The sequence below is a fragment of the Solanum dulcamara genome, chromosome 9 (genome assembly GCF_947179165.1).
Source record: "Solanum dulcamara chromosome 9, daSolDulc1.2, whole genome shotgun sequence".
Classification (NCBI taxonomy): Eukaryota; Viridiplantae; Streptophyta; class Magnoliopsida; order Solanales; family Solanaceae; genus Solanum; species Solanum dulcamara.
This window is the reverse complement of record NC_077245.1, coordinates 57,897,310-57,969,398: the sequence shown is the minus strand read 5'-3', so window position 1 is coordinate 57,969,398 and position 72,089 is coordinate 57,897,310. Positions and strand designations below refer to the sequence as shown.

At 36.8% G+C, this 72,089-nt stretch overlaps 1 protein-coding gene across 4 annotated transcripts; it reads right to left on the bottom strand.

Moving 5' to 3' along the window:
* Nucleotides 1-20,658: 20,658 nt before the first annotated feature.
* LOC129902407 (uncharacterized) lies at nucleotides 20,659-69,760 on the bottom strand. 4 transcript variants are annotated; one of them, XM_055977635.1, is made up of 19 exons: nucleotides 69,558-69,760; nucleotides 69,382-69,478; nucleotides 69,221-69,274; nucleotides 68,896-68,954; nucleotides 68,735-68,768; nucleotides 65,850-65,922; nucleotides 65,265-65,356; nucleotides 60,169-60,243; nucleotides 59,880-59,971; nucleotides 56,016-56,145; nucleotides 55,790-55,879; nucleotides 55,345-55,410; nucleotides 50,533-50,624; nucleotides 37,863-37,928; nucleotides 37,705-37,771; nucleotides 36,431-36,519; nucleotides 22,722-22,848; nucleotides 21,422-21,467; nucleotides 20,659-21,335 (listed from the first exon to the last, which is right to left on the bottom strand). In XM_055977635.1, exons 1-19 carry the CDS (start codon nucleotides 69,605-69,607, stop codon nucleotides 21,316-21,318), a joined length of 1,419 nt encoding a protein of 472 aa, XP_055833610.1. In that variant the 5' UTR covers nucleotides 69,608-69,760; the 3' UTR covers nucleotides 20,659-21,315. The 4 variants fall into 4 exon arrangements, 3 of the variants coding, with proteins under 3 accessions (XP_055833610.1, XP_055833609.1, XP_055833611.1); XM_055977634.1 differs by having other exon boundaries at nucleotides 20,659-21,467; XR_008770095.1 differs by lacking the exons at nucleotides 20,659-21,335; nucleotides 21,422-21,467 and adding an exon at nucleotides 37,454-37,513 and having other exon boundaries at nucleotides 22,831-22,848.
* Nucleotides 69,761-72,089: the final 2,329 nt, after the last annotated feature.

Here is a 72,089-nt window from a genome sequence, read left to right as displayed (position 1 = left end):
TTAACAGAATACTCTTTTTCGGAGCTACGTTTAAATAAGATAAATTCCTTATTATGATTTGGTGTCTTCATAAGAATTGTAGATATGGAAGTCTAGTTTCATATCGTTCAAGAATCAACTAATTTGGATAAACCTACAGTGAGATATGATTTTTCTTCTATAATTACTCCTTTCCATCACAGCATCCTACCTTACAAAAATTAATTTATTTGACCTACTTAACTTCTGAAACGTAAAATATGGTATTCACAAAAGTTGAAGGTAATGATCTTGTGGTTACTCAGAAATTTGAATCACCTAATTTAGATATTCCTATGAAAAGTTATGCCTAAAATACAGAGGTTGTATCATGTTTAGGCGAGAATTGAAACATCGTATACAACGTTTTTAGGGGATGTTATAGAGGATTAGAGGTATTTTGAGAATGAATCCATCGGTATTTACGGGTTCCAAGGTTGATGAGGACCCCCAAAATTTCATTAATGAGATATGGAAGATACTAAAAGTGATGCATGCTATGGATATCGAGGGGGTTGAGTTGGTATCTTATCAGCTCAAGGATGTGGAAAATGTCTGGTATAACTAGTGGGAAGAAAGTAAAGGTGAGGATGCAGAGCCTACTAAGTAGAGGTGAGGATGCGGAGCCTACTATTTGGGATAAGTTTGAGGGAGCATTCCTACTTCTTTCCCCAAGAGCTATGAGAAGCAAAAGTGAGGAGTTTGTGAACCTCAAGCAAAAGAGCATGACTATAAAGGAGTATAGTTTGAAGTTTATTCAGTTGTCCAAATATGCCCAAGAAATGATTCCTCATATGAGGGCCAAGATGAGGAAGTTTTTCTTTGGCCTGGGCAAACATGTAAAGAAAGAATGTAAGTCAATGCTAATAATTTCTGACATGGATTTTTCTAGAATGATAGTGTATTCTCAGCAAGTTGAGGATGAAAAGAAAAAGGACCAAGAGGAACACCTAATGTTACACCCCGTACTTTTGTACCTTGGAACGCGTTCTTAAGTCGCTTGAAAGGCTCTTGAGTTTCTAGCAAGGATCGTAAGCCTCTTAAGTTTCTTAAAGTTTCTTAAAGCTTCTTAAGACTTCTTAAGAACTCTTAAGCTTCTTAAGAGTTTCCATGTGAGCCGGATAATCTATAACGCTACCAAACAACTCTAAGGAAAGGAGAATGTGATACCCCATAGTAGAGAAGATTGGAAATGGAGTTATAAGAATCTGGAAAAAGTTGGAGACCAAATAATGAGTCGTAGAAATCGAATTATTTATGTAAGCTACCAACTTGGAAATCCTACATACTTAAGCTACTTGAATACATACCAAGCTTACGTAGCAAGGATTACATAGGTTTGAAAGTAAGGCGAGATTACGAACCCACAAAGGGAAAAAGAGAGTGCCACGTGGCAGCATGAGGGAGTGTCATATGGCAAAAGCTGGAGCAAGGGTGGTGTACCCCCCACATTCCATGGGCAGCTTGTGATTGGAGGAAAGGGGTGTGTTGGCCCAATAAGGGCTTGACATGTATCACCACTTAGGGCTTGACAAGTGTCACCACTTAGGGGATGACATGTGTCCCCCTAAAAGTAGCCTATATATATACATGTTGATGAATTTTAGTCATCCTTATCCCTTAAGTTATTACTTCATCCAAATATTCTAGAAAAGAGAAGAAGAGGAGAGAAACCCTCAAGCTGGAGAGAGTTAAGGATTTGAGGGGAAAAAAAGGCTAAGCTTCTAATTTTATTCCGTGAATTAATTATCTAAGTTGAACCACGATGTTATGAGGTGTTAGTAATAAAAATTTATGGTTTGTAGCATCCCAAAATGGTACCAAACAGCCAAGAAGTTTTAGGCGCGCTAAAGAAACTTTCGAGGCAAGTTTCGACAAGGATGATGAATTTTGGGCAAGGTAAGAGTTTCTCTTTCTAACTGGAGTTTATGATGATTTTATGAGGTATATTACATGTATTAAATTATGTTGGAAGTGGAAAAATTTTACAAGGATGCTTGACGTTAAAAACAAGCTAAATTAAAGTCGTAGTAGCTAAATCGAAGTCGCGTAGTGTGTTGTCATTATGGTGCTGCGGGTGAAGCTGGTGGGGTTGCGTGTTTCAGGGATTTAAAGTGTTTTAAAAAGGGTGTGATTTCTTCTTGTTTCATCCACACGACCCTCCGTTTGGTATGGTTAAAGATTTTGCGAAATAAAGATTAAAAACTCTATTTTTGTATCGTAGTTGGGAGCTAGTTGTTTGGAGCTTGTATTGTGTAAGGTTGAAGTGATTTAATTATAAATATTCTGCTTTTTCTTTTTGTTGGTATGGTTGTTGATATTGTGGCCGAGTTCAAATCTCGGGGATGTTGAAGTTACAGGGGAAATGCTGCCCGATTTTTGGTAGCTTTGGAACTAGTAACAAACTAGTCGAGGGTAATGGATAGGAAATGACTCCTATTAGTACTTGGTTGTAGAGTGGGATGTTGGAAAGTGAAAGGCTATTAACCTCAGTATTACTTTCATGTCAAATAGGTTAAGGAAGTATCAAGACAAGACGGATTTCAATTAATCCCTTAACAGGTATGTGAAGCTTTCTCTTGGCATGTTTTTGGTACAAGTTGGTAAAGCTACCCTTCTTCCCTCTTGATATGTCTTTGACATAAGTACTATGTTATAATGCTATGATTACTCACCGAGTCTCATCATGGTCCGGGTACGTTATATGATGGTATGGTAAAGTAATAAGAAGGTTATGATACCAAGCTCATGGCGGGCCGGGTATGATATATGTATATAATGACTCTATGAGGGAAAGTAGAGGGTATGTAAAGCTTATTCTATTCCTCCTTTTGGCATGACCCATAGAAAGCCAATGGACGGATAATGTGCAAAGTCTACAAGAAGCTCCTATTCTTAAGCACACTAGGATGGCCAACATTTTTAACTTTCTAGAACTTATGTCCTTTTGCCTCAACTCATGTGAAAGTGTCCAACCATCCTAAGTTGGCATAATTTATGTTGTGGTATAAAGCATGACTCTTATTCACTCCTTTAAGCTATAACTCTTCCAATAATTGAACTATGGCTTCTCAAGTTTTTCTATACCTTGGGAAGTAGTAAGTGGGTAAAGTTAATCTTCTTCTTTTTGGCATGAACTTTATGAAACTAATAGACGAAGTATATGTGATCCCAAGGAAGTCCCTATCCTTAAAGCCACTAAGATGGCCATTTTTTTGACTTCCAAAAGATATTTTATTACACCTTGATACGAGTAGATGATTTAAAAAGTGCTACCTTGATGCAAACTATAATGACACTTCTAAGGTACTTGTTATAGTTATTGTCCTAATTTTTAACGATAGTTCATTTTGATTATTTCAACAAGCTCCAATGATGGTTTAAATTGCATATGGTTACTCACTACTCTACTCATGCATACCATAACCCTTCTATCACCGAGTCCCGAGTCGAGAACGTAATCGTGCATAGTTCACTGCATTATCCACTGAATCCCTCACTAAAGGGCCGGGTATGCTATATGAGGAAACGATAATGCAATAACATGAACAACTCACTGAGTCCCTCACTAGAGGGCTGGGAACATATGTATATATATATATATAATGATGGGATGTGATGTGATAAGATGATGATGGCACCGGGCCCTATGACGGTCCTACAAATATATGTTTCACCGAGTCCTTGAAGGGGCTGACTATATTGTATAATATGAGCATGCATGTTTTTTATAATTCACTAGGTACAGTTACAGTATTTTCTTAAGTAACGAATTTATCCCCCTGGCTCTCTTTATTTCAGATATGTTTCCAGTTATACTTTACATACTCAGTACATATGTCGTACTGACCCCCTTTCCTTTGGGGGGTTGCATTCATGCCCGCAGGTATAGATGCACATTTTGGAGACCCATCAGCTTAGGACTCCTACAAGCAAGTTTGGGAAACTCTTCATTGTATCGGAGCCTAGTTGTGGTACTGGTATCTTGATTTGTACACTCGTTTTGTTTATTCAGGGGTACAGCGAGGGACCTGTCCCGCCTTATGTTATAATTATACTCTTAGAGGTTTGTAGATATGTATGTGGGTTATATATGGGTTGTGTACGCACGTATACACAGTTGTGCTGATATAGTTTATGTTTTGGGGGACATTTTCCCCTGTTGTGATAGTCATGCTGGCTGAGGTGTTATCTAGTATATTTGTACACTGTGACTTAAATGGGGGACAGGTTTGCTTATATCTAGTATATTTGTACGCGAGTGTTCAGTTTGGGCATCCGTCACGGCCTATGGGGTTGGGTCGTGACACCTAAGCAAAAAGGGTAAGTCTATTGGGCATGAGAATGAGCAGAAGAAAGGGATGGGTAACAAGTCCTTCTTTTAGAATAGGTCTTCTAATTATGTACCATCCTCAACAAGTGCTTTTACACCTAATATCAGGTATGATCAGAGGTCGCTAAGTCACCAGAACTTCCGAGCTCAGGGTTCTCATTCCCAATTAAGTGTGGCTTAAGTTTCTAGAGGAAAGACACCATGTGCTAGATGTGGGAAGTTCTATTTGGGAGAGTGTCATGTGGGCACCAGTGCTTGCTACGAATGTGGAAAGATAGGCACTTGCAGAATGAGTGTCCTTCAAAGAGACAGGAAGATGGAAGTAGCAGAGCTCTGTTTTCTTCTGTAGCTTCATAGAATAGAGGTACTCAAAGAGGTGTAGCTTCAAGTACAGGTGGGGGGAAAACCGTCTGTATGCTATGGATAGTCGCCAAGACCAAGAGAATTCAACTGATATTATTACTGGTATGCTCCGATCCTTTCTTTTGATGTGTATACATTATTTGATCCGGGTGCTATGCATTACTTGATTTGGGTGCTATATTATCTTTTGTGACTCCTTACTTGGCTAGTAAATTTGAGATCCTTCCTGAGTGTCTCCTTGAGCCTTTCAGCGTGTCTACTCCTGCTTGTGAGTCTATCTTAGCTGAGAGGATCTATAGAGATTATACTATGCCAATCTATCACAGGGATACCATGGCTGACTTAGTTGAGTTGGACATGGTTGATTTTGATGTGATTCTTGGCATAGACTGGCTTTATGCTCTTTATGCCTCAGTTGATTGTAGGACCCGAATTTTCAAGTTTTAATTTCCGAATGAGCCTATCTTAGAGTGAAAGGGGAGTTCGGTAGTGCCTAGGGGTAAATTTATTTCCTAACTTAAGTCTAGAAAATTAATCTCTAAGGGATGCATATATTATATAGTCCGAGTAAAAATAATTAATGATCACGCTCCATATCTTGAGTCAGTTCCCATTGTGAATGAGTTTCCTGAAGTCTTTCCAGAGGATCTACCCAGAATCTCTCCTGATAGAGAGATAGACTTTGGTATTGACATCCTTCCTGATACACAATCTATCTCCATTCCTCCTTATAGGATGTCTCTCGATGAGTTGAAAAAGCAGTTGAACGACCTCCTAGATAAGGGATTTATTAGTCTAAGTGTCTCACCTTGGGATGCTCCTATCCTATTCATGCAAAAGAAAGATGGGACCCTTAGAATGTGCATTGATTACCAACAACTGAACAAGGTCACCATAAAAAACAAGTATCCTCTCCCCGAAATAGATGATTTATTTGACCAACTTCAGAGTGTCACATGCTTCTCTAAGATAGACCTCAGATCAGGCTATCATCAGTTGAAAGTGAGAGAATGTGACATCCTGAAGACAGCTTTCTGAACTCGCTATGGTTATTTTGAGTTTCTTTTTATGTCCTTTGGATTGACAAATGCCCCTACAGCTTTTATGGACCTCATAAACCGGGTATTCAAGACATACCTGGATACGTTTGTGATTGTCTTCATCAATGATATTTTGGTCTACTCTAGAAGTAAGAGTGAGCTTGCTAACCACCTTAGGATTGTCCTTCAAACTCTTAAGGAGAGGGAGTTGTATGCTAAGTTTTCTAAGTGTCAATTTTGTCTTAAGCTATAGCGTTCCTAGGCCATATTATATCTGGTGATGGAATTTGAGTTGATACTCAAAAGATTGAAGCAGTAAAGAACTCACCCAGACCCACCTCTCCAACCGACATAAGGAGTTTCTTAGGTTTGGCTGGTTACTACAAGAGGTTTGTTGAGAGATTTTCATCCATATCCTCACCATTGACTAAGCTAACTCAGAAAAAGGCTAAGTTTCAATAGTCTGATGTTTGTGAGAAAAGCTTTAAAGAGTTGAAAGCTAGATTGACTACTGCTCCAGTACTGTCCCTACCCAAGGGGACGGATGGTTTTGTAATCTATTGTGATGCTTCCAGAGTTGGGTTGGGATGTGTGTTAATGCATATAGGTAAGGTCATTACCTATGCCTCTAATAGCTTAAGACTCATGAGAGGAACTACCCCACTCATGACCTTGAGTTGGCAGTTGTGGTATTTGCTCTTAAGATCTGGCGTCACTATCTTTATGGTGTACATGTGGATGTATTCACAGACCATAAAAGCTTACAGTATGTATTCAGCCAAAAAGAGCTAAACTTGAGGTAGAGGAGATGGCTAGAGTTGCTCGAGGATTATGACATGAACATTCTCTACCACCCAGGTAAAGCAAATGTAGTTGCCGATGCTCTTAGTAGGTTATCCATGGGGAGTACGACCCATGTGCAAGAAGAAATGAAGGAATTGGCAAAGGAAGTGCATAGACTTGCATGTTTGGGAGTTCAACTTATTGACTCTAGTGAGGGTGGTACAATAGTTCAAAATGGAGCTGAATCATCTCTAGTTGCAGAGGTGAAAGGAAACCAAGATCAGGATCCCATTCTCCTTCAACTGAAAGACGAAGTTCACAAGCATAAGGTAATGGCTTTTACCAAAGAGGGAGATGAAGTGTTGAGATATCAAAGGAGATTATATGTTCCAAGTATTGATGGTATTTGAGAGAGAATCATGGCAGAAGCCTATAATTCCAGGTATTTCATCCATCCAGGTTCAACAAAGATGTACCATGACTTGAGAGAAGTATACTAGTGGAGTGGAATGAAGAGTGATATAGTAAAGTTTGTGTCCAAGTGCCTGAACTGCCAACAAGTTAAAGTTGAGCACCACAGGCCTTGTGGAGTGGCTCAGAATATAAAGATCCCAGAATGGAAGTGGGAAATGATCAATATGGACTTCATTATAGGTTTACCACTACCTCGCAAACAGTATGACTCTATTTGGGTGATTGTGGATAGGATGACCAAATTGGCCCATTTCTTGCCGGTTAAGACTACGGACATTACAGAGGATTATGCCAAATTGTATCTTAGAGAGATTGTTAGACTGCATGGATTTCCTTTATCTATCATCTCAGATAGGGGACCTCAATTCACTGCTCAATTTTGGAAGTCATTTCAGAAGGGTTTAGGTTCAAGAGTGAACCTTAGTACTGCTTTTCATCTGCGGACAGACGTCCAGGCATGTCACGATACAACCCCGCAGACCGTGACGAGTGTTCGAACTGGACACTCATGTGTACCCCTGCTAATTATAAGTAAACCTGCCTCCTGCTTGACTTATAATGTACCAACAAACAGCATAAGGCAACACAACTTATAAGCCGACGAGGCTATCATAGCATGTAGGGTCATTCCATAATGAACATACATGCGAGCTAACAAGGCTGCCACGACAAAGAAAATAACTCAAAACATAAACATATAGACACAACTGTACATACATACATATACAACCCACATACATGTCCACAGATCTCTAAGAGTAAGAACAGTAACATAAGGCAGGACAAATCCCCCACCATACCCGTGAACAAATAAATATATAGATCAAGGGTTAGTACCAAAATCTAAGCTCCAGCATAATAAAGCGCCTCTGAACTACTGAGTGGGACTTCTATGCTGGCGGATCCCTAAAGTGTGTATCTGTACCTGGGGGCATGAAACACAGCCCCCCGAAGAAAGGAAGTCAGTACAATATGTGTACTGAGTATGTAAAGCATACAATACCACAAGGAGTGCACAGTTGACATAGGGATGCAGGGAACAAGTATAATAATTAATCAATCACTATACTTGCATCTTGTAAAATGATGTTACGTATCTCAATGTCATATTCTGTACCTGGCCCATTGTGGGACTCGGTGTTACAAGTGTATCATTATGTCATCATATGCGTATATATACCGTACTCGGACCTTTATGGGACCTGGTCAATAATCATGTCATCTTACCATCATATACATATTTCATACCCGGCCCTTTATGGGACTCGGTTATACCCGGCTCTTTATAGGACCTTGGTCATACCCGGCCCTTTATAGCTCGGTCATACCTGGCCCTTTATGGGACTCAGTCATACCCGGCCCTTTATAGGACTCGGTGAATACTTATATCATCTTATATCATACCTGGCCCTTTATGGGACTCATCGTACCCGACTTATTATAGGACTTGGTGGAAGATATATTATAGTATACACGAGTAGAGTAGTGAGTAACCATATGCAATTTAAATCATTATCAGAGACTCGACCATGTAAGAAGATTAAGCTATCGTCTGAGGGATAGAGTAGTGGTGTAGCCATCTCGAGTGCCCTCTAAATACCATTAGGGCCTATATTACTTAGAATCTCGGAGACCCTAGACATGCACTAAAGCAATACTGACAGTTCATAGAACCAGGGATACCCGTCGTTATATAGTTCTTAGGACTAGGAGCTTATGCATCCAGGATTTCTCAACATATAGAGTTCAAGGAAAGTAGTTCAATTTACTACAACAGTTTGACATTCAGAAGTGAATAAGAGATACGAATTACCTTTAGGACTTAAGAGTGGAGTTACCCCAGAGCTTGTATCACCTTTTACATATATCTAGGACATGCCAAAGAAAGAGGAAGAATAAGCTTTACATACTCTCTACTTTCCCTCATGGAATCATCATATGCATATATTGTACCCGGACTGTCATAGGCTCGGTATCATAACTCTCTTATGCATTACCATATCACCATACGTACCTGACCCATGATGGGGCTCGGTGAATAATTATAGCATAATAGAATCATACTTATGTCGACAAAATACCAAGAGGAAAGAAGGATAGCTCTATTTACTCATGCCAAAGACATGCCAAGATAAAGGAGATAGCTTTACATACTTATGCCAAAAATATGCCAAGAGAAGAAAAGGGCTTCACATACCTCTTTAGGGATTAATCGTAACCCAGCTTGCCTAGATATCTCCTTAACCTATTTAACATGAAAGTAATACTAAGATTAATAACCTTTCATTTTCCAATTTCCAACTCTACACCCAAGTATTCATAGGAACCATTCTCTTATCCCTTTCCCTTGACTAGTTTATTACTAGTTCTGAAGTTACCGAAAATCGGGCAGCATCTCCCCTATAACTTGCCTTATCCAACTAATAATCTTAGAATCCATATTACCAACAACAACCATCAGATATATATACAATCAAATCACCTAAAAATTACTCAATACAACTCCAAACAACTAGCTCAAAACTACGATACCAAAATAGAGTTCTTAGCCTTTATTTCATAAAATCTTTTACCATACAAAATAGAGGGTCGTGTGGCTGCAACTAGAAGAACACACATCCCTTTTTGATTATTTTCCAGCCCTGAAACACTCAATCCAACCAGCTTCAATCGCAGCATCACAATCGCAACATACTACCCATCTTCGATTTAACGCTAGCGACTTCAATTTAATTTGTTTATGATGTCAAGCATCCTTATACCAGTTTTCCACTTATAGCCTCATTTAAGACATGTAATATACTACATAACAATATCATAGACTTCAATTTGAAAGGGAAAGCCTTACCTTGTCCGAAACTCACCAAAACTCGCCAAAACTTACCTCAGAAGCTCCTTTAGTGCGACTGAACTTCGTGGCTGTTTTTTGTCCATTTGGGGCTGCTCCAAACTGTAAATTTACATTACTAACACCTTCATACCTTCATGGTATACCCCATATAATTAATTCACAGAACGGAATCGGAGAACTTACCTTTTTCTCCTGCCAAAATCGTAGCTCTTTCTTCTCTCTAGCTTAAGTTTCTCTTCTCTTTTCTTCTAGAATTTTCTTGAATTTTTTTGGATAAAAAGAAACTTAAAGGATAAGGATGACTTAAAATTCATCAAACACATATATATAGGCCACCTTAAGGGGTGACACATGTCAACCCCTAAGTGGTGACATATGTCAAGCCCTTATTGGGCCAATGCACCACCTCCTCCACTTAGGGGATGCCATATGGAATGTGGGGCCCAACCCCTTGGTTCAGCTTATGCCATATGTAACTCCCTCATTCTGCCATGTGGCACTCTCTCATGGGCTGCCATGTGTTGCTTTCTTTTCCTCCTCGTGGGTTCATAATCTCATCTTGCTTTACGAATCAATGTAATCCTTACTACGTAACCTTGGTATGTGCTCAAGTAGCTTAAGTATGTAAGATTTTCAAATTGGTAGCTTATGTAAGTAATTCGAGTCCTACGACTCATTACTTGGCCTCCAATTCCTTCCGGATTTTTATAACCACATTTCCAATCTTCCCTTCTATGGGGTATCACATTCTCCCTTCCTTAGAGTTGTTTGATAGCGTCATAGATTATTCGGCTCACATGACAACTTATAAGAAGCTTACGATCCTTTCAAGAAATTAATAAGCTTAAATAAAAACTTAAGAAGCTTAAGAAGCTTGAGAACCTTCCAAGGTACAAAAGTACGGGGTATAACAAGGCAGAGCGTACGATATAGACTTTGGAGGATATGTTAAGAGCATGTGTCATTGACTTCAAAGGTAATTGGAATGATCATTTACCTCTTATTGAGTTTGCATATAATAATAGCTTCCATTTGAGTATTCAAATGGCTCTTTATGAAGCTTTGTATGGGAGGAGATGTGGATCACCAATTGGTTTGTTCAAAGTTGGTGAAGCTGAGTTGATTAGACCAGACTTGGTTCACCAAGATATGGAGAAAGTAAAAACCATACAAGAGAGGTTGAAAACTGCTTAAAGTCGCCAGAAATCCTATACTAATGTTAGGAGGAGAGATTTGGAGTTCGAAGTGTATGATTGGGTATACTTGAAAGTTTCACCCATGAAGGGTGTGATGAGATTTGAAAATAAAGGGAGGCTTAGTCCCCGCTACATTGGTCCTTATCAGATTATGAGGAGGGTTGATAACGTAGCCTATGAATTGGAGTTACCCCTAGAATTAGCTGTTATTCATCCAGTATTTCACATCTCTATGCTTAAGAAGTGTTTGGAATATCCTTCACTTGTTGTCCCGAATGAGAGCATTGAGGTGAAAGAGAGTTTGAGTTATAAAGAGATTCCAGTTCAGATTCTTAACCATCAGGTTCACAAATTAAGAACTAAGGAAGTGGCATCTGTCAAAGTCCTATGGCGAAATCAATTTGTTAAAGAGGCTACATGGAAAGCTGAAGAAGAAATGAAGGATAAACATCCTCATCTATTTATGCCTTCCAATTATGATATTCAAGGTAATATTCCTTACTTCTACCTTTGAGTTGATGTGTATTCTTGAATTTGAGTCATTGACCATTTGAGCATCAGAGTTTTTGAGAAATTGACGTCTTGATGATATTCGTTCTTGATGTCTCCTAGTTTAATCTTCATTCGAGGAAGAATAATCCCAAGGGGGAGATATTGTAACACCCCCTAAAATGTTATTGATTCATGTATCCTTTTATTCATGAAGTCCAAATGAATTAGCAAAGTTTTCTATTTAATTCAAGCATAAACTTTATGGGTTTTTCATATCATGATTCCAGATGCATAGATTATTAAATATTTGAAGTTTAATTACCTATATTATATTAGCTTATGTTGGCTCTTAAATGCATTGAATTGTTGATTTATCAAAAGTCCTTATATGAAGGCATGAAAAGGTTTTAAAGTATTTTGATTATAATTATGTTCTCTCATGCCTAAAGTATTTTGATCATAATTATGTTCTCCCATGCCTAAATTATTTTAATCATAATTATGTTCTCTCATTTCTAAAGTATTTTGATCATAATTATATTCTCTTATGCCTAAAGTATTTTGATCATAATTATGTTCTCTTATGCCTAAAGTATTTTGATCATAATTATGTTCTCTTATGCCTAAAGTATTTTTGGCATACCTTTTTATAGAATAGTCAAAATTAGGTGATTCAAATTTCTTAGTAACTCCAACGACATTACCTACAACTTTTGTGAATACCATATCTCAGCATTCAGAGAATAAGTAGGTCAAATAAATTGTTTTTTACAAGATATGGTGTTGCAACAAAATGGAGTGTTTGTAGAAGAAAAGTCATATTTTACGATAGGATACTCCAAATTGGTTGATTCTTAAATAAAATAAAACTAGACTTCTAGATCTACAATTCTTATGAGACACCAAATCCTACTAAGAAAATTATTTTATTCAAACACAGCTCCGAAAAAGGGTATTCCGTTAAAAGAGAGTTCATCTCACCTACCATGTAAAGATCTAGAACCATTTGACATCATCCATGACATCAAAATCCTCCATTGAATTTTCAATATCATTCTTTGTAATTATTTTTATTTATTGTTAGGTCCCTCCTCCATACCTACAAATATCCACCTTATTTCCTCATTTTATTCATCATGCTTTCTTAAGCAACTCTTCTCTCTATACACTTCTTTACTCATTCTCTAATATAGGTTTAGTTTTAGTAGTATAGAAACACGATTCTAGTGGTTCTTATACTCCGGATAGTACACAAAATGCTCTGTCGATATGGTGTTGCAACAAAATGGAGTGTTTGTAGAAGAAAAGTCATATTTTACGATAGGATACTCCAAATTGGTTGATTCTTAAATAAAATAAAACTAGACTTCTAGATCTACAATTCTTATGAAGACACCAAATCCTACTAAGAAAATTATCTTATTCAAACACAGCTCCAAAAAAGGGTATTCCATTAAAAGAGAGTTCATCTCACCTACCATGTAAAGATCTAGAACTATTTGACATCATCCATGACATCAAAATCCTCCATTGAATTTTCAATATCATCTTTTGTAATTATTTTTATTTATTGTTAGGTCCCTCCTCCACACCTACAAATATCCACCTTATTTTCTCATTTTATTCATCATGCTTTCTCAAGCAACTCTTCTCTCTATACACTTCTTTACTTATTCTCTAATATAGGTTTAGTTTTAGTAGTATAGAAACACGATTCTAGTGGTTCTTATACTCCGGATAGTACACAAAATGCTCCGTCGAAGAGAAAAGGCTAGGGGTTCAAGAGTGTTCCAATTCGGAGTAAAGCTTTGGATTTCAGGTACATAAGGCTATTTATAGTATTGGATTGAGTTCGTCCATGCGTCCAATATTTAAATTCATCGTAATTGAATTATAGTTGAGTTTTACCCAAATCTTGAATTCTAAATGAATTAATTCTTCTTCTATTAAGTTAGATATATTTATGCATTGAGATTATTACTTTTTTTATCTCTCATATTATTTGAATTATTATTCGTGGCTACTTTTCCATGAACCCTAATTGATTTGATGTTCATGAATATTTTTACACGTGTTTTGAGTAAAAATGTTGGATTTTAATATTCATTGACAAAAAGAGAGATTTGAATTAATACTATATATGTATTTTATTGAGTTTTGAAAGAGCAAAAGAATTGAGTTTAAATGAATTTGATTCTTTGGATTAAATAATGTTTTGAGAAAGATGTTTTGATGAGATGTAAATGATGTTTTTGAAGTATAATGATTGATGAAGAGGTAATGAGATGAGTTTGATGATTTAAATTAAAGTCCAATGAGACTAGATGATGAGGTTAATATGAGTACATATTTTGGGAGTACTATTGAGCACCGAGTTGGGTAAGAGTTTAATTGACTCAAACCCCAGAACTACGTAGCCAGCGTAGGATGGAGGATATGCCTCTTAAGTCCCAAAAAGAGGACTTTGGTGATTGGATCCAAGATAGTGATGTCCTTTACCCTGGAAAGGTATTGGATGGATGTGGCAACGACATCGCTTTGTTGTATCATCACTAGCTCATAAGTGATGGTTGTCGGTTAGAAAAACTCCCAACTAAGTAAGCATTTCTTATTATTATTATTTTAAAACTTGCATTACATATTGATATTGAGATGATGTTGAGTTCTGAACCGAGTCTTCCTGAGAGAAGTTTCTTGATATCTGTCCTTACTTTCCTGTCATTTTACATACTCGTACATTTCAAGTACTGACTCATTCGACTTGCATCATTTTATGATGCAGATACAGGTGCTAGAGATCCTGAGCAGGCACATCGTTGAAGATCATTATTTTACATCTATTTGGCCAGTCCTTCTTGTATTCGGAGGAACTTTTTATCCTTTTCTTATTGTTGAGTATTATGTCTCTTTTGAGGTAGCCATGGACATGTCATTGACACCATATGATAGTGTCAGAGGCTTTGTAGACAGAGTTTGATGATGTAATTAGAGTAGTTCTCCTTTGAAACTACTTCTAAGAATTTCTTTCTTTAATTTGATGTTGATGATGAAGAGCCCACGTAATTATTCTTATTTTTACTTAAGTCTTCCGCTGATGAACGAATAAGTGATGAGACCAAGTGGTTCTCTCAAAGGCCAGAGATGGTTTCTGAGTGCCATCCATGCCTAGGGTACCCTCTCGGGGCGTGACAAAGACCATGTGAGCTATAACATAGAATCCCATTGTCTTTCCATACTACGAAGAAAAAGGGGAATCTACTTGCCAAGGTAGGCTCTACCCCGCTAGGCAGGACATGTACATACGATATATGTGGATCCACTAGCTAAGCCATAAAGGAAACTCTATGGTGGCATGTAGTTTAAGATACTTGAGACTACTACTACGGCTTTTGGTAGGGGCCCCACCTCAAGTTCACTCGATGCTAAGTCAAATGCCATGGAATACATAGCATAGTAAACATACTTAGTGAATGTCACAACTTGTTCATAAACTTCATAATTCATAGAATAACTCATTTCATAACATAATTGCAATGTGAGTATTGGCCTTTCATCATTATGAATCATACTTGCATAATTCATATTATTTGGTCCTAGGTCACCACATAGGGCCATAAGTCACATTTCTTCATTACTTGCATAAAAATTCATATTTAAACATACTGATAATTCATGATCATAATTTATGCTTGAATTTAAATCAAAACTCATGCACATAATCAATTTGATTGAAAATAATAAGAATACCGTAAAAACATTGAACTCCATAATCACAATTCATATAATTCATCATATAATATAGCTTTATGCATGGGCATTCATAATTCAACTTGAAATTATGCTATTAATGCAAAAACATACGTATAATGATCATTAGTAATGATTAAAAACATAATTGAAACAGCCCAACACAATTTATCAAAATGGAATTTAAAACTTATGAGATTTCATGAGATTTTTAAAGTAAACCTTGGAATCCATGGGTGGGAGGGACCCATGAATCAATCCACACATACCTTGACTGAAATTGGACTTGAATTTGAGAAAGAAGTCTTAATCTTGAAGAAACCCTAACCAAAGCTTGATGAACTCTCGAGGAACCTTGAGAGAGAAGTCTTAGAATTTGTTTGGGAAAACAATTAGAGAATAAAAGAGCTTAGGAATATTTAGGAAATAATACTTAATGAATCTATTCCTTAAAAACGTCCACATACATTATTAGAATATAGGGAAAATACCAAACTATCCCTCATTAAATTTTGAATTGGACAATTCTAAAATCGTGTTTTGTGAGTCATAGAAGCAGTGACGAGTCGTAGGAACGACTCATCTTGCAGGCGTTGAGAAAGACTTGAAAAACAAGTCTATGAAATTACTTCTACGAGTCTTGATTATGACTCGTTATTGGAGTTACAAGTCTTGCAGGTCTGAAAACCTGCAAGTTTGGACGGTCTCTGAAGTTCCCATATGACTCTTTTCTACGAATCTTAATCTTCTCTATGATTCATCCTGTTGAGTAGTAGATGAAGTCCTGAGGCTTAGTAGTTTGCACGGTATAAGGCCTGCACTACGACTCCTTTCTACAAGTGGTAGACTCTTTCACGAGTCGCCATACGACTCGTAGACTATCATTTTGCCTTAGACAATTTTCCAGCTCTTTACTTCACTTCCACGAGTTTAGTTTATGACTCGCAATAACTTAAATGAGTCTTAGAATGACTCGTAGGCCTGGGTCAATCCACTTTTTTTGAAATTTTCCTTTTGTTCAACCTTTCGTCTTACGGGACCTTACAAGTATAGACAGGTTAATAGAGTTAGTTGTGGACTTATGTTCAAGAATGAAAATAGTAGAGGAATTTTGTATAGATAGAGTGAGTAGTTCAAAAAATCTCTATGTGATAGAAGTGTTAGTTATGTTCTGATATGAGGTGGAATGGCCTAGATGGTAGAGTGAGCAGCGGGAGGAGGTGGGTTGATTTGAGAGAAAGCGTATGTGATTCAAGGTAATCCCACTTGTATAAAAGTGGTGATTGAGTGGAATCGTGATCCTAATTTCATCTCCAAATTTCATGTTTTTTTGTTTATCTGCACGATATTATGTGGTAAATTTAGTTCGATCGATGATGCCTACCAATGTGTGTTGTTTGTACTGATACTTGCTATGCCATTTGGCATAGTTTGGTTGCAGGATTAGTGATGTTTCTTAGGTGAAGACGAAGATGATCTCTGGCCGCTTCTATCTCTCTTTCTTTGTGGTGGAGATGCGTCTCATTAATTGTAATCCTTTTATTCCTTCAAAAGTCTTGTACATGTTTAGACTAGTTCCTCGGGGAGGGTTTAGTGTATTTCTTTACAAAGAAATTTATTTTAAACTATGTTAAGAGTATTCCTATATTTAATAGGGTGATTAGTTTATAATTGTTCACTTCCATATGATATTTAAAAATTTAGGTGTAAGGATTCTCCTATCTAGGTGTTAGAGTAAGTGTACATACGACCCGGTGAATTGGATCATGACAGAGATTAGTAGATTTTCTATCAAATTCTTCCCCTTTGTCCTTTATATGATCTTCTATACTTGCAACATTCTCCGTAGTGCTACTATTCTTTCTTTCTGCCCCTCTTAACAACATAACTTTTAATAGTTTTTCCTCTTATATCAATATGAGCCACCTTGTCTTCTTTTTGACTAATTGAGGATTATATACATTCTTTGATAGTTTCTTTGTTTGCCTGAATAATATCATATGTATTATCCTTATGTTGTGTTATCACCTGGTTCTTATTGATCTTGACATATTTTTTTTGATTTGTTATCTCATTTTGTTTATGATGACTTCTTCTGATCATGATAATTTTGTGCATCTTCTAATTATCATTTGGCTTCTCTACATTAGCATTAACCTCATCAAATGTATAAAAAAAACTTATTTACAACAGATATTATATTCTCAGTCTATGTTTATAAAGCTGGTGATGATATTCATTTTCCTCCTACCTTTCCACTTGATAAGGCTTTGGTCTGTCATCTTTCACTATATTTCATTCATGTTTGTCTTTACATTGTCAACATAAGTCCCCACTCTTTTTTCATTCCCTTTATTATTTATATTTCCTTTGTCACTATCATTCTTCGTATCATTCTTCTTATTTTTACAGCTATAATTTCTATTTTGGATTCAACTAACATTGTTGTTAATAACATTTAATTTTGAAGGGATATTCCTTATTTTTCTCATTCACTATATCTTCCTTGGGTATTAATTTCGAATGCAAGATATGACATTTTTTTTATTATGACCTTGTAACTTACATCTCTTACAATATTTTAGTAAGAGACGACATTGAGCTTTTATCTCCCCATGTATTTTTTTTCCTCATTTTCACATTGATTGTTTTAAAAAAATTCACCTAAAGTTAACTTTTACTTTGACCTTAACACAACTAAGTCTTGCTTGATTCTGTTTCCCCATATCAACCTATAATGATTTCTCAACTAAAGAAGCTATTGAAAATACAAATTCAAATTGTTTTCACAAAAGAATTTGATGGCAAGTATGAAACAAAATCCATGCAATTGCTTTCATAGTTTCGTCTTCAAGATTAAACATAGGATCCCAAATCTTTGTTCTCATCTAGTAGGACCAGTTTTGACAATTGATAGAAAAGACAGGTTTCGATACTAGGTGACTATAATCATCTTAAAATGTAGAACATATCATCATATACCTATTTCGCAACAGGCCTATATATTGCAATCTCCTTTCAATTCATATTGCGTAGAAAATAATTAGTCAGATAGTTCTTTAATGTCAGGTCATCCATAAGAGAATTTCCTGATGACTGTATATTATAAATTCTCTTGTACAATCATTTAATAAACTTCATGTTCCTCCCATATAACCATGGGCTTCTCCATGGATGTATGTTTTAATGATAGAGTCATGGATGTATTTGTAGTAATTGGTTTACACATACGAGTGTATGTCAATGTGGAGGGTTGTGTAGTAACTGCTATTAATGTCGCAGTGTGCTGCCACAAACGACGACAAAACTAAAAAACAATCTTGAAAAGGAAGTAAAATTTTAAAATCATCATAGTTCCTAGACTACAAGAGGTAAAATCAAATCCAACTCATCTAACCCGTTTAAGTTTGAGCGGGTTAATTTATGGACAATTATATAAAGTAGCCATTCGGCCCTTTACTTTATCAAAAATTGGCCCAATTTTCAAAATTATTAAATTGGCCAATTCTTCCTTCACTATTAATAGTTTCTTCTGTCATTCTTCTTTCTTCTTTGTCTTCTTTTTTTCATATAAAATTCGACATACCAAAAATGTGAATCGTATGAGCGAATTATATATCAAAAGATTCAAAACATTGAGATGATTTCATATCTAATTTTTGGGACTGTTTAGAGGTGGTTTTGAGCAAATTATCTTCTTCGTCTTCATTACTCTTCTTCGGCTTCTTCATCTTCTCTTTTTTTTTAGAAAAAATATTGACGTATCAAAAACGTGAATAATTTCGAGTGAATTATATATCAAGAGACTGAAAACATAGAGGGAATTTCATATCTAACTTTTAGGACTGCTTAGAGATGATTTTGAGTTGATCGAGATGAAATAATCAGTATATACCTCATGAATAATTCATGTTTAGTTAAGTTATATTCAGCTTTTTGTATGTATCATCACGTATAATCAGTATATAACTCATGTATAAATAAGATATATTATATAGCCAGTGTAAACTTTCTATGACTTTTGACAAGCTATATTGTATAGTCTGTGTATATTTTCTATGATTTTTGGCTATTTTTATATAAATAAAACATGACTATATTTATTGTTAACTAATTTGTATATATTTGAAATTAGCCCATAATTTATTAGCTCAATTCATTTCAACTCAACCCAATAAAAATTGGATTGATATGTACTCAAATTGAATCATGAGAAATCTTGTAAAAAAAAATTAATTTGATGTGTTATATATAGTCATAATAAAGAAAAAATAAATTTATTAGGTATTAAAATATTTTAAAGAACAAATAAAATAAATAAGCTCAGTAAAATTGGGTTAAATTGGGTTTTGACCCCTTCTATAACTCATTCCAACCCATTTTGACCCAAGTAAAGTTAGATTGGATTGACCTGCACAAATTTGACCCAACTCGCTCAATTCCCACCCCTATCACAAACCAAACCCATTGACAAGACGAATTGCCACATGAAAAATTACGCAGTATGACAAACATTACTACTATATTATGCGTTTAGGGTATAATTTAAAAATAATTACGGCTCATAGCAAACATAACAATCTATTTACGCGATATGGCAAATATATTTGTATATCAGTAACCATTATACAATTTTTCTAACAAATATACATATACAATTCGTCTCTCGCTCGCCCCTCTCTTCCCTCTCTCATTCTCACTCGCCTCTCTCCTCCTCTCTCTCAATACTGCCTACCAAATATACAAATACATATGTATACCAATTACATATATATAATTTTTTGAAAAATATACATATACAATTCGACAGATATACATATACAATTCGCCTCTCACTCACCTCTCTCCTCCCTCTCGATCTCGCTCGCATCTCTTCTCCTCTCTCTCAATCTCACTTACAAGATATACAAATACATATGTATATAAGTGTTTGTATATTTGGGTATACAAATAATTCATGGTTATAAAATTTGTATAATTCACTACAACATTTGTATATATTTGTATAATGACAAATTTTATGTTTACCACTATATGTAATTAGGGAAACTATGAAGTAATTATGCTTAAAAGGTTTGCCATATGTGAAAATTCTCCATTGTCACAACAGGAGGCCAACAGCTCTTGGCAATATCCTATTTACGCCACCAAAATTATTAACTCACCCCAAGAATGATTATGCAAACCCAGTCCAGCATAACATCCGGTTATTTTCGTTTAAGTGTTGTGAACTCACTTTGCATGGGCACTGAGAATTGCAGGCTCTGAGAAAGAATACAAGGGCAAATGAACCTCCTCATGGGAGAATTTAGTAAAAGTATAGAGGTAAAACCACTACCCTACATGCTGTAAAGTCTCATCTTGAAAAGCATAATCACTTCCATTTTCAGTCCAAAAGTTGGATTAACTTGGTACAAAATAGAATAATATATTTTGGCAAAAAAAGAGGATTATTCGTAAAATCTTTAACCCTGTACAAACTGATGGATGCATAATTCTAACATGATAAGCAGGAGAATAATGTGGATGGTACAACTCCTGGAAGATGTACAAGCAATACCATTGCTAAAGCACAATAATGAAGGGATATGCATGCTACAGATGCAAAGGAATGATCACCAAGTATACAATGAAAACTGAGAAGTGAAAAATGTCAATGACAATCTAGAATTTTTAAGTCAGTCAGTGTAGATACGGTTGCAACCACTACTTATGACTTACGCCTCCACAAAGCATTAAGTTGAAGGCTGTATTCATATCACCTCCTTCACTTGCTGAAGGATTTAGCTGGAGTCGAAATCAACTTCAGTGAATCATTGCTCAGATCAGACAATATGTTCTGACAATAGATTCTTACATGATTCAGACACAAAGCAAACGGAGCAATCTTCACCTGCCTCTACATATACTCCTTTGTACACTTCCAAATAAATATGTGGTCTGAACCCTTGCCCTCTAACAAAAACTTTGCACATAGTCTAAAGCTCATGCACCACCAATATCTTCCTGCTGCACTTGTTAGAATGCGCCACTGAACTCTAGTTTGGTAGATGGTATAAGCATGTGAGCGAGATTTAGCTGGTTCTTCTAAGATTGTCCTCAAAGCAAGGAGAATCATATGTACCTTGAAATGACTTGCCTGTTTGTGAAATCACCAGGAGCGACGAGTGCTGCTTCCATAGAAGAATATAATAACTTGTTAGAACGGAAAATTAGAATCAATTTGATATGTAGATTTCTACTAGTTACATGTTTCCCAGCATGCTGTTTAGAGAAAAGCATTGTCTTAACAAGATAAGCAATAAGTTAGACAATGATTGTAAGAGGTTTCCAGAGACTACAAGCATTTCAATTTTATTCATTTCTTTTAAAATTGTGATCCCTTCGAAACAGTCTTGGAGTAACTTAGGCTTTTGACTGTAAAGAGATGGAGGTTCATTTTCATACAGACAAAGCAGTTGCTGCCTCCAAAGGAACTGCATCTGAAAAAGCACATGAAGATTCACAAGAAACTGAAGAAAGGTGACAGGACTGCGACTGTCCCTCGTCTGCTGGGTTGGTGGGTGCTTGGACTCCTCATTATTCTCGAAATATCATTGACTTGTGTATTATGTATGTAATAGTAGAAGTAAACATTAAAATAAAGATTGACTAAAGGTTGCCAATACAGAAAACATAACATCAAATTTTAATTTGATTAATTATTTGAAATTCTTGAAACTTTTGGGAGTGGTATATAAAAGACATAATAAATGGCATGGTGTAAAACAGTCTGCAACATATGTGAAGAATATCCTGAAGACATCTGCCATCTTTTTTTTATTTTTGATAAATGTAAAGTAACATGTCCCATCTTTTTATGCATTGCAAGGTCATATTTCAGCTTTGGTGCATGTTTTTTCGCAATTTTTGGCCTTCGGTGGTCCATATCCAACTCCACTTTAGACCTACTGCATTGCTAGAAAGAAAGGGAGTGAACAAGAAGTACCTGAAGACTGGGAACACTACACCACACGTCATCTAGAGGACTATTTAGCTTGGAAGAAACAGTTGATTTTTTTAAGGCAGAAGGACAAACATACTTAGCCTTGAACAAAGATACTTTACTAGATTTTTGGTGCAACTTGCCTCTTGTAAATGATGTACATGCAATGTTAGACATGATAAGGGAGTTGCACAACTTGTAATTTCTTTTTATAGAACTGGCTCAGTGAAAGTTTGCCATCTAAGAAAAACATTCATTATCGATAGAAAAACATTCTGCAATATATCAAAATAGAACTAATGTAATACAAACTGGGACAAAAAGACTGCGATAAAATGATATGAGGTACAAAGGCTTCATATATATAGAGAGAGAGAAGTATTTTGTGCATGACCAGAAAATAAGGTCCATCAGGTAAGGTAAATCTCAGTATACAGACCTTTGTTCCTACCACAATGGTTCCACTTGAGGGATGAGTAATACATGCAGTAACACCTTCAGTTGTTGGAATGAATTGATTTTGCTTATGCTGGCTCTTTACTCTGTAAAGCTCTTGCATCTCTTCACTATAAGAAGAATACCCATATAAGTCATATTCTCAAAGCAAAATGAACAACATTGAAGGTGTGTTGGGTATGGAGTTGGTCAAAATAATTTTTGGAAAACATTTTCTCTATGAAAGCAAGTTCTTTTAAATGAGGAAAATGACTTCCCTAATTAAAGTAAGAAAACAAGTTCCATAAGTGACATTCAAAGTTCATTGTCTCCTCCTCACTCACCCAACGCCCCCAACCCCTACCCCTTGACCATCCCACCCTCCTATTAACTATCTTATCTTCTGTCTATTTTCCCTAAGTCATAGGATATTATTTTATTTATCTCTTGTTACTACATTATTATAGTTTGAATAAGTCTCCTAATGCTTTGGAGCATATCTAGGAGTAGTTATTAGTTCCTATTGTGTGGGCAGATAGTTGCCTACACTTTAGCTTAAGTTGATTGTAGTTCATGTATTTAATGTTGGCTGACAGATTTAATAAGATCATCCTTTTGACCTCCTCATCTGAATCTTTATATGGTATCAGAGCTCCCATAATCTCCACCGAGTTGGATCCATTTCATTCTCTCTAAGCTTTTTCATCTATGGCTCCAGTTATTGATGCTACTGCTGCCAGCAGTTCTGCAGTTTCTGCCACCACTCATGTGGTGCAACTTAATCTTGTTGCTCAGTTACCTCTTAAACCACTAAGTAACCTCAATTTCTCAACATGGAAAGCACAACTTGTGATGCTACTAAATGGGCATCAACTCATGGACATCTTGATGGAACCACAGTTTTGTTGACCAATACTATACTCTTAAAAATAAAAGTGAGGTTGCATCAATATTCCCAAACTTTCATCCTCTAGTAGAGAATTTCTTCCAAACAAAAATTTCTTCAATTTATACGGACGGAGGGGGTGAGTTCATTCGTCTTCAGCCTATCTTCAGAAACGTGGCATTCAAAGCTTAATTTCGCCTCCCTATACACTACAACGTGTTGCCATAGTTGAACGTCGACATCATCATATTCTTGAAACTGCTAAAACCATTCTTTATGAAGTATACTTACCACCTGAACTCGGGTCTTTTCCCGGCCATTATGTTGTCTACCTTATTAACCGACTTCCCACTCTCATCCTGTACAATGAGTCACCCTATCAAAAATTATTTGGTAGATCTAACACCCTAAAAAAATTTGGTTGTCCCTGTTACCCATGGCTTAAACCTTATACCAAAAATAAACTTGAACCCTGTTCCACCCCGTGTGTGTATTTAGGTATCTCTCAGACTCACCATGCTCAAATCTACTTTGACCCAGTCCAGTCCAACAAATTTGTAAGTCGTGATGTCCAATTTTTTGAAAACGAATTCCCTTTTAAAAAAATGTTCATCCATTTACGGAAATATACTTCCCAATTAAGTTGAGAAGTTGTTGACTCTAAAGAGGCGCCAGTCCAACAACGATTCAAGCTCCTGCTCTCTCTATTCTATCAGTTATTCCAATCCCTGTCGAGTCCAACTCTAACAATACAACCTATTCCCCTAGCGATGCTCACTCCAACAGCAACGGTCAAATAACAGCAGTTGCAGAGACATCAGGTAATCCGCAACTCCTTGCTCCTTCTTCACAGCTTCCTGCCCCTTCTTCTCCACAGGACACTGCTACACATAAGCCTCTACTCAGATACCAGAGACGCAAAACCATAACTAACAACCTGCAATCCCAACAACCACCAGAAGGTAAGTTATGTAGGCATACAACTCTTCCTAGGTTGTATTTGATCACGAATTACCAAAGAATCGATTAGTAGTATAACCACCAGAGAAGCCACTCCTCCACCCTAGCCATCCCAACAAAGTTCAAATCCCCAAAACCAAGCAATTAATCCCTCTCCTTCTATACCTGCTTCCCCGATTCCCCCACCACCCCCAAACCGTATTATAACTAGGTCCTAGAATAATATCTTCAAGCCAAAAAGAAAACTCTCTTTTCTGACACATTCGACTCCTACACCTGTAACTTTCAAACAGGCTGATAAACAAAAAGAGAGAAGAGAAGCCATGAAAGTAGTGTATGATGCTTTAATAAGAAGTCAGACTTGGGAACTCGTACCACGAGACCCGTCCAAAAATGTTGTGGACTGCAAATGGTTGTATAGGATCAAGAGAAAAGTAGATGGTTCAATAGACAGTTTCAAAGCTCATCTAGTTGCAAAAGGGTTAACGAGCACCCTGGCTTAGATTTTCATGAGACATTCAGTCATGTTGTCAAACCAACAACTGTAAGATTGGTGCTATCTATAGCTGTGCAACACAATTGGCCAATCTATCAACTTGATGTCAATAATGCTTTCCTACAAGGAAAATCGGATGAAGAAGTTTTTATGTCTCAACTCTGTGGATTTATTAACCCCCAATTTCCAACACATGTTTGCAAACTGAAGAAGGCTATTTATGGCCTCAAACACTCTCATCCTTATTAACCGACTTCCCACTCTCATCCTGTACAATGAGTCACCCTATCAAAAATTATTTGGTAGATCTAACACCCTAAAAAAATTTGGTTGTCCCTGTTACCCATGGCTTAAACCTTATACCAAAAATAAACTTGAACCCTGTTCCACCCCGTGTGTGTATTTAGGTATCTCTCAGACTCACCATGCTCAAATCTACTTTGACCCAGTCCAGTCCAACAAATTTGTAAGTCGTGATGTCCAATTTTTTGAAAACGAATTCCCTTTTAAAAAAATGTTCATCCATTTACGGAAATATACTTCCCAATTAAGTTGAGAAGTTGTTGACTCTAAAGAGGCGCCAGTCCAACAACGATTCAAGCTCCTGCTCTCTCTATTCTATCAGTTATTCCAATCCCTGTCGAGTCCAACTCTAACAATACAACCTATTCCCCTAGCGATGCTCACTCCAACAGCAACGGTCAAATAACAGCAGTTGCAGAGACATCAGGTAATCCGCAACTCCTTGCTCCTTCTTCACAGCTTCCTGCCCCTTCTTCTCCACAGGACACTGCTACACATAAGCCTCTACTCAGATACCAGAGACGCAAAACCATAACTAACAACCTGCAATCCCAACAACCACCAGAAGGTAAGTTATGTAGGCATACAACTCTTCCTAGGTTGTATTTGATCACGAATTACCAAAGAATCGATTAGTAGTATAACCACCAGAGAAGCCACTCCTCCACCCTAGCCATCCCAACAAAGTTCAAATCCCCAAAACCAAGCAATTAATCCCTCTCCTTCTATACCTGCTTCCCCGATTCCCCCACCACCCCCAAACCGTATTATAACTAGGTCCTAGAATAATATCTTCAAGCCAAAAAGAAAACTCTCTTTTCTGACACATTCGACTCCTACACCTGTAACTTTCAAACAGGCTGATAAACAAAAAGAGAGAAGAGAAGCCATGAAAGTAGTGTATGATGCTTTAATAAGAAGTCAGACTTGGGAACTCGTACCACGAGACCCGTCCAAAAATGTTGTGGACTGCAAATGGTTGTATAGGATCAAGAGAAAAGTAGATGGTTCAATAGACAGTTTCAAAGCTCATCTAGTTGCAAAAGGGTTAACGAGCACCCTGGCTTAGATTTTCATGAGACATTCAGTCATGTTGTCAAACCAACAACTGTAAGATTGGTGCTATCTATAGCTGTGCAACACAATTGGCCAATCTATCAACTTGATGTCAATAATGCTTTCCTACAAGGAAAATCGGATGAAGAAGTTTTTATGTCTCAACTCTGTGGATTTATTAACCCCCAATTTCCAACACATGTTTGCAAACTGAAGAAGGCTATTTATGGCCTCAAACACTCTCATCCTTATTAACCGACTTCCCACTCTCATCCTGTACAATGAGTCACCCTATCAAAAATTATTTGGTAGATCTAACACCCTAAAAAAATTTGGTTGTCCCTGTTACCCATGGCTTAAACCTTATACCAAAAATAAACTTGAACCCTGTTCCACCCCGTGTGTGTATTTAGGTATCTCTCAGACTCACCATGCTCAAATCTACTTTGACCCAGTCCAGTCCAACAAATTTGTAAGTCGTGATGTCCAATTTTTTGAAAACGAATTCCCTTTTAAAAAAATGTTCATCCATTTACGGAAATATACTTCCCAATTAAGTTGAGAAGTTGTTGACTCTAAAGAGGCGCCAGTCCAACAACGATTCAAGCTCCTGCTCTCTCTATTCTATCAGTTATTCCAATCCCTGTCGAGTCCAACTCTAACAATACAACCTATTCCCCTAGCGATGCTCACTCCAACAGCAACGGTCAAATAACAGCAGTTGCAGAGACATCAGGTAATCCGCAACTCCTTGCTCCTTCTTCACAGCTTCCTGCCCCTTCTTCTCCACAGGACACTGCTACACATAAGCCTCTACTCAGATACCAGAGACGCAAAACCATAACTAACAACCTGCAATCCCAACAACCACCAGAAGGTAAGTTATGTAGGCATACAACTCTTCCTAGGTTGTATTTGATCACGAATTACCAAAGAATCGATTAGTAGTATAACCACCAGAGAAGCCACTCCTCCACCCTAGCCATCCCAACAAAGTTCAAATCCCCAAAACCAAGCAATTAATCCCTCTCCTTCTATACCTGCTTCCCCGATTCCCCCACCACCCCCAAACCGTATTATAACTAGGTCCTAGAATAATATCTTCAAGCCAAAAAGAAAACTCTCTTTTCTGACACATTCGACTCCTACACCTGTAACTTTCAAACAGGCTGATAAACAAAAAGAGAGAAGAGAAGCCATGAAAGTAGTGTATGATGCTTTAATAAGAAGTCAGACTTGGGAACTCGTACCACGAGACCCGTCCAAAAATGTTGTGGACTGCAAATGGTTGTATAGGATCAAGAGAAAAGTAGATGGTTCAATAGACAGTTTCAAAGCTCATCTAGTTGCAAAAGGGTTAACGAGCACCCTGGCTTAGATTTTCATGAGACATTCAGTCATGTTGTCAAACCAACAACTGTAAGATTGGTGCTATCTATAGCTGTGCAACACAATTGGCCAATCTATCAACTTGATGTCAATAATGCTTTCCTACAAGGAAAATCGGATGAAGAAGTTTTTATGTCTCAACTCTGTGGATTTATTAACCCCCAATTTCCAACACATGTTTGCAAACTGAAGAAGGCTATTTATGGCCTCAAACACTCTCATCCTTATTAACCGACTTCCCACTCTCATCCTGTACAATGAGTCACCCTATCAAAAATTATTTGGTAGATCTAACACCCTAAAAAAATTTGGTTGTCCCTGTTACCCATGGCTTAAACCTTATACCAAAAATAAACTTGAACCCTGTTCCACCCCGTGTGTGTATTTAGGTATCTCTCAGACTCACCATGCTCAAATCTACTTTGACCCAGTCCAGTCCAACAAATTTGTAAGTCGTGATGTCCAATTTTTTGAAAACGAATTCCCTTTTAAAAAAATGTTCATCCATTTACGGAAATATACTTCCCAATTAAGTTGAGAAGTTGTTGACTCTAAAGAGGCGCCAGTCCAACAACGATTCAAGCTCCTGCTCTCTCTATTCTATCAGTTATTCCAATCCCTGTCGAGTCCAACTCTAACAATACAACCTATTCCCCTAGCGATGCTCACTCCAACAGCAACGGTCAAATAACAGCAGTTGCAGAGACATCAGGTAATCCGCAACTCCTTGCTCCTTCTTCACAGCTTCCTGCCCCTTCTTCTCCACAGGACACTGCTACACATAAGCCTCTACTCAGATACCAGAGACGCAAAACCATAACTAACAACCTGCAATCCCAACAACCACCAGAAGGTAAGTTATGTAGGCATACAACTCTTCCTAGGTTGTATTTGATCACGAATTACCAAAGAATCGATTAGTAGTATAACCACCAGAGAAGCCACTCCTCCACCCTAGCCATCCCAACAAAGTTCAAATCCCCAAAACCAAGCAATTAATCCCTCTCCTTCTATACCTGCTTCCCCGATTCCCCCACCACCCCCAAACCGTATTATAACTAGGTCCTAGAATAATATCTTCAAGCCAAAAAGAAAACTCTCTTTTCTGACACATTCGACTCCTACACCTGTAACTTTCAAACAGGCTGATAAACAAAAAGAGAGAAGAGAAGCCATGAAAGTAGTGTATGATGCTTTAATAAGAAGTCAGACTTGGGAACTCGTACCACGAGACCCGTCCAAAAATGTTGTGGACTGCAAATGGTTGTATAGGATCAAGAGAAAAGTAGATGGTTCAATAGACAGTTTCAAAGCTCATCTAGTTGCAAAAGGGTTAACGAGCACCCTGGCTTAGATTTTCATGAGACATTCAGTCATGTTGTCAAACCAACAACTGTAAGATTGGTGCTATCTATAGCTGTGCAACACAATTGGCCAATCTATCAACTTGATGTCAATAATGCTTTCCTACAAGGAAAATCGGATGAAGAAGTTTTTATGTCTCAACTCTGTGGATTTATTAACCCCCAATTTCCAACACATGTTTGCAAACTGAAGAAGGCTATTTATGGCCTCAAACACTCTCATCCTTATTAACCGACTTCCCACTCTCATCCTGTACAATGAGTCACCCTATCAAAAATTATTTGGTAGATCTAACACCCTAAAAAAATTTGGTTGTCCCTGTTACCCATGGCTTAAACCTTATACCAAAAATAAACTTGAACCCTGTTCCACCCCGTGTGTGTATTTAGGTATCTCTCAGACTCACCATGCTCAAATCTACTTTGACCCAGTCCAGTCCAACAAATTTGTAAGTCGTGATGTCCAATTTTTTGAAAACGAATTCCCTTTTAAAAAAATGTTCATCCATTTACGGAAATATACTTCCCAATTAAGTTGAGAAGTTGTTGACTCTAAAGAGGCGCCAGTCCAACAACGATTCAAGCTCCTGCTCTCTCTATTCTATCAGTTATTCCAATCCCTGTCGAGTCCAACTCTAACAATACAACCTATTCCCCTAGCGATGCTCACTCCAACAGCAACGGTCAAATAACAGCAGTTGCAGAGACATCAGGTAATCCGCAACTCCTTGCTCCTTCTTCACAGCTTCCTGCCCCTTCTTCTCCACAGGACACTGCTACACATAAGCCTCTACTCAGATACCAGAGACGCAAAACCATAACTAACAACCTGCAATCCCAACAACCACCAGAAGGTAAGTTATGTAGGCATACAACTCTTCCTAGGTTGTATTTGATCACGAATTACCAAAGAATCGATTAGTAGTATAACCACCAGAGAAGCCACTCCTCCACCCTAGCCATCCCAACAAAGTTCAAATCCCCAAAACCAAGCAATTAATCCCTCTCCTTCTATACCTGCTTCCCCGATTCCCCCACCACCCCCAAACCGTATTATAACTAGGTCCTAGAATAATATCTTCAAGCCAAAAAGAAAACTCTCTTTTCTGACACATTCGACTCCTACACCTGTAACTTTCAAACAGGCTGATAAACAAAAAGAGAGAAGAGAAGCCATGAAAGTAGTGTATGATGCTTTAATAAGAAGTCAGACTTGGGAACTCGTACCACGAGACCCGTCCAAAAATGTTGTGGACTGCAAATGGTTGTATAGGATCAAGAGAAAAGTAGATGGTTCAATAGACAGTTTCAAAGCTCATCTAGTTGCAAAAGGGTTAACGAGCACCCTGGCTTAGATTTTCATGAGACATTCAGTCATGTTGTCAAACCAACAACTGTAAGATTGGTGCTATCTATAGCTGTGCAACACAATTGGCCAATCTATCAACTTGATGTCAATAATGCTTTCCTACAAGGAAAATCGGATGAAGAAGTTTTTATGTCTCAACTCTGTGGATTTATTAACCCCCAATTTCCAACACATGTTTGCAAACTGAAGAAGGCTATTTATGGCCTCAAACACTCTCATCCTTATTAACCGACTTCCCACTCTCATCCTGTACAATGAGTCACCCTATCAAAAATTATTTGGTAGATCTAACACCCTAAAAAAATTTGGTTGTCCCTGTTACCCATGGCTTAAACCTTATACCAAAAATAAACTTGAACCCTGTTCCACCCCGTGTGTGTATTTAGGTATCTCTCAGACTCACCATGCTCAAATCTACTTTGACCCAGTCCAGTCCAACAAATTTGTAAGTCGTGATGTCCAATTTTTTGAAAACGAATTCCCTTTTAAAAAAATGTTCATCCATTTACGGAAATATACTTCCCAATTAAGTTGAGAAGTTGTTGACTCTAAAGAGGCGCCAGTCCAACAACGATTCAAGCTCCTGCTCTCTCTATTCTATCAGTTATTCCAATCCCTGTCGAGTCCAACTCTAACAATACAACCTATTCCCCTAGCGATGCTCACTCCAACAGCAACGGTCAAATAACAGCAGTTGCAGAGACATCAGGTAATCCGCAACTCCTTGCTCCTTCTTCACAGCTTCCTGCCCCTTCTTCTCCACAGGACACTGCTACACATAAGCCTCTACTCAGATACCAGAGACGCAAAACCATAACTAACAACCTGCAATCCCAACAACCACCAGAAGGTAAGTTATGTAGGCATACAACTCTTCCTAGGTTGTATTTGATCACGAATTACCAAAGAATCGATTAGTAGTATAACCACCAGAGAAGCCACTCCTCCACCCTAGCCATCCCAACAAAGTTCAAATCCCCAAAACCAAGCAATTAATCCCTCTCCTTCTATACCTGCTTCCCCGATTCCCCCACCACCCCCAAACCGTATTATAACTAGGTCCTAGAATAATATCTTCAAGCCAAAAAGAAAACTCTCTTTTCTGACACATTCGACTCCTACACCTGTAACTTTCAAACAGGCTGATAAACAAAAAGAGAGAAGAGAAGCCATGAAAGTAGTGTATGATGCTTTAATAAGAAGTCAGACTTGGGAACTCGTACCACGAGACCCGTCCAAAAATGTTGTGGACTGCAAATGGTTGTATAGGATCAAGAGAAAAGTAGATGGTTCAATAGACAGTTTCAAAGCTCATCTAGTTGCAAAAGGGTTAACGAGCACCCTGGCTTAGATTTTCATGAGACATTCAGTCATGTTGTCAAACCAACAACTGTAAGATTGGTGCTATCTATAGCTGTGCAACACAATTGGCCAATCTATCAACTTGATGTCAATAATGCTTTCCTACAAGGAAAATCGGATGAAGAAGTTTTTATGTCTCAACTCTGTGGATTTATTAACCCCCAATTTCCAACACATGTTTGCAAACTGAAGAAGGCTATTTATGGCCTCAAACACTCTCATCCTTATTAACCGACTTCCCACTCTCATCCTGTACAATGAGTCACCCTATCAAAAATTATTTGGTAGATCTAACACCCTAAAAAAATTTGGTTGTCCCTGTTACCCATGGCTTAAACCTTATACCAAAAATAAACTTGAACCCTGTTCCACCCCGTGTGTGTATTTAGGTATCTCTCAGACTCACCATGCTCAAATCTACTTTGACCCAGTCCAGTCCAACAAATTTGTAAGTCGTGATGTCCAATTTTTTGAAAACGAATTCCCTTTTAAAAAAATGTTCATCCATTTACGGAAATATACTTCCCAATTAAGTTGAGAAGTTGTTGACTCTAAAGAGGCGCCAGTCCAACAACGATTCAAGCTCCTGCTCTCTCTATTCTATCAGTTATTCCAATCCCTGTCGAGTCCAACTCTAACAATACAACCTATTCCCCTAGCGATGCTCACTCCAACAGCAACGGTCAAATAACAGCAGTTGCAGAGACATCAGGTAATCCGCAACTCCTTGCTCCTTCTTCACAGCTTCCTGCCCCTTCTTCTCCACAGGACACTGCTACACATAAGCCTCTACTCAGATACCAGAGACGCAAAACCATAACTAACAACCTGCAATCCCAACAACCACCAGAAGGTAAGTTATGTAGGCATACAACTCTTCCTAGGTTGTATTTGATCACGAATTACCAAAGAATCGATTAGTAGTATAACCACCAGAGAAGCCACTCCTCCACCCTAGCCATCCCAACAAAGTTCAAATCCCCAAAACCAAGCAATTAATCCCTCTCCTTCTATACCTGCTTCCCCGATTCCCCACCACCCCCCCAACCGTATTATAACTAGGTCCTAGAATAATATCTTCAAGCCAAAAAGAAAACTCTCTTTTCTGACACATTCGACTCCTACACCTGTAACTTTCAAACAGGCTGATAAACAAAAAGAGAGAAGAGAAGCCATGAAAGTAGTGTATGATGCTTTAATAAGAAGTCAGACTTGGGAACTCGTACCACGAGACCCGTCCAAAAATGTTGTGGACTGCAAATGGTTGTATAGGATCAAGAGAAAAGTAGATGGTTCAATAGACAGTTTCAAAGCTCATCTAGTTGCAAAAGGGTTAACGAGCACCCTGGCTTAGATTTTCATGAGACATTCAGTCATGTTGTCAAACCAACAACTGTAAGATTGGTGCTATCTATAGCTGTGCAACACAATTGGCCAATCTATCAACTTGATGTCAATAATGCTTTCCTACAAGGAAAATCGGATGAAGAAGTTTTTATGTCTCAACTCTGTGGATTTATTAACCCCCAATTTCCAACACATGTTTGCAAACTGAAGAAGGCTATTTATGGCCTCAAACACTCTCATCCTTATTAACCGACTTCCCACTCTCATCCTGTACAATGAGTCACCCTATCAAAAATTATTTGGTAGATCTAACACCCTAAAAAAATTTGGTTGTCCCTGTTACCCATGGCTTAAACCTTATACCAAAAATAAACTTGAACCCTGTTCCACCCCGTGTGTGTATTTAGGTATCTCTCAGACTCACCATGCTCAAATCTACTTTGACCCAGTCCAGTCCAACAAATTTGTAAGTCGTGATGTCCAATTTTTTGAAAACGAATTCCCTTTTAAAAAAATGTTCATCCATTTACGGAAATATACTTCCCAATTAAGTTGAGAAGTTGTTGACTCTAAAGAGGCGCCAGTCCAACAACGATTCAAGCTCCTGCTCTCTCTATTCTATCAGTTATTCCAATCCCTGTCGAGTCCAACTCTAACAATACAACCTATTCCCCTAGCGATGCTCACTCCAACAGCAACGGTCAAATAACAGCAGTTGCAGAGACATCAGGTAATCCGCAACTCCTTGCTCCTTCTTCACAGCTTCCTGCCCCTTCTTCTCCACAGGACACTGCTACACATAAGCCTCTACTCAGATACCAGAGACGCAAAACCATAACTAACAACCTGCAATCCCAACAACCACCAGAAGGTAAGTTATGTAGGCATACAACTCTTCCTAGGTTGTATTTGATCACGAATTACCAAAGAATCGATTAGTAGTATAACCACCAGAGAAGCCACTCCTCCACCCTAGCCATCCCAACAAAGTTCAAATCCCCAAAACCAAGCAATTAATCCCTCTCCTTCTATACCTGCTTCCCCGATTCCCCCACCACCCCCAAACCGTATTATAACTAGGTCCTAGAATAATATCTTCAAGCCAAAAAGAAAACTCTCTTTTCTGACACATTCGACTCCTACACCTGTAACTTTCAAACAGGCTGATAAACAAAAAGAGAGAAGAGAAGCCATGAAAGTAGTGTATGATGCTTTAATAAGAAGTCAGACTTGGGAACTCGTACCACGAGACCCGTCCAAAAATGTTGTGGACTGCAAATGGTTGTATAGGATCAAGAGAAAAGTAGATGGTTCAATAGACAGTTTCAAAGCTCATCTAGTTGCAAAAGGGTTAACGAGCACCCTGGCTTAGATTTTCATGAGACATTCAGTCATGTTGTCAAACCAACAACTGTAAGATTGGTGCTATCTATAGCTGTGCAACACAATTGGCCAATCTATCAACTTGATGTCAATAATGCTTTCCTACAAGGAAAATCGGATGAAGAAGTTTTTATGTCTCAACTCTGTGGATTTATTAACCCCCAATTTCCAACACATGTTTGCAAACTGAAGAAGGCTATTTATGGCCTCAAACAACCCCCCCCCCCCCCCCGGCAGTATAATGCTATGCGTGAACATCTGTTGAAAATGGGCTCAGAACATAATCTGACACCTTTTTATTTGTATGGAAGCATCTGGCTGTAACTATTTATGTGGTTATCTATGTTGACGACATCATAATCACTAGAAACCATCCACCTACTGATGCCACACGCTAGCGGCGCAACCTTGGAAAATTGCAGTATTTGTCCCTCACTCAGCCTGACATTGCTTATGCCGTCAATAAATTGTCGCAATTTATGCATGCTCCGACTGATGAACATTGGAAGTGGTTAAAAGAGTACTATGGTATGTCAAAGAAACCGCGAGTTCAGGACTTCGCATCCTTCGCAGCTCTGACTCTAATTTGTATATGTATGTTGATGCGGACTGTGTTGGCGACCCAAATGACAGAATCTCTACATCAGGTTACATCCTTTTCGTTGGACCAAATCCAGTCAGTTGGTCGTCTAAAAAGCAACATGTTGTGGCTTGCTCATCCACCGAGGCAGATTACAAATCAGTCTCCAATGCACTTGCAGAGTTCACTTGGGTGCAAAACTTACTTCGTGAGTTACATGTCACCATTTCGAAGATGGCAACAATCTACTGTGACAATGTTGGAGTTACTTTTTTATCTCACAACCCAGTGTTTCATACCCATATGAAACATGATGTAGATTTTGCATATGTCCGTGACCAGGTTCAAGCTTATCGAGTTCATGTTACTCATACTCATGCTTGTGATCAACTTGTTGATACCTTCACCAAGCCACTGCCTAAATCAGCCTTTACTAGATGTCGTTCTAAGTTAGGCATTGTTACACCATGCCTAACTTGAGGGGTTATTAACTATCTTATCTTCTGTCTATTTTCACTAAGTCATGGAATATTATTTTATTTCTCTGGTTACTATTTCACTATAGTTTGAATAAGTCTCCTAATGCTTTGGAGCATATCTAGGAGTAGTTATTAGTTCCTATTATGTGAGCAGATAATTGCCTACACTTTAGCTTAAGTTTAGTAGATAGTTGCCTACACTTTAGCTTAAGTTGGTTGTAGTTCGTGTATTTAATGTTGGCTAAAAGATTCAATAAGATTATCCTTTTGACCTCCTCGTCTGAATCTTTATACCCCCACCCTCGAACCCCACCTCATCCCATCCCATTGTGTTTAGCTAGATTACATATAAATACTCTTGGGATGATATTTTTTTGCTTACTTACCAAACACTAGAAAACAAGTTAAAAATTCATTTGTTTTCCAGGAAAACATTTTCTGGGAAAATATTTTCCATGGAAAACATTTTCCTTCATACAAACACACCCTGAATCCCCCAGATTTTGTCAAGTTGGCCAGTTAAGAATCTAAGTCGAAAAGAAATCATATGTAAAGATCTACATCAAATACGTCGAAAGTAAAAACAGAAAATCAGAACAGTCCACTATGGCCATCAAAGAAATCTATGAAAAGATCTGCATCAAGTACCGTGAAAGTAAAAAAGCAGAAAACCTTAACAGTCCACTATAGCCATCTAATGTAAATATGTCAAAGGACAAAAAAGAAAACTGAAAATTACTTGAAATCCACATGGCAAGGGGAGCTTCGATCTGGATAGAAATCCAGAAGATAGAGCCCATTACTTGACAATGATCCAACCACATAAATCTGTAGTAAACGAAACTTCAGTAGAACATAAGAACTCACATTGCAGCATAAGGTTCAACTTGAAGCAAGCAGATATGTAAATTGTTATAGAATGTTCCTAGACACATCTTCATATAGTATACATAGGCATAGCTATTTAGGGATTTTTTTAATTTTATTTCCTCAGATAAATTTACTTGTACACCTACAACTAACTCTCTCTTGGAACAAAACAAAAAAGAAGATTACTCCATTGTCTCTGTGTTTTACATAAATCAAACACTATAAAGGAGGCTAAGCTGTAAATAACAACCAGCCCATCAATTTCACTTCAAATAAATTTTCCGAGGTTTATGTTCCATGCAAAAAATGAAGAGCATGCAGCATCTCCTAACAGCACTCATAAAGCACTTTCTCCCCCTTCCTCCACCCCCACAGACCTACCCAAAATGAATCAAGAACAAAAGATGTAAAAGGATGATCCACATAACTGTAAATCAGCTTTTGAAACAGGGGATCATAGACTCATAGAAACAATCCACTGAGATATAATCCTCACCAAAATATCAGTATCTTCCATCTAGTTTCCTTGTGCACAATTAACTGATGCTGTTTAATGCAGTCAAGTAAAAACCAGTTTCTCTCACATCAATATTATAGAAACAAAATATCATGATGTTATGCAAGGGGGATGATCAAAATATCAGCATGATGGCTTAGGGTCAAACATTCGTAAAGTTTAAAATTTTAAATTAGAAATGGAGAAAAGACAGCCTACTATCATCTGTTGCTACCTCTCATGAGTTCTCTTATTTTATTCACTTTTTGGAACTCTTAGACTTAGTACTTAGTGATGCCAAAAGACTTCCTATTAAATGCATTATACTGTATAAAATAGGATATAAAATTGACCACTCCTCTATAACAGCCAACTGAATTCACTCATTCACTCAACCTTCAAAGAGATAGATTAGAGAAGAAGCCCCTCCATACCAATACTTGTCATGGCCAAGTGCTACATGAAATTTAAAACAGCAATATAAGTTAATCTGAAGTATATATACCTGGTTTTAAGAGAAAAAAAAACCATTATTTTCGGCAGAATAGCTTCTCCGGAAAACCACCTTAACAAAAATGAATCTACTGTGCACTAATATAACTCAAGGGGAACTAAAGAAGTATGTGCAGCAGAAGGATAAGTCTTACAGAATATGCTGGTATCCATGAAGGTTTCCGTAAACAATGTAAGTTAGCCAAATCATTGAAGTCATCCCTACACTCAGGAAGAAGATAAATTATGTAAGACAAAAGTAGTAAACAGATCTTCCTTTAGAAACACTAAACTAGAAATGTCTTTTACTCACAACCAAGGTGGAGGGGGACAATGAATATGTGTGACTTTCAAACTATGGACATCCAAAACACCAGACCTGTAAAAAAAAACGAGACTTAAAAACTACTAAGGAGTGGTATATGTAGTAGTGGCAAAACAAGTCAGCACCAACACTTTTGTAATATGTCACATTTGATTACTGATATTACCTAATAATCAGTACTTAGGAATAAATATTACACACAAGTATACATTGACAGACAGGAAAAAGTGGTGATTCCTCTTTGAGTGCATCCGCTTGCTTTCACACTTTAGTGTGTGCATTCAAAACATGTATGAAATATCTGTGGCTGCTTGATGCCAAAGGTACAAAGGTATATTCAGAAAAAATGATCTGGTAAAATTAGCAGAAGCATGTAATATTAACTTTGGCAATCTCATAAGGTATAGGCAATGTTATCAAAGGCGAAAAGCGCAAAAAAGCTCTAAGGTCCATTGGGGCTTTAAGCGCAAAGCGCAAATAAAGTGTGGGCTTTAATGAAAAAAGGCGCAAAGGGAGAAAAAGATACAAATATATATGTTTAGTCCAAGACCAATAATTATAAACATGAATGACAAATATATGGCCAAAGAAATTGAAAAAAAGGTATGATAAAGTGAAATATCAATTGTTTAGTGGCACTTCTTCAAAAGAGGCTCATTGGCAAGGAAAAGTTTGTCTTAGATCCTTGATGATCACACTGAACCGCACATAAAGCGAGGCGAAGCGCTAAACACGTTTTGAGCCTCGCTTCAGGGCTTAAGCGCGCCTTTGAAAATACTGGGTATAGGTCCTATGTTGGGTGTTTTATATTGACAAAACAGTCGCATCCTACTGACTTATCTAATCCAGTAAATGAAGAACTTATCAACATAATTTTTATGTGCATAGACTAGACAGGGTAATTTTTATGTGCATAGACTAGACAGGGTGAACAAATTTGTCTAAGAATAAGGAGCTGAAGCTATATTAACATTTTCACCAGTCCATCATGCACCATCATTTTTTCATATAATCAGCTAACAATTCCCATAGAAGAGACTTAACATATGAATTCATCACTTGTACATAAGTAATTTCTTTTTTTTTTTAATAACAGTGGTGCCCAGACCATCTTGTACGCAACTCGATTATTCAACCATTTACCTGCTTCCTAACACCAACATATGTGATAGGTTACTCTGGCCTCCAAGGCTTAGGCAAATGGAGAGAAATAACATAGTATTTTTATCTCAGCTGGAATCTGAACCCTAGGGTCTAAAGTATGCATCCACTTCATGGATGATTGGGCCACACCCTTGGTTGCAAACATATATGTATAAAGCTGTATATTATCAAAAAAATAGCTAAATGGAAATACTACCAGTTTATCAAAATCAATAACTAGACCAAGTAAGAAACTAAAACTTTAACCCCGGTTGGAATAATAATTCAAAGTTGGAGTAAACAAATTTGGTATTTGTTTAATTCATGTCTAAATAGGATGCTTAGTCTAAATAAAATAAATATTTTTTCTTCAAATTGATATCAAAGCTTCTATGATCTTGATAGAGAATCAAAAAGTTTCCACTGTCGGCGGGCAGCTATAGACAATATGTGTCGTCCGTCTGGCTAATGAATATACTGAATAAATTCTTTTCTAAAGTTAGAGAGAGATGAAATAAAAAAATATTGAAAGATGATTACAAATGAATCAACAAAAATGGTTATTGGTGACAAAGTGCATCAACGAGAGTTGGAGAGAAGTGCTTCAACAATAAAAGGTTGGAGAGAAGTAATCCAACAATTGAATGTTGATGAGAACTACATCAACTATTGGAAGTTGGAGAGAAGTGCTCCAACACAACCAAGAAAAAAAATAATTGAGAGTTGGAGAGAAGTGTTCAAATACAACCAAGAAAAAAAATAACTGGGAGTTGGAGAGAAGTGCTCCAACAATTGAAGGTTGAAGAGAAGTGCTTCAACAATTGAAGGTTGATGAGAAGTGCATTAACAATTGAAATTTGGAGAAAAGTGCTCCAACAATTGAAGGTCGGAGAGAAGTGCTTCAACAATTGAATATTGGAGAGAAGTGTTCCAATACAACAACAATGATGACAAGAAAAAAGGCAGGAGTATACAACTTTGAATTATGAGAAAATGTTGGAATGATAATTCAAAGATGGAGTAGGAAACCAAATTTGTTTTGGTTTTGGTATTTATTTAATTCATATCTAAATAGAATTTTTAGTCTAAATAATATAAGAATAGATTTTCTGGTCCTAGTAAAATTAGGTCTTTCACTATTATAAATATGGGTGTTGCTAGCTATTTAGAAAGGACTAGAAAATCCATTCCTAAATTATTTTGACTAAAAATCCTATTTAGAAATACCAAATCCTAAACAAATTTGGTTTCCGACTCCAACTTTGAATTATCATTTCAACACTCTCTGGTAATTCAAAGTTGTTGTAATGTCCCATTTCGTGAGAAATTTCTCTTATGTGTGAAATGACCATTTTTGCCCTTCCCCTATTATGTGGTGTGGGGATGATGTGAGATTTTAGTGGTCTTGAGCTTTTTGAGTTGAGTTATATTGAAATGGTTGATTTTGATCAACTTTTTATGATCCAAGCGTCGGATGATGATTCTTTCAGTTCCTTTGAGACTGGAACGTCGAGTACTTGAGTTTGGTCTAGTAGGGTGGTTGTTTAGAGTCCCGAGATCGTAGGTTGTTATTTGGGTGTTTAGGCAAAAAGTCGAGCTTTTGGCCTAAAGGGGTTCCAAGGGCGTATTTCTGTCATAACAATCTGTTTTCAGAAATCCGATGATTTCATTGAGTCCGGAATGTCGAATATAGTGGGGTATCATATCTAATTTATTTTAAACGGGTTCCAAATGAATCCCAAGGGTCCATTTGGAGACTTTGAAAAATAGCAAAATCTTCTTTTCTGGTGCACACTCAGTGACGGAAAATAGCTTTTAGCAGAGAAATAGCTGAGTTAAAAATCTAACTGGACCCATTTCGTATTTCTGACATTTTGGGAGCTAGGAAGATCCATTTAAGTTGAGTTTTGATGTGTTTTCCTCTTATATCCCTTTCATATTTCGTGATTTCTATCCACAAAATAGAGATTTTAAATCCCAAAGTAGAGAAATCGAAAAAGAGTAAAATCAGAATTTCATTGGAAAATCATGTTGCTCAAGTGAAAAGGACTCTATGGGTGAAAACAAGTCCAAATCGAGTAAAAACCATTTTTCAACTTCAGGGGAAAAACCCAAAAAAATCTCATTTGAAATGCGGTTTAAAACAAGATATTTTGGAAAACCTTTGTCAAACATCAGTTTACCCACAATACAAGGAACTTAAATTCCAAAATTCAATGAAAACACATTCCAAATCGACCTTCAAATCAATAAACTTTTTATTTCTCTACTTTGAGGTTTAAAATCTCTACTTTGTGGATAGAAATCACAAAATATGAAAGGGATATTCTTGGGAGATGAGTAAAATAAGATTAGAAATGCGTACTAATGATTATAATAAGAGAAAAATGCATCAAAAATCATCTCAAACAAATCTTCCTAGCTCCCAAAATGTCAAAAATACGAAATGGGCTCGGTTAGATTTTTAACTCAGCTATTTCATTGCTAAAAGCCATTTTCTGTTGCTAAAAGCCTATTTTTCCGTCGCTAAAAGTGTGCACCAGCAAAATTAGATTTTGCTATTTTTCAAAGTCTCCGGACGTACCCTTAGGATTCGTTTGAGATCCGATAAAAATAAACCAAATATGCTACCCCACTAAATTTGACATTTCAAACTCAATGGAATCGTTGAATTTCCAAAAAAGGATTGTTATGACAGAAATAAGTCCTCGGAACCCCTTTAGGCCAAAAACTCTTTTTTTGCCTAAACACCCAAATCACAATCTAAGGTCTCCGGACTCTAACCAACCACCCTACTAGACCAAACTAGACTCCGATCTCAAAGGAATTGACAGAATCACCATTCGATGCTCGGATCACGAAATGTTGATCAAAGTCAACCATTTCAATTTAACTTAATTCAAAAAGCTCAAAACCATTAAAATCTGATCCGATCGCAACGAGAACAATGCCAACCATCCCCGCAACACATAATAAGTGTGATATTGCTAAGGGGAAGGGAAAAATGGTCATTTTACATATAAAAGCAATTTCTCGCGAAATAGGACATTACAATATCCACCACCAAACTACATGTTCGCCCTTGAATGAAAAGGCAAATAAAGTAGAGGTGAAAAGCTGAGGGTATCGGTTTTTGGGTCGTGACAAATTGGTATTAGAGCACTAAGTTCACCGGTTTCATAAGTTAAAGAGAAGGGTGTCCGTTAGAGTCTTGCAAATCTGTACGTAGACGCTGATACCTATTTTGAGAGGCTATTAGATGCTCAATAGGGAAATTCCTTTCATTGATTTCTTATCATGCGAGTTGTTCATATCAAATATTGTAAACCTCTAATCTATCCGCGTTAGAGGTAAAGGCCGGGTTTGAGAGGGCAGCTCCTGCTCGAGAACGATCTAGTGAGGCCCCACCCAAGCCCAATTATGAGTATGAGTATGTCATTCCTCCAATATTTGTGGCTCTACCTATTTCTGCTAGTGTTGTTATGTTTGTTTCGGAGCAAAAGTGTTTTGATAGAATCGTCAGGTTATTGCCTCTCGATTTTGATAGTGTGACTGGGGAAGGCTTATGATTTCTTGACCGAGTCCTAGGACAAGTTGTTCAACCTGACAGCTTAGAGACACATAAAGTGTCTTACATCTCTTTTCAGTTTGCGGGAGTGGCTATGGAGTGGTGGAGGTCGGCATTTGCTCATAGGCGTATTGGTTCCCTTATGATGAGTTGGGAGGAATTTACCGAGGTATTTCTCGAGAGGTTTGTGCCTTATAGTCTTCCTGATCAATGCAGGGATGAGTTTGACTGATTGGAGCAGGGCTCCCTGTTGGTTGCTGAGTACGAGGCTCGTTTTCACGAGCTATCTTGGTATGCTTTGTCGGGTATTCCTACTGAATTTGAGCAGATCCATAAGTTGGTGAAGGGATTCATCGGTTATCTTCAAGAGGCCACAACTTCTCTTTTGTTATCAGATGGTACATTTCAGAGTATTATCGACCATGCCAAGATGATTGAGGGTATTCAACATGCTAGATAGGGTGGTGGCGTCAAGAGATTTTGTCGCCAGGGTCAGTTCAGTGGTCATTCATCCATGGGTCGAGATTATTCAGGTCAAGGCACCCATGGATATCGGGGTCGACCAGTGCAAGCAGCGATTAAAGGCACAGATAGTGCTAGTGGACATAGGTCCAGTCAGACCAGTCATGGTGCACATAGTGGTTCCTCGGGTCAGGGAGGACGCAGTCAGACCAGTCATGGTGCACATAGTGGTTCCTCGGGTCAGGGAGGACGCACAGACTCTTCTAGTCATTCTCAGCAAGGTTCAGGTCCTTAATGTTGCTATGTTTATGATGAGTTTGGACACAAGGCAAGGGATTGCCCCAAACGTGCTTCTTCTACTGTTCAGCCAAGGTCACACGTTTTTAATACTATGCCAGTTTCAGTTGTTAGAGGTAGTTCACAAAGTTCTAGAGGTGGTACCAGGGGCACCAAAGGTGGAGCTCAAGGAGCTCGAGGCGGTGCTCGTGGTGGTTTTCAGACTAGTGGCGATCGTAGACTACGCTATGCTATACCAGGTAGATCCAAGGTAGAGGGCTCAGATGCAGTGATCACAGGTATTGTCTCAGTTTGTCATCATTCTACTACTATGTTATTTGATCCCGGGTCTACCTACTCTTATGTGTCTACTTACTTTTTGGTGGGCATTGATTATGTGTGTGAATCCCTTACAGTACCTATTAGTGTCTCTACCCAGGTAAGCAATTCTTTAGTGGAAGATCGGGTGTACTGGGGTGTGTAGTGACATTTTCAGGTATTAAGACTTGGGCAAACTTGATTTAAATAGATATGCTTGATTTTGATGTGACCTTGGGTATGGACTAGTTATCTCACTATCATGCGATTCTAGACTGTTTTGCTAAGACTATAACTCATTTGGACTCGTTTTCACTAGGGTTTTCACCCATAGACTCCTTTTCACTTAAGGAACATGAATTTTAATAAAATTCCGATTTTACCCTTTTTATTTTCACGAGTTTTTAGGGTGATTTTAGACCCGATTCTAGATCTTAGCAATATGGGTATCATTGGAACTCTTTTAAAGTGTAAATTCCATTTTTGAAAATTAGGAGTCGTTCCGAGGCCATTGATAGAGGAAAAGCTCTGATAGAGTGATTTCAAGTGAAGTTTTTGGCCTTCAAGATAGGTTTGGCTTATCTTTCTTTCAGATTGGGTTGGGTAGATAACCATGCTTATAAACTAGACGATGGGATGGGATTGTAGTATGAGATTGAGATATTAGAAATTGTTGTGTATATATATTTCACCTGTGTGGGGGCTTATTGTTGTTATTAAGCCCGTATGGGGGCTTATTGTTGCTATTGCGCCCGTGTGGGGGCTTATTGTTGTTATTTCGCCCGTGTGGGGGCTTATTGTTGTTATTTCGCCCGTGTGGGGGCTTATTTGCTTACTTTTGCCTGTGTGGGGGCTTATTTTTGTTGTTTTGCCCATGTGGGTGGCTTTTATGATATTATTTGCTATTTTTTATGACAAGAAAAACCCGCAGCCGCTACCCTTTGGGTGAGCATAGGGGAAAACTTTTGTTCCTATGCAATAGCTCATAAACCACACAAGAGAGATAACCCGCACTAGGCAAGCCTGGTGCAACGAGCTCGACCCAAAAGGCAAACCCCTTGCTTTCGTTGGCAAGGGGTTTTGAACTTGAGACCTCGAGGGTAATTTTTCATGAGATTTCTCCAATTAGGGGTTTGAGTTGATATTTTCACACGCTTTACATGAGATTGCCCAAGAGAGGGATTTAAGTTTATTATTCTAGCATGTTTGACTGGAAATACCCGAGTTAGGGGCCTGATATGGTATTATCATTTCTTTAAAATGATCTTCTTCCACTATTTTTGCCATGTATGGGTGTATACCATGATTTACTGAGTTTTGGAGATTTTGAGCTCTTTTGTTCATTCCATTGAATTGGTATTATATCTTCATTGTTGGTTTTATTGCGAGCATTCATCCTCATTATTATATATTATTGTTCATGGAAATCTGAGAAATGTGGATTTTGAGAAAGAACGTGAAACACCTTAGAAACCCTGGACCACGAGCTAGGTGGCAAACGGATAAGATATTGAGATTATGAGATTTTGATATATGGACAGTGAGTCCCCCATGGGTCCTTATCTTGGGAGATAAAACTTGATGAGGTGTATACGACAGGTTGTGCAACAGCCTTGATCCCACCACATCATCAAGTCATTGCATTGCATTGGCTAGCCTTGTCTGTTTATGTAATTAGCTTCCTGATATGAAAATTTGTGTGTAGCTTTACTCATTTACTTTACTCACGATGTTATACATACAATTGCAGCATCAATGCCGATATGGGACTTTTCTGTATGCAGGTGGAAGCATTTCGTAGTTTGTTTTATAAATATTTGGTTATCTACTTTATACTCAGTCGCAGTGTTGTTAAAAAGCACTGAACCACCACCATAAATGCCAGAATTGGGTCGATGACCTGATTCTGGCAGATGTTGCTTAAAGCGAGAAGCGAAGCAAGGCGACAAGCCAGCGCTCTAATGCCTTGAAGCGAGGTGATATTGAAAAAGTATGCTCTTCTTTGTAGAAGAGAGAAGCGCGCTTTTTATAAAAGCGAGAAAAAGCTCGCTTAATTGAAATAAAGCGCTACTAGGGTGTGTTTTTTAATTTCTGTAAAAATACTTACAGTTAATTATTCCAATTATTTTCCCTCCTATCGACTACTGCTGTGACTGCTACTGAAGGTTAGTTCTTCTCTTCTTCTCTCCTCTCTTCTCTTCTTCTTCTCTTTTTCTCTTTTTCTCTTCTTCTTTTTCTATTTATCTTCTGCGCGACTATTGCTGAAGGTAACTAGGTTTTTTTTTCAATTTTCTTTTTGTAATGCTACTTTTCAAGGGAGAGACTGCATTCCTTTCCTTCGGTAGCTTGTTTGGTTTCCGAAGGATAGCGGTAGTTGGGGCAAAGCCCACTTAAGTAGCGTTATTTTGTTCTTTTTTTTCCTGATTTGAGGTTCTCAGTATGCTCTGTTTGTAATGCTGTGTGTATGCTCTGTTTTTTTTGTTTTGCAGCCAGCTGCTCTGTTCTGTCTCTATTTCTTTTTTCCTTTGTTTTGTTGTTCTGACTTCTGTGATTGAGTTACTGTTATGAATTGTGAGGATTATTGCTATCTATTTACTTTTTAATCTAAGAATTGAAAGATTTGCTTAATATGTTACCTCTATTGAGTTCTTGATTATTTATCTATACATATTTAATATTTTTTATTTTTATACTAAATAGCGTTTTTTCTGAAAAAAGCGTGTGCTTCGCTTCACCCTTCTCTCTTCTATGAAGGGAGCCCTCGTCGCTTTTTTCCGCTTCTCGCTTCTTAAAACACTGCTCAGTCGGTCAAGCCTACTGAGTACATATGGATAGTACTCACTCCTATTTCTGTTACATTTTTGGTGTAGATCCTAGTTCGAGTGTTTCTCGTGGCGGTTGATCGGATCCAGTGGATCGAGTCATTTTCGAAGCTGTGGTGAGATCCTGTTTTTCGAATTGCCATTAGACTACATCTATCATTTAAAGTCTTTACTTTTATTTGGAAGATTTGGGATGCATATAAGATTTCGGTGATGTAGTAGATGCTCTTTATTGCTTAGATACCAAGTTTTGGGATTATTTCATAGTGTACCTTCATTTTTTTTATTTAAGGCTTGACTTCATTCTAGAAGTCTCGTATGTGTATTTATCTTCGTTTCCACAATATTTGAGATAATTCTTGAATTGGATTCTTCGACTTACACACCGGGTTGGGTTGGGGTGTTGCCATTGTGACTTCAGTTTTTGGGTTGTGACAGTTTTACACCCCTACCTTTTTCTTGTCGTCATTGTTGTTGTATTGTAGCAGTTCTCACAATATTCAATTGTTAAAGCACTTTTCTTCAACCTTCAATTGTTGGAGAACTTCTCTCCAACTTTCAATTGTTGATGCACTTCTCTTCAACCTTCAATTGTTGGAGCTCTTCTTTCCAACTCCCAATTATTTTTTTCTTGGTTGTATTGGAGCACTTCTCTCCAACTAGTTAATGCACTTCTCATCAACATTCAATTGTTGGAGCACTTCTCTCCAACTTCTAGTTTTTTTCTTTTTTAAGGAAATTATTTTATTCATAAACTCAAATAATTCCAATATATTCCACAATTTCTCACTAGCACTTTCCACAATGTTTCTCTCTATTAAAAATAGCTAGCAACACTCCTATTTATAATAGTGCAAAACCTAATTTCACTAGGACTAGAAAACCTATTCCTATATTATTTAGGCAAAGCATCCTATTTAGACATGAATTAAATAAATACTAAATCCTAAACAAATTTAGTTTTCTATTCCAACTTTGAATTATTATTCCAACACTGTCCTGTAATTCAAAGTTGTATACTCTTGCCTTTTTTCTTGTCATCATTGTTGTATTATTGGAGCACTTCTTTACAATCTTCAATTGTTGAATTACTTCTCTTCAACCTTCAATTGTTGTAGCACTTCTCTCCAACTTTCAGTTATTTTTTTTCTCGATTGTGTTGGAGAACTTCTCTCCAACTTCCACTTATGTTTTTTCTTGATTGTGTTGGAGCACTTCACTCCAACTTCGAATAGTTGATCCACTTCTATTCAACATTCAATTGTTAAAGCACTTCACTTCAACCTTCCAGTTATATTTTTCTGGATTTGTAGGAGCAATTCTCTCCAACATCCAATAATTGATGCACTTCTCACAACATTGAATTGTTGAAGCACTTCTTTAAATCTACAATGTTTTTGTCAATCTTTCCTTCTAGCATGATATTTTTTCATGCATATATCATTGGTCTGACGTTTGTCAATGCAATCATTGGCAAGACAAGTGACACATATTGTCTAGAACCGACCGCCAGCAACAAAAACTCTTTGATCCCTACCAAGATTGTAAAAGCTTTGATACCAATTTGAAAGAAAATATTTCATAAACTCAAATAGTTCTCCACGAGCACTTCTCATCAACATTCAAGCACTTTTCTTCAACCTTCAATTGTTGGAGCACTTCTCTCCAACTCTCGTTGATGCACTTTGTCACTAGCATCCAATTTTATGATTCACTTGTAATCAACTTTCAAATTTTTTGTTCATCTCTCTCTAATTTTAAAGAAAAACTTCTTCAGTACTTGTGCTCATTTACACTTCTTTAAACCTATAAATTAGGTATTTCACTATTATAAATAGTGGTGTTGCTAGCTATTTTCAATAGAGAGAAATTGTGAAACATAGTGAAGAATTATTTGAGTTTATGAATAAAATATTTTCCTTCAAATTGGTATCAAAACTTCTATGATTTTGGTAGAGAATCAAAAAGCTTCCACTCCCGGCGGACAACTCTACACATTATGTCACCTGTCTGGCCAATGATTATGTTAACAAACATCGGGCCAATATGCATGAAAAACAATCATGTTGGATGGAAGAACTAACAAAAACATTGCAAATTTAAAGAAGCACAAGCAAACATGACAAATATTGTAGAAATTCCTCTCTAAAATTAGAGAGAGGACATAAAAAGAAATATTGAAAGTGGATTACAAGTAAATCAACAAAATTGGATGTTAGTAACAAAGTGTATCAACGAGAGTTAGAGAGAAGTGCTCCAACAATAGAAGGTTAAAAAGAAGTGCTGCAACAATTGAATGTTGATGAGAAGTGCATCAACTATTAGAAATTGGAGAGAAGTGCTCCAACATAACCAAGAAAAAAAAATAACAGGAAGTTGGAGAGAAGTGCTCCAACAATTGAACATTGATGAAAAGTGCATCAACTATTTGAAGTTGGAGAGAAGTGCTCCAATACAACCAAGAAAAATAGTAACTAAAAGTTGGAGAGAAGTGCTCCAACAATTGGAGGTTGGAGAGAAGTGCTCCAACAATTGAAGGTTGAAAAGAAGTGCTTCAACAATTGAAAATTGGAGAGAAGTGCTCCAATACAACAAGAAGAAATAAAAAAGGCAAAAGTATACAACTTTGAATTATGAGAGAATGTTGGAATAATAATTCAAAGTTGGAATACGAAAACAAATTTGTTGAGGATTTGGTATTTATTTAATTCATGTCTAAATAGAATGTTAAGTCAATAATATAGGAATAAGTTTTCTAGTCCAAGTTCAACTAGGTCTTTCACTATTATAAATAGGGGTGTTGCTAGCTATTTTCAATAGAGGAAAATTGTGGAATATAGTGGAGAATTATTTGAGTTTATGAATAAAATATTTTCCTTCACCACCTAATAAGGAATAACCGATCATATGTCTGGTCATTCTAAGTTTGTACAGTGATAACAAAATTTGACATAAATGTTCATCCATACACTTTTGTTTTACTTCTTTTATAGTATTTGGCTTTCCGGAAATTTACTGGTCTATTTTGATTTAACATCATATATCCATTAAGAAAAGAAAGAAGAAACAAAAGATCCAAGACACTGCTTTAATCTTAAGGGGGCACATTGGTAGTCTACAATGACTATAAGGACACCATAGAGGATATGAAAATTGATTGCATTTAGTCCTTGAATTAAAACCGTTTCAAAGTATTTGTATCTGTAAATACATGCTATAATGCATCTTACATGATGGAAGCTTTTCTGCTCTAACAAGTGACAACCACGAGACCACGTGAAGGGTTGGTACTTGCTAAGCCATAAAAGCTTAAGTTGTTAGAGAGAGCATACTTTCCTTATTTAATTGTATTCTCAACACTTCCCCTCACGTGCAGGTCTAATTCTTTTTTCATGGGCCAAGCATGTGGAAATTCTTTTTGATATGGGTGGCGGTGAGATTCGATCTGCTTTGGTACCATGTTGAAGTGTGTGACCATCTCATCTAAAAGCTTAAGTTGTTAGAGAGAGCTCACTTTATTATTTAATTGTATTCTCAACACATATCATGCAAGCTCTAGCTGGCAATGGATGTTTTAACCTTCTTTACCCTCTATAACAATTTTCCCTAGAATGTGAATATCTTGTGCTATGAGCTAATATCTTCTTTCACAAAATATGAAAAAAACCAGATATTATTTCCTTCAGAATCTAATGTCATGAATCAGATACTTTCAAGCAGGATTACTCAGAAAAACCACAATGTCAAAGCCTTGGAAGCATACTAAGTGTATGGATCATGTGAAAATCCTTGATCATGATTCATGACTCGGTGAGTTTCCTACTCCACCTCAAGTTTGAAATAATCTTATTGACACCACCATTACATAACAAGAGTCTACCAAAAATATTCCAGTATCTTTTCTGTTAAACAAAAGGAAGTATGTGCATGGCCTGACATCAATAGAATGCATTCCAATAATAACAGCGAAAAGTCATCCAATAAGCAACGAATAATTCAGCACACTGGGCGTAAAAAGGCATCAAGAAATCATATGAAAGAATGTCTATGCATTTCCTTTCCAACTTACCAACCATCGTCAAGATGAAATGCCATTTGATATTGACAAGATGGATTTATGTCAATGGAGTGTATTTCCTTCGAAACTATATTTGACTGAGCCTGCAAAATGATATCTTGAATAAGCTAGTAATAGAAAATCTATGTAAATTATGAGAAAACCATAGATAATGGGAAAACGGAAGAGAAGATGAGAGGAACTCGGTTGGTTATTCCCTCAAGCTATTGTGGTTTAAATAACTACGTTTAAAGGTCTTAAAAATGAAAGGAAATCAATACCTAATTACAATAGGAATAAATTAAGGTATCTACTATATTTACATATATTCTAGAATATTCATAACGATTCTAACACTCCCCTTCAAGCTGGTGCATACAAATTTTATGTACCAAGCGTGCTACATAAATAACTTGTCTTGGGACTGGCTAGGGACTTGGTGAATATGTTGTAAGTTGATCATTTGACCGCACAAACCTTGTGACTATATCTCCTCAGAAGGTAGCAGCTTCTATCTGACAAAATTACAACCAATCTCCATGTGTTTGTTTCTCTCGTGAAACACTAAATTCGATGCAATATAAAATGCAACTTCATTATCGCACACAAGATTCATTCCTTTAATCTCTCCAAATTTCAGCTCCTTCAAAAGTTGCTTGATCCATCACTACTACCATAGCCTGATATTGTGCCTCTGCACAGATTTAGCAACCACATGTTGTTTCTTACTTTTCCAACACACCAATTTTTTCCCCAATAGAACATAGTATCCAGAAGTGGATCATCCATTAGAGAATGACCTTGCCAAGCTGCATCGGAATATTCAACAATTTTCTCATATCCTTGGTCTTCGTAATGTAGTCCTTTCCCTAGAGCAGATTTTATGTATCGAAGAATGTGAATAACTACATTCCGATGACTGTCACAAAGAGAATCCAAGAACTGACCTACAACACTAACCGGGAAGCCAATATCAAGTCGAGTCACAGTGAGATAGTTCAACTTTCCTATCAGCCTCCTATATCTCATTAAAGGGATCCCCTGACCTAGTAGGAGCTTAACATTTGGATTCATTGGAGTATCAATAGGCCTACAATCTGTCATCCCTATTTTTTCAACAATATCAAGTACATACTTCCTCCATGAAATGGCAATTCCTAATATGGATTGAGTAACCCCACTGCCCAAGAAATACCTCAATCGATCGAGATCCTTAGTCTAAAAGTGTTGAAAAAGGTGATGATTCAATTTAGTAATTCCCTCGTCATTGTTACCAGTGATGACTATGTCATCAATGTAAATTACCAAGTACATGCACAAACCTAGAGCAGAGTGACGATAAAACACAAATGATTAGCTTCACTTCGTAACGTACCATGTCAAATACCTTAATATCCATGCTAAACTTCTCGAGCCATGCTTGAGGAGACTACTTCAGGCCATAAAGTGCTCGTCGTAGTCTGCACATCATGTAACTAGATTCCTGCTGAGCAACAAAACCAAGTGGTTGCTCCATATATACCTCATCTTCGAGATCCCCATTAAGAAAGGCATTTTAAATATCCAATTGGTAGAGAGGCCAATGGCGAAAACAACCATAGATAAAAAGAAGCAGATTGAAGCAATCTTAGCCATAAGAGAGAAGGTATCACCATAGTCAAGACCAAAAAACTATGTTTAACTCTTGGCGACTAGTCAAGCCTTTAGGAGATCAACTTGTCCATCACAGCCAACCTTCACTATATATACCCAACGACAACCAACTTTAGACTTACCCAGAATTAGAGGAACGAGATTCCAAATACCATTAGAGTGTAAGGCAGACATCTCCTCAATCATAGCTTGTTGTTAGTCTGGATGAAAAAGAACTTTACTTGTAGTCTTAGGAATAGAAACAAATGATAATGATGATATAAAGGTAGAATGGGCTAATGAAAAACGATGACAGCTCAAACAAATATAGATAGGGTGAGGGTTATGAGTAGAACAAATACCATTTTGAGTGGATATAGGAAAAATCTATGTAGAAGTCTGCAGCAGACAAGGACTCTGGTGGCCGGAGTGAATTGTCTGGACCAGATGAGGAGCGCAGACGGCGATGAATAAGTCAATAGAGGTGGAGGTGGAGGTGAGGAAGATGGAACTAGTAGAACCTCAAAAATGCCTAGATGTTCAACAGAAGAGGATGTAAAGTAGGTTTGACCAGCAGACATAAGGTATCGTTGGAGGTCAGTGAGAGGCATTGATATCCCTTAGTGCCCTCAAATAACCAAGAAAGACACATTTAAGAGCACAAGGAGCCAATTTGTCTTTTCCTGGAATGAGGATATGGACAAAGCATGTGCTCCCAAAGACACGTGGTAGAAGAGAAACAAGGTCGACTAAGGAAACAAAACAGAGTGTGGAACCTGATTTTGAAAACATAGGAAGGTATACGATTAATCAGATAACAAGATGTGAGTACTATATCCCCCTAAGTGCAATGGAACATTTGCTTGTAGGTGTAAGGTGCATGTAGTCTCAACAATATGCCTATTTTTGCTCTGTGCGGCCTTTCTTTGTTGTGTAGTGTAAGGACAAGATCTTTCATAAAGAAAATCCAAGTACACCTATAGTAATGAGAGGAACACGGCTTGATTATCCCCTCAAGCTATTGGGGTTTAAATAACTATATTTACAAGTCCTAAAAAGCATAGTCTTCGGGATTTTGGGTACTGTAGGTGTTTTAGGGTTAAGGAGGTTAGACGTGCTATTAGTAGGATGAGGAGGGGGAGAGCGACCGGACCCGATGAGATTTTGATGGTTTTTTGCAAGAGCACTGACAAGGCAGGTATGAAGTGGTTGACTAGGTTGTTTAATGCTATTTTGAAGATAGCTAAGATGCCCGAAGAATAGAGGTGGAGTACAATGGTTCCATTGTACAAGAAACAAGGGTGATATTCAAAACTGTAATAATTATAAGGGTATCAAATTGCTAAGCCACACTATGAAGATATGGGAGAGAGTGGTGGAGATGAGGGTGAGGAGAGGAGTGTCAATTTCAGAGAATCAGTTCTGATTCATGCCAGGGGCGGTCGACTACTGAAGCAATCCATCTTATACGGAGACTGGTGGAGAAATTTAGGGAAAGAAAGGATCTTCATATGTTGTTCATAGATCTTGAAAAGGCCTATGAAAACATTCTGAGGGATGTCCTCTAGAGGTGTCTGGAGGCTAAAGGTGTCTCGATGGTGTATATTAGGGCGATAAAGGACATATATGATGGAGCCAAGACTCGGGTTGTGACGATGGGAGGTGACTCAAAGTATTTTCCTATTGAGATGGGACTACATCAGAGATCTGTGTTGAGCCCTTTTCTTTTTACCTAGGTGATGAATGAGCTGACACGGTGTATTCAGGAGGAGGTTTCATGGTGTATGCTATTTGCGAATGACATAGAATTAATTGATGAGACTCTGGACAAAATTAATGATAGGTAGGAGGTTTGGGGACAAACTCTGGACTCCAAAAGATTCAAATTGAGTAGGACCAAAACAGAATACTTGGAGTGCAAATTCAAAGTTGTGATGGACAATGAGGGCATGAAAGTGAGGCTTCCCACTCAACCTATCCCTAAGAGAGAGTTTTAAATATCTTGGACCAGTCATCTAGAATGGTGGGGACATTGATGATGATGTCACGCATTGCATTGGGCAGCATGGATTAAATGGAGGCTTGCCTCTGGAGTCGTGTGTAATAAGAAGGTACCACCTAAACTTAAAGGTAAGTTCTACAGAATGGTAGTTAGACCGTCTTTGTTATATGGGGTGGAGTGTTGGCCAGTCAAGAACTCACATGTTCAGAAAATGCATGTTGCGGAGATGAGAATGTTGAGATGGATGTGTGGACATACTAAAAGTGACAAGATTAGGAACGAGGTTATTCGGGAGAAGGTGGGGCAGACAAAATGAGAGAAGCTAGACTGAGATGGTTTAGGCATGTGCAGAGGAGGTGTGTCAACTCCCCAGTTAGGAGGTGCGAGCGGTTGGATTTAGGGGTTACGCAGAGGGGTAGGGGTAGACCGAAAAAATATTGGGAAGAGGTGATTAGGCACGATATGGCGCAACTTCATATCACCGAGGGCATGACCTTAGATAAAAAAGAGTGTAAATCGCGTATTAGGGTAAAAGGCTAGTAGGGAACTCTTGCCTTGTGACGATTTAAGATTGGTCATAGGTCTAGTCGTGCCATTATAGTTGCATTGTTATTGCTTTTCGATTATCACATTATTGTGCTACTATTATTGTTTTTGTCTTGTAGAATTTACATTGCTCTTCGTTTTAGCCGCTATGCTATATCTATTGTTTTTCTCTCTTACTTGGGGCTGATATATTTGAGTCAAGGGTCTTTCGAAAACAGCCTCTCTATCTCTATGAGGTAGTGATAAGGTCTACGTACACTCTACTCTCCCCAGACTCCACTTGTGGGATTTCACTGGGTATGTTGTTGTTGTTGTGCAAGTCCTAAAAAGGAAAGAAAATCAATATAATTCAATACCTAATTACAATAGGAGTAAATTAAATTACCTACTATATTCACATATATTCAGGAATATTCACAAGGTAACTAACAAATAAGAATATTGGGAAAATAGATAATTAGGATTATCTGTACTTAGACATGTAAAATACTAGCTTCAATGCCCTACTTGGCATGCTAATAAGTATACCAAGAAGAATCATAAATTACAATATATTGCAGAATGGAGAGATTAGATGATGTCACTATAGTTATTACTGTAGAATGAGATAATGGCTACTTAACATGACTTACAAGTTAACATACCTTCAAAGAAGCAATTCTCTCTATCTCAGATGCCAATTTAATTGTTGTCATAGGAGAATAACTTACCTGAAAAACCAAAACCTCTCTATTAGACGCTATTGAGAATTTTACCAAAGCCATCAGGAATCAAAGATCAGTTACTTTCTCATGTTCTACTTATTGATGGCGTAAATATAATTCACATGATATCAACTACCAAAGGTCCTTTTTTTTTTCTTTCGATCGACTAAAGTTATTAATATCTTTTATCTTAAAAATAGTGAAAGAAGAGATTTCATTATATTTGCTCAAGGCCTCATATACAAAAGACACAAGAACTCACAATGGAAGAGAAAATAGGATCAACTATTAAATCTGACATGGAAAACAAAGCAACAAGCTATTTTCCTATATGATGTATCATGATTGGAAGCCTAGCATAAAGAAACACACATAATATTAGTACCACTCTGTTATTCTGGAAAGCTGCAGACGATCTTCCACCACGAATATCCCACATGTAAATAGTTCCCTGCTTGCTAGCTCCAAAAATAACCTACTATTTGAGAAGAGAAACCAACGATAACGCTACAGTCTTTAGGAAGAAGAAAAGAAGATTACTTTTTGAAGGCTATGCATTTGCAAATGGAAGCTGTTGATAGAAAACAAAAAGAAACCATCTTAATCGTAACCTGATCATCTGCATTAAGTATGATACTGTTAAGAGGACTACTAGAATTGGTTGCTAGCTCAAGACATGGAAGATCACTGGCTCTTCTATCCCATATATTTATAACACCAGAGACATCTGAAGCAAGTAACCTGTTGAAGCAAGCATGTCACTATTCATTAGGGCCTAGAACAAAATATAAAAGTTATGGAACTACAAACCTAAAACACTATTTTATAATTATAACGAAAATCAGAAAAGATAAGCTACAAATCACGTTACAAAAATATAATTTAAAGGTCGCACCTTATAAGAAAAACTATGTAAAATAAACACAAAAATGATTATTTAGAAAACATAGGCTAACAAGAAATGTGACAATTAATATTGGATGGAGGGAGAATAGGTTTTCTCTCTCGGCACACATTAGGTGCCTCTAACCTATGCACCTCCCCGATGGCACGGGGACGACCGAAGAAAATCACCAACAAATTGCCGGCAACGGATGGAAGATGTCAGCGAAAGGAGCACCCTGTGACATAGGATCCTGGTACGGGCAAGGTGAAACAAACCATGAAGAATCAGGATAAATTTGATGACGAGGAGTTCAATGGCCAAATTTACCGAGTAGCAGCACGATCTGGAAAACGCCACCATCTCCAACTGTGAACAAGGTGCAAGTACAAAACAGAAAGATGAACCCTACTGCCAGTGAATTTGACGGGATCGACCAATGGAACAGTACCAATGGAGCCACCTTAGGTCTCTTCACCCCCAAAGGTTGACCCGAAACCTGACGAGACTGTGAAACTATGGGGATACTACACGAGATGCTAATGAGAGGACTTGGGCTGGTTTAGTAGTGGGTAACAAACTCGCTTCGAAAGGTATAAATCTCTCATACATTCCACCAGTGAACGAAGAAGGTGAAATCATAGTCCATCTACTAAAGGAGGAACTTGAAGATGGGAATCAGCAATGGGACAAAGATTACATACTACATGTGGTAGATAATACATGAACAATTGGATCAGTAGAAAGGTTAATTGCTATGCAGTGGAACTTTGTGTCGATAAAGTATTGTACAACACTGATGGCTCTTTTGATTCATTTTAGTAGTACCGACGAATGGAGGTGGAGTACAGTGGTTTTATTGTACAAGAACAAGGGTGATATCCAAAACTGTAACAATTACAGGGGTATCAAATTGCTAAGTCAAACTATGAAGGTCTTGGAGAGAGCGGTGGAGATCAGGGTGAGGAGAGGGTGTCCATTTGCGCGAATCAATTAGGATTCATGCCGGGGCAATCAACTTCTGAAGCCATCCATTTTGTGTGGAGACTAGTGGAGAAATATAAGGGAAGGAAGAGGGACTTATATATGGTGTTCATTGATCTTGAAAAGGCCTATGACAGAGTCCCGATGGATGTCCTCTAGAGGTGTTTGGAGGCTAAAGGTGACCCGATGGTTTATATTAGGGCGATAAATGACATATATGATGGAACCAAGACTCGGGTTAGAACTGCGGAGGACAAGATGAGGGAAGAGAGACTGAGATGATTTGGGCATATGCAGAAGAGATGCGTCGACGCCACAGTGAGGAGGTGCGACAGGTTGGGTGTAAAGGGTATGCGGAGGGGTAGGGGTAGACCGAAAAAGTATTGGAGAGAGGTGATTAGACAAGACATGCCACAGCTTCATATTACAGAGGACATAACTTTAGATAGGAAGCAGTGGAGGTCGCGTATTAGGGTAGAATGTTAGTAGGAGTAAAGTGTTGTCTTGCCTTGCGAAGGTTTAGTGTCTGTTGTAGGACTAGCCATACCCTTGTAGTTCTTGTCATATGTTGTTAATTGTATTCCGATGATCACACTATTTTGTTGTTATTGTCTCTATCTTGCAGACATTTTTTCTTATTAACCGCTATGATTTCTCTATTGTTTTCTTCTTCTTTTACTTGGGTTTGATGCACTTGAGCTGAGGGTCTTTCGGAAACAGCCTATCTACTTCCACGAGGTAGTGGTAAGGTTTGCGTACACTCTACCCTCCCTAGACCCACTTTGTGGGATTTCACTGGGTATGTTGTTGTTGTTGAAGAGAGGGATGAGGTCTTCTCTGAACCTTACACACTGAATAATATACCCATGATCATAAAGGCCTGGACAGGTGAGTTTAACTTCAATGAGGAGGTCTTAAAGACCATTCCTCTGTAGGTGAAGCTTCCTAATCTTCCCCTAAACGGCTGGAGCCAGGAGGCACTTAGCAGGATAGGGAGTGGCTTGGGGAGGCCACTTTGTGCCGATGATAGTACAACTAAGGCTGAGAGGATCTCTTGTGCTCAGATACTAGTTGAGATGGATGTAACTAGGACTCTGCGCAGCTCTGTTAAGGTATGTGATCCTACTGGGAAGGTAGTGGATCAAACTGTGCTTTATGATTGGAGGCCACTGTACAGTCCAATATGCTGCCAAACAGGCCACTATTTCCCTGCAATGAGAATGAAACAAAATGCTGCACAGGCTGCAGACCAATAGGAAAAAAAGCAAGGGGTCCAACAGAAGCAGGAATGAAAGGTGAACAAGGTTTTATATCCTAGCACAGATGATACAATTGATACCCAGGTAAGACTTAAGATTCAGTTGCCTACTGATGGCACATATAGTAGTATAGAAACTGCTAATACATCTATCTCTACTGAAGTACTTGAAGGGGAATAGCAAACAGTGAAAGGAAAATCAACTGCTAAACCAAGTGTTGTTCCACAGTGGCAGGGAATGGGGAGCCCAAATGCTTTCATTGTCCTGGGTGATACTCGTACTTCTTCCCAAGCCAAACCGGAGTTAAGGTGGAGTGATGAAGCACCTGAACCCCCCCCCCCCCCCTCTTTCCATTACATAAATATAGGTGCTTGAATGTCAGGGGTATCAATAAAGTGTAAGCATAGTGTGATTTCAAAAAAAAGTGTAAGCATAGTGGTTCACTAGCTTTTGCAAGACACAGAAGGTAGTCATATTGCTGTTATAGAGAATAGAGTTAAAGAGCCTTAGGCTCTGAAAATTATAAAGAAACTAGTAGGTAACTGGTGTTGGGTGGCTAACTACCAAGAGGCTCCCGGGGGGAGAATTTGGGTGTTGTGGAACCAGGATGTGGTTGATTTCAGAATGACAGAGATGCTTACACAGTTTATACATGGACAGTTGACTTTACTCCACAATCAAGCTAGTTTTAGATTGAGCATTGTCTATGGCCTTCACACTGTTCAAGATAGAAAAGCTCTTTGGAAAGATCTAAAGGGGCTTATTGATCATGGGAGATTTCAATACTATTGTGTCTGCTGATGATAGAATTAATGGCACCACTGTACAAGATAGGGAGGTTAAAGACTTTAAAGAGTTTGTCCAAGATACTGGTCTAGTAGAATTGAAGACAGCTGGCACCGAATACGTGAGACAAGAGAGCAACTTGTTGATTTTTTCACAAAGGGCGTTGAATGGAACTTGAGTTAATTATCGTTGTAACAAGCTAGGAGTGCTAAGAATGCATCTAGACACCCTACAATGAATGTAGACACCCTTTTGTATAATGTACAAAGCCTAGCATACATATAGGGATTCATGGATTTTCTTTTGATTTTTTTCCTTAATTAGAGTTCAATGTATATGTATGTGTATCTCTCACATTATGGAATTGACGATTTAAAAAATTACTCCATTACCTTGTTCAGTAACAGTATCTAACTGTAGCATTACAACAAGATCTTGCCAGCATTGGGCTAATAAATGACTTTTAGACATGACATGTCATCATGATTTTAAGATCTGAAGTGTTAATTCAGTAACATATTAACTAGAGTGAAATAATTGCTAAAAGAAGACTTTCTGCTGACCTTGAGTCATCATGGGAACAAAATGCTACATCAGAAAAACCTTTATGAGCATTATATCCATGAACAGAGATAATATGCCTTTTCCGTAAGACCTACACAAATAATAACAAACGGTAAAAGAACAACAATTCGCTTCAAATCATTTTGAGTTAACCACTTTATCTGCACTTTTGGGCTTTGTGAATGATAAAATTTAGATAACTACGACGCTTGAAGCAACTCTACATTTTCTCTTGAAGAACAAAATATAATTGTTTGAAACTCTAGTTAGACAGAAGATGGTACTTACTTCAACCGGTTCTGAAGATACATAACCAATGTCAAATATACATACTTCTGAACTTTTCATAGATGTGCAAGCAACCTGATTTTGAGAAAATAAGACGTGTTAAATCTAAATTCCAACTAAAAGCCATATATACCAGATAGAATAAGATCTAAAACTAATCAACTTGACAGAAGAAAAACAGACCTTAAAGGGAAGTTTCATATCAGGTACACATTTCATGTGGTGCAAAGTTCGACAAAACTGATCAGTTGAAACTAAGGCTTCACTTGTTTGCACTTAATAAAGGTCTTAATCTTAATCATTCAGATCTTATTCATTAAGTTTGTTTAATTTCTTGGTCAAATCTTAATCATTAAGGGCATTTATTTTTAAAATTTTACAATCATTTAATGGGTCAGACTAGATCTGAATGATTAAGATCTATAACATAGTCTTAGGCATCATTTGTTTCCATTAAGATTAAGACATCTGAATGCACATCTGAATAATTAAGATGTTGCCTCTAGATCTAAACACTTAATGATTAAGACTATTTGTTTTACAACATCTGAATGTCTAATGTCATGAGTATCTAGATGGGTACCTTTTAGCCCAATATGATATTCACGACTAAGTAAGGCATAATGTTTCCATTTTCCAAAGTGGCTAATGTTTATAAATCACAAGAATGGCACTAATAACTAAAGCTCGTGCCAAGCACGAAGGCCAGGATGTGGCGGATAACATCCCATGACTATATTATGCCCTCGCGACCAGGGCCGAATACGGCAGATAGTATTCCATCTCTATATGACAGATAGTGTCCCAAATGGTTAAAGAAGAAAATGATGACATCCCAAAGGCTAAGGAATAAAAGTAAGATTAATGATAAAAGATATGCATGATGAACCTATAAGGTGCCCTCTAGTTATCGTATGCTTTCATTTCCAACTTCGTGTACTTTCTTTATGCTTATTGCCTACCATATGCCATTCTATCTGCTTTATGTACAGTACTATTCCATATGTACTCACGTCCCTTTTGTCGGGGGTGTTGCATTTCACAATGCAGGTTTTGACGTTCATACTAAATTTGTGTGTGTATGTGTGTGAATATATGACGAAAGCAATGTGATTTAAATGTGGATAGCAGTCTTGATGATGATAATAAAATATATGCTACATGAATATATTTTGAATGAATCTTGCATTTTAAATACCATGTCTCAAGTAGAAAATTTGAAATATAAGTTGCACTTGCATGGGTACATGGCTAACATATCACAGATTATTATATTATTTAGCTTATACTATCACTGTTAGGCTTAGATTTTATATAATTTCAAGTTTTTTGCCAATACTTTTTCATTCTTGTGTATTTCATTACAGAAAGATCACAATGGAGGATGTAACTAGCACACATGAACATGGTGAGAATACTGAGATAAATGATCCTGCAGAACCAATCAGAAAAAAGTTAACATTAGTTGTTTGGCGCTACTTCAAAAGACCTGGTAGAGCTAAAGATGGAATTAAAAGGGCAGTGTGTTAAGGGTGTAAGGCACCATTTATGTGTGGTTCAACTCCTGGTCACCAAGGTAAAAGTTATAGGACATCACATTTGCAGCGCCATAAAGGTAAATGTCCAATGCTTAAAGTTCATGATTTAGGTTAAATGTTCATTAATCAAGAAGGTAAAATACAGTCTAGAAAAATTGATCAGTGGACACAACGTGAAATGCTTGTTGAAGCTATCATAAGCATAATTTGTCGTAACTTTTTGTTGAATATGATGGAATTAAGGCTTGGGTGAATAATATAAGTCCAGATATTATGATGCCTTCTACGAACACTTCTGTTTCAAATGTCAAGAAAGTGTATATTAGAGAGAAATAGAAATTGAAACAAACCTTAGCTATTATTTCTAATAGGATATGTTCAACTTCTAATTGTTGGACATCATCTAATTTTGAGTGATATATTTGTTGAACTTCCCAATTTATTGATGAAAATTGAAGGTTGGTTTGTAAAATTCTAAATTTCTGTCGTATGTATCCACCTCACATTGGAGTTAAATTTCTTGGTGCCTTTTTATGAGACAACTAACTTGATTTTCGGTTCAAGTTACCCAACCTCCAACTAGTATTTTATGCAAGCGTGGAGAATTGAATGCATTCTCAAAGAGAATTTAAATAATGAGGATAATGTTATAAAGGAAATGCTACAAAAATGTGTGAAAAGTTTTAAAAAATGTTGAATTTGTATAGTTTAGTACTTGCATTTGGAGCAATTCTTGATCCTCGAATGCAGTTACAACTTTTAAAGTTTTGTTACTCTTAAGTTTGATCCTACTTCTGCCCAAGAATAGATAGGGGGTGTGAAGAGTAATTTATACAAGCTCTATGATCATTAAGAAAACAAGCAAGATGTCGCAAGTACTTCTTCTAGTGTTCTCACTACATCAAGTGAAGATATAAGTAAACCCAAAGAAAAGGGAATAAGAATATTCGATGCAAGTAATTTCATCTTGTTGTAAATTGAATACTTTTATTTATATATATCTCATATTTCTTCTTCTTTTTGTATTTTTCTTATAATTATTTATTGTTGTTATATGAATTGTATTTTTAACCTCATAGGAATTCAAGGCATTTGAGAATGAATCTGCTTCTAATGATCGAAAATCAGAATTGGATCTTTATTTTGAGGAACCAAAGCTTGATATTGAGAAATTTGGAGAAATGGATGTTATCATGTATTGGAAGGATCATTCCAGTAAATATCCCGACCATTTGGTGATGGCACGTGATGTACTTTATTTTCAAATATCATTTTTCACTTTGAAAATAAAAGCTACTTTTTTTCAAATTTCACAACGAAACATGGTCAAGTGCCTACTTAGTATTCTGATTAATATCGTAGCATCGGAATCAACATTCAGCATTGGTGGTCATGGTCTCACCAAGTATAGAACTCCAAACACTTGTTGTTACTCGAAATTGGTTGCACGAATTTACCCAAACTCAAAGTGGTAATATTTTTTTAATGTGAATTTGATATTATTAGTTTTAAAGCTTACTTATTTGTTAATGTTTAACTAAATAACACTGCATATGAATTGTAGATGAAGATGAAGATGTTAAGACAACTTTCTCACAAGCGGTTTCAAATGTTCTTGAAAAAGACGATATATTCGTGTTGGATACGTAATAAGTGCTTGAAATTTTTCTCAGAAGCTTACTTATTAATTTATTTTCTATTTAGTCGGACCTAAGACTTGGTTAGTTAACACTATTTATACTTGGTTGAACCTTTTTATGGCTTGCACGATTAATTAGTTCTCTGATTTTACTTAACAAAATATTCTAAGTATCGCTAACCAAAGTTTTCAGCCGTATGTGTTCTTCAGTTTACAAGTTTGTTTTTTCAAGATTCCTTTACTTATTTATTTGTCAAAAAACATTAATATATTTTTCTTTTAACATTTTTAGCTAGATTTTTATCTAGAATTATTGAAACAACAAAACTGTTTGCCACATTTGATTTAAAAATCTTCTCATTTTCTTGATGTTATATATTTCAAATATAGGGTTGTAATTTGAAGCACCATTAATCATATGTATGCTGTGATTGTAATTGTTATGTACTTTCACATAACCTTGTTAGACATGTTAATATATTGGCAGAATTTAAGTTGAATTTAGATCGAAAAGAAAAAAATCACTAAAAATGAAAAAAGTAAAGGGTTGGCCCCTCCTAACTCGTGGCCCTCCTAGGGTTGGGTTGGGTTGGCCATTATAAGGCCCTTTTAAATGAAGGGCTAGCCCGTCCCAACTTGTGGCTCTTCTAGGGTTGGATTGGGCTAGCCACTTTAAGGCCCTTTCAAATGAAGGGCTGGCCGTCCTAGCCCATCAAATATCATGGCCCCCGAGGGCTGGGCTGGCCCGTTTTGACAGCTCTACATATGTCAATTTCACGTAGTGATGTATATTTTGGCTTACTCCTTGTGTCTACTTCTGTCTAGACTCGTGTTTTGGGAACTAAGTCCCTCATTGTGTAAAAAAGAATCTCCTTTATAAAATGCCATGCTTTTACATCTTATCATCTCTCTTGTGTTACACATCATATCATGGTATCTGATTCATGTAGAGCTAGTCCACTCGATCGAGTTAAGGCACCAGATGTTGGTACGCTTCTCAAAGTTGGGGCATGATAAATTTGGTATCAAAGCCTAGGTTCATGTATCCTAGGGAGTCTATAAAGTTGTGTCTAGTAGAGTCCTACTTATGGATGTGAACCACTTCTAATTGGGAGGTTGTTGGTACATTATAGGAAAATGACCTTCTGTAACGTCTTAGATCGTGCGATAGTTTGAATTCTTTAGTGTTCAAATCTTAATACAACATTTTAATATTCAGATGTGTATTCAGATCCAGATATCTAAATCCAATGCATATCTTAATATTCAAATATGTATTCAGATTCAGACGTATTAATCTTAATAAAATAAATGAGGCCTAACTATCAGTTTGTCTATGAAGACTTAGGCATTCTTATTTCTAGAGGTTAGCAATAGTCTTCAACGAGCTTTTACTTTAGATTTACATTACATGGACTAGGTTGTAACTACCACATCGGTTGGGTGAATCTAACAAAAGTAGCTTCAACCATTAGCAAGTTTTTGGTGTTGTTAAAGATCCGTATGAAGTACCTATTAACCACATCATGGTCGTTCAACTTACATCCACAAAACTAAAACTTCATGTAACATAGACTTAAGAAAAAGGTACTCTTTGAAGTTTAGCTTTATTTTAAGAAAGGTCTAAGGAATTATAATATGGAGGTTTCCTGTTTTGCTTTTGGGTTGTCTTTCTTTTATGTTTTGCTAAGACTGTTAGTTTGTTCTTAGCTTCCTACCAAGAATCTTGGTAACTGATCCACTGCTACTCGAGTTTGTGTTATTTTCTCATTTTCTAATTAATGCACTAGTCATTCACCAAATTTGCTTATAGCACCAACTTACATGAAAACTTCAGATCATGATATTTAAGTTATCATACTATATAAAGACTAATTTTTTTAATTGCATTAGATCTTGCTGTGGGAAAGTGTTCAAACCTCATCTTGATTGGAAACATTCCATCGAACAACATCAAGTTGTTGACCAGTAGAAATGTGCAGCAACTGCTTTGTTTCATCTTCTTTTGAACCTATATGAAGTTTTCAAATTCCAAAACATTGTATAAGAAGAAGCTCAACAATAAACTACATCAAAAGGCAAGCATGTTGGACTTGTCTAGTTTGGTCTTTCAATAGTCCAAGATCACATCATCGAAGGCAGGTTCGCTAGGGGAAAAGATTAGTCCTGTTTCATTAGACAACTTCAGATGGTTGGGGCTGAGTTAAGTTTCGAAAGATCTTCCCATGGTTGGAATACCAGAGTCGAAAGTTTTAGCAGGAATACCCACCCAATGGTAACATGCTTATTTATTTTATAATAAAGGCCAATAAGTGGTTTTAGTTATTATTAGAGGATGAGTATAGTTTTAAGAATTTGATACCAATTGAAAACTATTATCTCATAGATAATTGCAAGGATATTATAGTTCTTCCTATTAATATAATCAGAATGATTATACAACAAATTCTCAGGAACAAGAACTTAGGATAGTTAGACATGATGACGAAACTTATACCCCTTACCATTACAATAGAGACTCTCGTAGTCATGCACAGTTAAGCAACCTGATTTAGTCACTGATGCTAGATATATACCCTGCCAAAAATGAAGATGCGGTAAAATATGAAGAATTGAAGCACAGACTGAGCAACTTAAACTAAGAGAAGGGACCGTGGGCAATAATAAGGTAATCCTGAACCAAGTGTAAATGATAAGTTTTTTTCTTTTTGATAAGGCAAGATTTTATTAAATAACAGTATCAAGGAGGTACTGCAGCAAAATACAAAGAGATGGACTAGATCACATTAAATCCCTATAAAATTTAACAAGTATAGCATATCCTGAAAATTAAAAACAGAGTTTCCATTCTTCCAGTAAAACATATTTTGAGTGTGTCTACAATTCACTACTTGAGTTACTCCTTTTGCCATCAAAAAAACTCCTATTCCTCTAAATCCAGTTTTTCCATGCTACGCATAACGGAATGGTCAACCAGATATTCTTCTGAAATTTCCCTGCCACACAAACAGACTTCCAGCATCATAACAAACTTCTGAAATTTCCAGGAATAGCACATTGCACACCAAAAATTTCTATACGCAAGGTCCAAATCTGACATGTGTAATTATAATGCAGAAAAAGAAGATTAACAGATTCACAAGTGTTCACATAGATAGCATCTGCTACAAAGTTTAAAGCCTCTTTTCCTCAAATTCTCCTGTGACATCCATGCATCATGGACCACCACCCAATCAAAACGAACCTTTTTAGTTGGTGCAAAGGGTTTCCAAATCAACTTCCAAGGCCGCAAAGATCCCAATTCAGTGTCTTAATTAATGAGTTCTCTATAGTAAGAGTTGGCAGAAAAGCTCCTTCTAACTAGGATTCCAGCACAATACATCTTCCCTCCCCTGATTTATCTTCACTGAATACTTTTTAACAAAAATAGGTCCACCTTATGCATTTCGAATCACAGAAATTCCCCCTGAACTGAAAATTCCAGCTATCTTCATTAAAGACATCAGTCATTAGCACATCTGTGTTATTTACTGTACTGTAAAAGCAAGGATATTGCCCTTTTAGCAGTTCAGTACCATCCCGATTGCCCTTCCACAGCCTAACTCTCTTCCCATTACCAACTACAATGCTGACATTCTTGATGAATTCTCCTCAGAAACTATCTGTATTCACACAGCTACTCTGTAAGGTGTATTCACAGCCTTAGGAGCCCAAAACTCTTCTCTTCCATATTTAATCTCCACCACAGATTTCCAAGGGGCTACCTTTCCATCGTTGAGTCTCCATACCCATCTGCAAAGCAAACTTTGGTTATGAACTTTTAAATTCCTAACTCCGAAGCCCCCTTCTTCCTTGTGTCTGATTATTGTACTCCACTTAACCAAATGAAACTTCTTGTTCTAAGCACTGCCCTCCCACAAAAATATCTCCTTATCTTGTCAATCTTCTTCTCTATACAGGCAGGAGTAGTAGCAAGGACATCTGGTATGTTGGAATACCATCTAACACACTACTAACACGAACTAGCCTTCCTCCAAAAGAATGGTATTGTTGCTTCCCGGGAGTAAAGCATCTCCCAGTATAATAGGCATCTTCATGGGAAAAGGCATCCAGAGTGTTGCTCAATGAGCAAAAGAAAAAAATAGAACAAAAATTCTGACTGAGTTATTAGGTTCCTATTGCTTATTAAAGAAGGGAAGGACTATGGTTAAGAAAAACTGTTTGAAGACGATAAACACAATTCTGTGTTTGAAAGAATAAAAAAGTAATGAATAAATGAATAGTCTCTAAAAAGCAAACAGATGGTGTGTTGTCTTTGTGGTAAGGATAATGGACCATCAAGGGCATGCACAAACATAGTTGAGTGACCAATTTATGTAGAGTCCTGACATCCAAGTGGCTTTTTCTCATACTCAGCAATCAAGGTAGAGTTTGGCATATTCTGGAGACAGTTATAGATGAAAACCCAAAGATCCATTTTTTGGTATTCCTACCATTCCACATAAAATCAATAAAACTGACTGAACTATTCAATAACTAGCATAAAACAAATCATATCTCTAACTTTTAGCAGGAATACACAAGTTATGTTGATCTAACACCTAATTTGTATTCACAATGTATGAAGAAGTGCATTATGAAAGCCTGTTTTACTTCCATTTAGCCAACATAATGTTATTTCTTGAAGAACTTCCAGATTACTTTATGTTTTATAGTAGCTTCAGACTTCTAATCGATATTGACATCTAATCTAGTCCCACAATATAGAAGCAATGAACAAATCAACCATTTGATAATGCAGTTATAGGTCAATATCAATATGAAAAAAAAATTGACATTATCAAAAAAAAAATGCAGTTATAGAGCCCGTTTGGATGGACTTAAAAAAAGTAGCTTTTATGTATGAAGTGCTTTTAGAACTTCGAAGTGCTGAAAGTTATTTTTATAAATAAGCAGTTGAGTGTTTGGATAAAAGTGCTTATGATGTGAATTTTAGGGTTAAAAGAATAAAAAAAGGTAGTTTGAGAATTTAGTTAAAATATAAGGGATATAAAAGTAATTTCCATGGTCAAAGAAAATGACTTTAAGCACTTTGGAAAAAAAAGTTAGGAATCCTAACTTTTCATTTTTGACTGAGTTTAAGAACTTTATGGCTTAAAGTCAGCATTAGGCAAACACTTCCAAAAGCTAAAAAGGGGTTTTAAGTTGGTTTTGACCAACTTAAAGCCAATCCAAACGGGCTCATAGGACAATATACAATTACCTATGGGAGCTGGAAAAAGATAGCAGCCAAAAATTTCCAAAAAGAGGAAGAACACAACAAACTTGATAAAGAAAGAAATAGCAATGCTTCAGAACAAGTTCTAGAGATTAGTAATCCAGCAGTTACCTTTTTATCAAATTCCAAAGCCGAGATACCCTCTCTGAAAACAGAAGGACATGAAATCAAGAGAGGAGCCGTCGACAAGACAAAACTCAGACACCAGTAATAATTTAGCTGCTTCCAATCAACAACCAAATAAATTGAAACAAATTAAAAGACCACAGTACCCGCCTAACAGATTTTGACTATAGTTAGAACCACCAGCTCCACCAACAAACCAGTTCACCTGGAACCTCACGTAAGAATAAATGAGGAAGAACAAATTAAAGATATATAACCAGAAAAGGAAAAACCGTCACATCTAAATTACTACTGTGGTGCAAAGTTTCCCTTCAAAATCAAGGAAAATGGTGTAAAGCCATAAAGTAGCAAACTTTCCTAATCCAAACTAACGAAATTTAGTTCATACAAGAGAAAATGATCTTATATTTTTCAAATTTACCAAGAATCTAGCAAAACAATTGGAAAGAGAAAGGCATAGATTAGCAGTACATGTGTTTGACAAGGAGCTCCATGGATGTGATAAGTATGAGGTAATACCATAACCTTCAAATATAAAGAAAGAAATGAACCAAAAAAGAAAGTTACAACACAATTGAGCAACCAAAGTCAAAATTGAAAAAGAAAAACGTATATATAAATGCATAAGTTACCTCTGAATAAGATTGCATGAGTAACCCAGAAACATCATGCTGGTACTTTTGATCAAATTTTCCATTCAATTCCAGTAGACTTCTCTTCCATTGTGACCTAAAATCAAGTAGATTATACCTTTTTCTATCTTGAAAATTTTACCAATGTAAAGAGTTAGAAAAAAAAAAAAGGTTACCTCTTATTGGGTTTAGGGTTTATGGGAGAGGGAACCATATATTTGTCCATACCCCTGTATCGGTAATTTTGTTCAGTTTAGAAGAGATGATAGGCAATTGATTCAAAAGAGACAGAAAACTGGTGGATTTTCCCGCCAAGGAAATTTATTTTGTGTCCTCATTTCTTCCGCCGCTGTGAAGGGGTTCATGAATCATGGGTAAATTTTGGTTAAAATCAACTAAAATTCCAAAAATGTTCTTGAATTATGTGAAACTAAATAAATATGTTATTAGTTAATAATTTTGTCTAAAAATATATTTGTGCTAATAATTTGACCCAAAAATAACTCTATCATTAATAATTAGATCCAAAAATGTTATTTTTCTAATAAATATTTTTTTAAAAGTGATAATTATTGTTATACCCTAAAAAGGAAACTATTTATTATTGGATATCCCATTACTTTCGTACCCCTTATTTTTAACTATTTCGCACATTTGATACCATCAGAGTATATAATATACTCTGATGGTATTAAGCAGTTTCGTTGAAGCATTATCTCTTCCTTCTTGATACGATTATACTCTGATGGTATCAAGAAGAAACTTCTTGATAAATTGCTTGATACCATCAAAATATATTTAGGAGCAGTGATGCTGATGTCAGCATAACGTCATGCGCGAAATTAAAAGGAAAAAAGTGGGGTAAGAGGGTAAATAGTTTGGGTCCTGAGTCTATTAAAGATAAATAGTTTGGATTGGATCCAAATTTGGTAAATAATTTCACAATTGGTCTATTAGGTGTAATTTTTCCTTTTCAAAACACATTTTAAATTATTACTTTTAAAAAATCGTAATTTTATTTCTTTTCTTTTAAAATCACTTTAACTAATAATTAAGTAGGAAATAATTGTTTTTCTTCATCTTAGTGCTTGTTTGGTTTAACTTATCTAAGAGCCCGTTTGGATGGGCTTTAAGTTGGTCAAAACCAACTTAAAACTCTTTTTTAGCTTTTGAACGTGTTTGCCTAATGCTAACTTTAAGCCATAAAGTTCTTAAAGTCGGTCAAAAATGAAAAGTTAGGATTCCTAACTTTTTTTTTCTAAGTGCTTAAAGTCATTTTCTTTGACCATAAAAGTTACTTTTATATTCCTTATATTTTAATTAAATTCCCAAACTACTTTTTTTATTCTTTTAACCCTAAAATTCACATTATTTTTCTCATTTACGCACTTTTATCCAAACATTCAACTGCTTATTTATAAAAATAACTTTCAACACTTCAAAGTTCTAAAAGCACTTCATATATAAAAGTTATTTTTTTTAAGTCCATCCAAACGGGCTCTAGAACAACTTTTAAGCTGGAAGCAGCTTATAAGCCAAATTGTGTATCCCAACTTATTTTTTTGGGACTTATAAGCTGCTTTCGGCTTATAAGTTATTTTAAATAGGGACAATTACAAATATATACAATAAACTTATTAGACATATAGCCATATTTTATTTATACAAAAAATAGCCAAAAAAGGTCATGGGCTGAACACTACAAAACTCAAATTCGGCCCAATGCCATTAGGGTTTTTTGGCTTTCTTTCCTTTTCTTTTTCATTTTTGCTCTGCAATGTTGATTTTTTTTAAAAAAATAAAAATTATTTTGCTGTTGTTTCTTATTTTTGGTGCATTTTTCTAAATAAAAAATATTCTCTTTTTTTCAAAACTTTTTTCATGGAATTTTTCTCCATCTATTAATATTATATAAATAGTGTAAAAACATGTATATATAATATACAAACAATTATGTAGTGTATATGTAATGTATCGATTTTTTATAAATAGTTATGTAATGTATCAATATTATATAAATAATTTTGTAGTGTATCGATATTGTATAAATCATGTATAAATATGTATCAATATTGTATAAATGATATATAAATATATATAATGTACAAATAATTACGTAGTGTATATGCAATATATCGGTATTGTATAATCCCATTTACCAGAATGCATCACCAATATACCTAAGAAACTCATTTCTGTGTATTGGTAAAATGCAATAACAGAGAATACATTATACGAATCAACTAATCATACATTGTCGTTATTTATATAATATCTAATTAGCCAATAAAGAATAAAATCTTCGTACAATAGTGAGCTTATATTCAAACAAATATATACAACAATACTATTTCAACTCAACTACACACAAAATTGTATACATATATAAAGTTGCTTACTATCTCTTTTATACGGATATAAATGTATATATACGACAATATGTATATACAACTTAAATGTATGCTTATATATATGTTTAACAACACATAACTTTTCTGATAAATATACGTGTACTAGACTGATATACAAGTACATCATGTGTAGTCTCTTTTTATAAAATTATTACACAGTTATAAATGTATATATATAGTCATACTAATATACACCTTAGTTGTATATGTACATACTTTAACAAACATGATTTTTTTGTTGATACATATACACTTATGGACTGTTATACAACTATTTCATGTTAGTCCACATATACA

Excerpts from the sequence above, each read along its gene's own strand:
- LOC129902407 (XM_055977634.1), bottom strand. The coding sequence starts at position 69,607 with ATGGACAAATATATGGTTCCCTCTCCCATAAACCCTAAACCCAATAAG. Across the intron at positions 69,275-69,381 it reads TCATGCAATCTTATTCAGAG|GTTATGGTATTACCTCATAC; the intron begins GTAACTTATGCA and ends TTATATTTGAAG. Across the intron at positions 68,955-69,220 it reads GAGCTCCTTGTCAAACACAT|GTGAACTGGTTTGTTGGTGG; the intron begins GTACTGCTAATC and ends GTGAGGTTCCAG.